The sequence below is a fragment of the Manihot esculenta genome, chromosome 11 (genome assembly GCF_001659605.2).
Source record: "Manihot esculenta cultivar AM560-2 chromosome 11, M.esculenta_v8, whole genome shotgun sequence".
NCBI classification, from domain to species: domain Eukaryota; kingdom Viridiplantae; phylum Streptophyta; class Magnoliopsida; order Malpighiales; family Euphorbiaceae; genus Manihot; species Manihot esculenta.
Genome location: NC_035171.2, coordinates 10624284 through 10693960, shown reverse-complemented (window position 1 = coordinate 10693960; position 69677 = coordinate 10624284). Strand labels below are relative to the sequence as shown.

The 69677-nt window shown below is 34.5% G+C and overlaps 8 protein-coding genes across 16 annotated transcripts; 5 read left to right on the top strand and 3 right to left on the bottom strand.

The window, feature by feature from the left end:
• Positions 1 to 10945: 10945 nt before the first annotated feature.
• Positions 10946 to 17535, top strand: LOC110626386 (potassium transporter 4). Its single transcript, XM_021772235.2, has 9 exons — positions 10946 to 11101; positions 12315 to 12555; positions 12638 to 12883; positions 14515 to 14565; positions 14681 to 14941; positions 15228 to 15280; positions 15382 to 15496; positions 15593 to 15847; positions 16161 to 17535. The coding sequence occupies exons 1-9, from the start codon at positions 11057 to 11059 to the stop codon at positions 17246 to 17248; spliced, it is 2355 nt and encodes a 784-aa protein (XP_021627927.1). The 5' UTR covers positions 10946 to 11056; the 3' UTR covers positions 17249 to 17535.
• A 1219-nt stretch (positions 17536 to 18754) lies between these two features.
• Positions 18755 to 23051, bottom strand: LOC110626249 (retinoblastoma-related protein). Of its 3 annotated transcripts, none has more exons than XM_043961616.1 (11): positions 22887 to 23051; positions 22566 to 22684; positions 21611 to 22481; positions 21235 to 21406; positions 21062 to 21134; positions 20500 to 20694; positions 20318 to 20419; positions 20110 to 20233; positions 19885 to 19997; positions 19435 to 19553; positions 18755 to 19207 (listed from the first exon to the last, which is right to left on the bottom strand). In XM_043961616.1, exons 2-11 carry the CDS (start codon positions 22626 to 22628, stop codon positions 19081 to 19083), a joined length of 1959 nt encoding a protein of 652 aa, XP_043817551.1. In that variant the 5' UTR covers positions 22629 to 22684; positions 22887 to 23051; the 3' UTR covers positions 18755 to 19080. The 3 variants fall into 3 exon arrangements, with proteins under 3 accessions (XP_043817551.1, XP_043817552.1, XP_021627739.1); XM_043961617.1 differs by having other exon boundaries at positions 20506 to 20694; XM_021772047.2 differs by having other exon boundaries at positions 20500 to 20676; positions 22887 to 23050.
• A 3128-nt stretch (positions 23052 to 26179) lies between these two features.
• Positions 26180 to 33767, top strand: LOC110626886 (ATP-dependent DNA helicase At3g02060, chloroplastic). 4 transcript variants are annotated; one of them, XR_006352611.1, is made up of 14 exons: positions 26183 to 27078; positions 27493 to 27718; positions 28109 to 28354; positions 28549 to 28683; positions 29199 to 29323; positions 29923 to 30062; positions 30477 to 30547; positions 30659 to 30820; positions 31352 to 31438; positions 31559 to 31732; positions 31972 to 32016; positions 32265 to 32621; positions 33062 to 33356; positions 33421 to 33767. XR_006352611.1 is itself a non-coding variant. In XM_043962058.1 (13 exons), exons 1-13 carry the CDS (start codon positions 26456 to 26458, stop codon positions 33161 to 33163), a joined length of 2493 nt encoding a protein of 830 aa, XP_043817993.1. In that variant the 5' UTR covers positions 26182 to 26455; the 3' UTR covers positions 33164 to 33767. The 4 variants fall into 4 exon arrangements, 1 of the variants encoding a protein (XP_043817993.1); XR_006352612.1 differs by lacking the exon at positions 31972 to 32016 and having other exon boundaries at positions 26180 to 27078; XR_006352613.1 differs by lacking the exon at positions 28549 to 28683 and having other exon boundaries at positions 26181 to 27078.
• A 2070-nt stretch (positions 33768 to 35837) lies between these two features.
• LOC110625806 lies at positions 35838 to 38819 on the top strand. 3 transcript variants are annotated; one of them, XM_043962020.1, is made up of 2 exons: positions 35838 to 36962; positions 38549 to 38819. In XM_043962020.1, exon 1 carries the CDS (start codon positions 36046 to 36048, stop codon positions 36946 to 36948), a length of 903 nt encoding a protein of 300 aa, XP_043817955.1. In that variant the 5' UTR covers positions 35838 to 36045; the 3' UTR covers positions 36949 to 36962; positions 38549 to 38819. The 3 variants fall into 3 exon arrangements, with proteins under 3 accessions (XP_043817955.1, XP_043817954.1, XP_043817953.1); XM_043962019.1 differs by having other exon boundaries at positions 35838 to 36965; positions 38544 to 38819; XM_043962018.1 differs by having other exon boundaries at positions 35839 to 36962; positions 38544 to 38819.
• Positions 38820 to 41481: 2662 nt separating this feature from the next.
• Positions 41482 to 44940, bottom strand: LOC110625971 (DNA cross-link repair protein SNM1). Its single transcript, XM_021771683.2, has 9 exons — positions 44264 to 44940; positions 43998 to 44178; positions 43656 to 43895; positions 43363 to 43507; positions 42819 to 42953; positions 42655 to 42721; positions 42479 to 42556; positions 42225 to 42277; positions 41482 to 42081 (listed from the first exon to the last, which is right to left on the bottom strand). The coding sequence occupies exons 1-9, from the start codon at positions 44706 to 44708 to the stop codon at positions 41983 to 41985; spliced, it is 1443 nt and encodes a 480-aa protein (XP_021627375.1). The 5' UTR covers positions 44709 to 44940; the 3' UTR covers positions 41482 to 41982.
• Positions 44941 to 45342: 402 nt separating this feature from the next.
• LOC110625857 (probable magnesium transporter NIPA8) lies at positions 45343 to 50228 on the top strand. Of its 2 annotated transcripts, none has more exons than XM_043961479.1 (14): positions 45343 to 45644; positions 45904 to 46220; positions 46458 to 46626; positions 46736 to 46797; positions 46963 to 47048; positions 47166 to 47239; positions 47340 to 47442; positions 47596 to 47724; positions 47823 to 47922; positions 48031 to 48150; positions 48752 to 48842; positions 48926 to 48995; positions 49637 to 49733; positions 49827 to 50228. In XM_043961479.1, exons 3-14 carry the CDS (start codon positions 46533 to 46535, stop codon positions 50079 to 50081), a joined length of 1281 nt encoding a protein of 426 aa, XP_043817414.1. In that variant the 5' UTR covers positions 45343 to 45644; positions 45904 to 46220; positions 46458 to 46532; the 3' UTR covers positions 50082 to 50228. The 2 variants fall into 2 exon arrangements, with proteins under 2 accessions (XP_043817414.1, XP_021627221.1); XM_021771529.2 differs by having other exon boundaries at positions 45344 to 45644; positions 46539 to 46626.
• Positions 50229 to 50426: 198 nt separating this feature from the next.
• LOC110625858 (protein SRC2 homolog) lies at positions 50427 to 51948 on the top strand. The gene has a single exon (XM_021771530.2). The coding sequence runs from the start codon at positions 50949 to 50951 to the stop codon at positions 51771 to 51773; it is 825 nt and encodes a 274-aa protein (XP_021627222.1). The 5' UTR covers positions 50427 to 50948; the 3' UTR covers positions 51774 to 51948.
• Positions 51949 to 55686: 3738 nt separating this feature from the next.
• LOC110626167 lies at positions 55687 to 56325 on the bottom strand. Its single transcript, XM_021771939.2, has one exon. The coding sequence runs from the start codon at positions 56323 to 56325 to the stop codon at positions 55687 to 55689; it is 639 nt and encodes a 212-aa protein (XP_021627631.1).
• Between the last annotated feature and the right edge of the window lie 13352 nt (positions 56326 to 69677).

Below are 69677 nucleotides of genomic sequence, written 5' to 3'. Positions count from 1 at the left end.
GCAAACTCCACTAAAGGTAGATGCTGCCTCCAAGAACCGCCAAAGTCTAACACACACATTTGAAGCATATCTTCTATGGTCTGGATGGTCCTCTCTGACTGTCCATCAGTCTGTGGATGGAAAGCAGTGCTAAAATCCAACCTTGTGCCCATCGCACTCTGCAGACTCCGCCAAAATCTGGAGGTGAACTGAGGTCCTCTGTCTGACACTATAGACACTGGGACTCCATGCAACCTTACTATCTCCTCCAAATACACTTGTGCTAACTTATCCACAGAGTAAGTACTCCTAACAGGGATGAAATGAGCAGATTTCGTGAGTCTATCCACAATCACCCATATGGAGTCTAACCTGTTGGACGCTGCCGGTAAGCCCACTACAAAATCCATAGCTATATTCTCCCATTTCCACTCCGGAATCGGCAGTGGGTTAAGCATTTCAGCCGACTTCTGATGTTCTAGTTTCACCCTCTGGCAAACTTCACAGGCGGACACAAACTGTGCCACTTTTTTCTTCATAACTGGCCACCAATACACTCTTTTCAGATCCTGATACATCTTGGTGGCTCCAGGATGAACACTGTACCTTGCATTATGAGCTTCCCTCATAATGTCTCCTTTCAGATTAATGTCATCGGGTACACATAGTCGATTCCCATAGCGGAGGATCCCTTTGCTGTCAAATCTAAACTCTGCACTGTTGCCTGACTGAACAGTCCTGGCAATTTTCACTAACTCAGGGTCCTCATGCTGTTTCTGAGCCACCTGCTCCAGAAACACTGGTGTCACTCTCATCTGTGCTATCAATGCACCCGTACCAGACAACTCTAGCTGTAGCCCTTCGTCGATGAGCTTATAAAACTCCATCACCACTGGTCTTCTCTCTGCTGCTATGTGGGACAAACTGCCAAGTGATTTTCGGCTTAGGGCGTCTGCCACAACATTCGCCTTACCCGGATGATATTGGATTCTGCAATCATAGTCACTGAGCAGTTCTACCCATCTTCTCTGCCTCAAATTCAGTTCTTTCTGACTCAAGATGTACTGTAAACTTTTGTGATCTGTGAAAATCTCGCATTTAACCCCATAAAGGTAATGCCTCCACATCTTGAGTGCAAAAATAACTGCTGCCATTTCTAGGTCATGGGTGGGGTAATTCAACTCGTGCTTCTTCAGCTGTCTCGAAGCATAAGCAATCACCCTGTCATTCTGCATCAGAACACAACCCAATCCCACTCTAGACGCATCATAGAACACTGTGAAGTCCTCATTATTGACAGGCAGAGCTAACACCGGTGCTGATGTTAATCTTCTTTTTAGCTCCTCAAAGCTCGTTTCACATTGGTCTGACCACACGAACCTCTGGTTTTTATGAGTCAGTTTGGTCATAGGAGCAGCTATCCTTGAGAAGTTCTGAACGAACCTCCTGTAGTAACCTGCCAAACCCAGAAAGCTTTTAATCTCTATCACTGAGGTGGGTCTAGGCCAGTTAGCCACAGCTTCTATCTTCTTGGGGTCTACCTCAATACCTTCGGCTGATACAACATGCCCCAAGAAGGAAATGCTCCTCAACCAAAACTCACTCTTAGAGAACTTGGCATACAAGCCATGCTCTCTCAGAGTCTGCAGAACTGTCCTCAGATGCTGGGCATGCTCCTCTGCATCTCTGGAGTACACTAAGATATCATCGATGAAGACAATAACAAAGTGATCCAGATACTCGCTGAAAACTCTGTTAATGAGATCCATGAATGCTGCAGGGGCATTAGTCAACCCGAACGGCATTACTAAGAACTCATAATGCCCATATCTGGTCCTGAAAGCTGTCTTTGGCACATCTGCTTCTCTAACTCTCAACTGATGATACCCGGATCTCAGATCTATTTTAGAGAAACAACCTACTCCAGCTAGCTGGTCAAATAGATCATCGATCCTAGGTAGGGGATACTTATTCTTGGTAGTGACCTTGTTCAACTGCCTGTAGTCGATACAAAGTCTGAGGGATCCATCTTTCTTTCTGAAAAATAGCACTGGAGCACCCCAAGGTGAGGGACTAGGGCGGATGAAACCCTTGTCTACCAAGTCCTGCAATTGCTCTTTCAGCTCTTTCAACTCTGCTGGCGCCATCCTATAGGGAGGAATAGAGATAGGTCTGGTACCAGGCAGCAAGTCTATTGCAAACTCTATCTCCCTATCATGTGGTAGTCCTGGAAGCTCGTCTGGGAAGACGTCTGGAAACTCTCGGACTACTGGAACTGAGGCTGGTTCCCTAACCTGTCTCTCTAGCTCTCTCACATGAGCTAGAAACCCCTGACAACCCCTCCTAAGCAAACGACGAGCCTGAAGGGCTGAGATCAAACCTCTAGGTGTCCCCCTCCTGTCTCCTCTGAAGACACACTCGGACCCATCCTGGTCTCTAAGACTGACTACCTTGTCTCTGCAGTCCAAAGTAGCTCCATATGTAGATAGCCAATCCATCCCTAGAATGACATCAAAATCCGTCAAATCTAGAACCACTAGGTCAGCTGGAAGGCATCTACCCTCTATGAACACTGGACTAAAGCGACAGACTGACACTGCCACTAATGGGTCACATTTGGGTCCACTGACCCAGAGAGGACACTCTAACTCAGAAATCATCAGACCCAATCTCTCCATGGCTCTCAAAGCAATAAAAGAGTGAGAAGCACCGGGGTCCATCAAAGCATACACATCTGAACACCCAATTATAAGATTACCTGACACCACTGTGTTCGACGTGTTTGCCTCCTCCTGTGTCACAGTGAAGATCCGTGTTGGGGCTACCGGACCTGCACCTCGGGAACCTGCTGCTGACGAAGAGGCTGACCCTCTTCCTCTACCTCTGCCACTGCTCTGAGGTATGGCTGGAGCTGCTGGCTGTGCCACACTGCCTGAGCTCATCTGCTGGGATGGTGCCATAAAGGTCAACTGAGGACATTCTCGAGCAAAATGTCCCTCCTGCCCACACTTAAAGCAGGCTGTAGATCCTATACGACAAACTCCTTTGTGCGACCTTCCACATCTCATGCACATTGCACTGCCTGTGCCAGAGCTTGAGCCACTACCCATTCCCAGACTAGACTTGATCTTATTCCAGAACTTGCCCTTCCTACCTTTAAACTTTTCTCCCTTCTTGCTGCCAGAAGTTGCTGCACTGGGGGTCTTAGAACCCGAAGACTGTGCCACTTGCTGCTTAACTGTTCCCTGAATAATGGCACTCGCCTCCATCTTCCTGGCGGCATCCACTATAGAGTGGAAACTCTCTTTCTCTGCTGGAAGAATCAAGGAGGAATACCTGGGATGCAATCTCATGGTATATCTCCTTGCCTTCTTCTAGTCAGTGTCATACGCCTGACCCACATACTATAACAGATCCAGGAACTTGTCTGTGTATTCATCTACACTCATCTCCTCGGTCTGCCTCAACTGCTCAAATTCTATCACTTTCAGCTCCCTGGAACTGTCAGGAAAAGCCCACCCTGCAAACTCATTGGCGAACTCTCCCCATGACATGCTGTCCAACCTGGGGTCCACATAATTCTTGAACCACTCTCGAGCCTTCTTACATTTGAGTGTGAACCCTGCCATCTCAATGGCTCTGCTATCATCAGCTCCTAACTCATCGGTTATCATCTTAACCGTTTTGAGGTACTCAAATGGATCATCTCCCATGTTGAACTTGGGAGCATCCAACTTCAGATACTCTGTCATTTTCACTTTGCTTCCCTCAGCTGAGCTAGGTTGCGGTACTTGGACAACTGGGGCTACTGGTTCTGGTTCTGGTGGTGGAGAAGGTGCTGAACTTGATTCTGGGTATGCTGTACTGGGATGGAAAGGTGTGGGTGGATACATGGGATATGGTGGGTAAAAAGGAGGATAAGGCATGTAAGGCATGTAGGTAGGATATGGGGTAAAGCTAGAGTAATCCGACGTACCCCCATCGGATACCCTGGGCCCTGTGGAAAGGGTGGATAATGGGGTGGATAACCAAACCCCGAGACCTGAGCGCCTCCCTGAGATTCTCCCATACCCTCTTCAGACCTGCCCATACCCATGCTTTCCTCTCTTGGCTGCTGATCCACATCCATAGCCTCCCTCACTTCATCTGACCTCCCTCCTCTGTCTGTTCCTCTCCTGCTCTGGTCAAAAGACCTTCTCGGGTCCCTTGACGTACCCTCCCTGCTTGATCTCTGAGACCTTGCCCTTGGCAACGCAGGAGGACGAGCATCTAAGCCCTCATTCACTGGTGGGACCCTAGTCAATCATGTAGATCGATGAGTTCCTCTCATCTTAACTTTCTGGAACACAACATAACAGCACACATCAGCATAGAAACATCACATAACAACAATGCACATGCATCAATCATGGCATTACACATCATCATAGAGACAGGACTCAACATCCTATCCTAGTGGACATGCTTTCCTATTGTGCTTGACCTACTATAACCTCTATGAGCCCGACACTCTCTATCTAGGTCCGACCATATGAACCTAGGGCTCTGATACCAATCTGTAACGACCCGAAAATCGGACCGCTACCGGCGCTAGGATTCAGGTCGACTTAAGGTCGCCGGGACCCGTAGCAAGCCTGCTATACTCTCTGTGTACCTGTAAAAATCCCATACATGATCATACATTTTCTGTAAAAACATAAAACTGAAGCTCTGAACCAAGGCTCAACCTGTGCATGCACTAACTCTGTACTATAAACCCCCTTACTAGAGCTTGCTCTAGATGGGTTCAACTCATACTCTGTTAAGCCTGGTTTTTCACATACTGATAAAAACATTCACAACACACAACACATAAACAGACCATGTATATAAAAAGGATTTACAACATGGGTCAAGCACAAGACTCTACACTATACAATACTAAACCATTTCTTTACACGATTATATGTCCACACTAGGCTATTACGAAAGTTCTGTACTCTTCCTGTACTCTGCTGACTTCCCTTTGACTCTGATCCTGCAAGACTGGGGTTAAAGGAGAGGGATGAGCTATACTAGCCCAGTGAGTAGAACAAATCAAACATCTCAATAAAACATGCTCACATGGAATGCATCACATCACAAGTAAATCACATCATCTCAGACGGACTGATTCAAAATTCTCTCAATCTGTGCCCGGCCCGCGAAGGAGCTCCTCAGGACTTTATTACGCACCCTAGGGTGCCCTGTACCCGGCCCTCTCAGGGCTCCTCAGGACTTTACTACGAGGGCTAATGAATCCACTATGTTCGATCCATACAAGCATAGAAGAATGCAATGCGTCACATTCGTGTATTCTAGTGCACTCAACCTATTACATATCATGATGCATGGAACATGCTCAAAGCATTTACTTTCTCAATTTAAAATATTAAGTTTAGTTCCACTCACCTCTGGCTGACTCTGAGCTGACTCTGACTACTCTGAAGCAGTGCTCACTGCTGCTCTCTTCGGTTCCTCTGGTTCGTTCCTACACAGGTGGACTCCAATGAGGGACCAAACTAGCTCAAGAACAACTCTATAGCACTCCCTAAAACCCCCTTAAAACATCCTAAAAGCATCAAGAAAAACATGCAAAAGAAGGCTGGACAGGGCACTTTCGGCGGCAGGTTCGACGGCCGAAAGTCCCTTCCAGAGACGAAACTCAAGCACTTTCGGCGGCACTTCGGCTGCCGAAAGTCCTCTCCAGAGACGAAAGTCCCTAACCTTCGGTGGCACCTTCGGCGGCCGAAACCCTCCTCCAGAGCCGAAAGTCCAAACTTTCGGGGGCAAGCTTAGGCAGCCGAAACCACCTCCTTAGCATGTTCGGTGGCCGAACCTTCTTTCGGCGGCCGAAACTGGATTCTCCAGTAAGGCAGAACCTTGTTCTGCTTCATGCAAACCAACCCAAAAACCACTCAAACATGCAACCAACAACATCACAACCTGCATATACTCAAGTATAGGCACAAAGGGGTCCAAAACTAACTTAAAACCCCAACAAACAACACAACGAAACACATAAGCATGCGTTGACCACAAATCAACTAAAACTTCAACTAAACCTACACATGCATCTCTACCCATAAAACTCCATAAAACTTGCATAAAACATGAAAAGAAGTTCAGGATCTTCACTTACCTTTGACAAACAAGAAGATAAACGATCCCAACGTGGAGATATGGAGAAACTCTCCCTCAAAGTCTCCAACTTCAAAACTTTGGTTAATTTGCTCAAAAGCTTCAAAACAACATAAAACTCATCAAAACTTTACAAGATTTGAAGAAAACATGAAAATTACCCAAGAAAGATCATGGTCTCACCTCTGTCCGTGAATGGAAAGAAAATCTTATCCATTCACCGACCTAGGGCCTTTTATAGGTGGCTGGCCAGACCACTTTCGGCGGCCTAACATGAAACCAAAACTCATGCATGTTCGGCGGCCGAACTTCACCTTCGGCGGCCGAACCTTGCATTTCTTCCTTGGCTCTTTTCTTTCCAAAACTCATTTCCTTTGGACTTAAACCATGAAAACATACTAAAATCCTTTACAAAAACATAAACCTTACCCTTCTAGCGGATTCCGACATCCGAGATTCCACCGGAAAGTAGAATTCCGATGCCGGACTCTAGCCGGGTATTACAAAATAGTCTCTATCTTTTTTCACATCTATTAAAACGTCGTTATTGTTTCTTAAGGAGAAGAATAAGAAGAGAAAGAAGAAAAAGAAGCAAAAGAAGAAGGAGAAGAAGGAGAAGAAGAAGAAGCAGAAGAAGAAGAAGAAGAAGAAGAAGAAGCAGAAGCAAAAGAAAAAGCAGAAGCAGAAGAAGGAGGAGGAAGAAAATAATGGAGGTAATTTAGTCTTTTACTATATTTTTAAGGGAAAAAATAGATGAAAGGACTATTTCGTTGACAAAGAGAAAAGATAAGGACGTTTTAATATGTTTTTAAAAATACAGTGATTGACTTATTAATAATGACAACTCTATAGCACTCCCTAAAACCCCCTTAAAACATCCTAAAAGCATCAAGAAAAACATGCAAAAGAAGGCTGGACAGGGCACTTTCGGCGGCAGGTTCGACGGCCGAAAGTCCCTTTCAGAGACGAAACTCAAGCACTTTCGGCGGCACTTCGGCTGCCGAAAGTCCTCTCCAGAGACGAAAGTCCCTAACCTTCGGCGGCACCTTCGGCGGCCGAAACCCTCCTCCAGAGCCGAAAGTCCAAACTTTCGGGGGCAAGCTTGGGCAAGCTTAGGCAGCCGAAACCACCTCCTTAGCATGTTCGGCTGCCGAACCTTCTTTCGGCGGCCGAAACTGGATTCTCCAGTAAGGCAGAACCTTGTTCTGCTTCATGCAAACCAACCCAAAAACCACTCAAACATGCAACCAACAACATCACAACCTGCATATACTCAAGTATAGGCACAAAGGAGTCCAAAACTAACTTAAAACCCCAACAAACAACACAACGAAACACATAAGCATGCGTTGACCACAAATCAACCAAAACTTCAACTAAACCTACACATGCATCTCTACCCATAAAACTCCATAAAACTTGCATAAAACATGAAAAGAAGTTCAGGATCTTCACTTACCTCTGACAAACAAGAAGATAAATGATCCCAACGTGGAGATATGGAGAAACTCTCCCTCAAAGTCTCCAACTTCAAAACTTTGGTTAATTTGCTCAAAAGCTTCAAAACAACATAAAACTCATCAAAACTTTACAAGTTTTGAAGAAAACATGAAAATTACCCAAGAAAGATCATGGTCTCACCTCTGTCCGTGAATGGAAAGAAAATCTTATCCATTCACCGACCTAGGGTCTTTTATAGGTGGCTGGCCAGACCACCTTCGGCGGCCTAACGTGAAACCAAAACTCATGCATGTTCGGCGGCCGAACTTCACCTTCGGCGGCCGAACCTTGCATTTCTTCCTTGGCTCTTTTCTTTCCAAAACTCATTTCCTTTGGACTTAAACCATGAAAACATACTAAAATCCTTTACAAAAACATAAACCTTACCCTTCTAGCGGATTCCGACATCCGAGATTCCACCGGAAAGTAGAATTCCGATGCCGGACTCTCGCCGGGTATTACAAAATAGTCTCTATCTTTTTTCACATCTATTAAAACGTCGTTATTGTTTCTTTTTTTTAACGAAATAGTCCCTATCTTTTCTTTCCTCCTCCTCCGAAGAAGAAGAAGAAGAAAAAGAAGAAGAAGAAGAAGAAGAAGAAGAAGAAGAAGAAGAAGAAGAAGAGAAAGAAGAAAAAGAAGAAAAAAAAAAAGAAGATAAAGAAGAAGAAGGAGAAGGAGAAGAATAAGAAGAGAAAGAAGAAAAAGAAGCAAAAGAAGAAGGAGAAGAAGGAGAAGAAGGAGAAGAAGAAGAAGCAAAAGAAGAAGAAGAAGAAGAAGAAGAAGCAGAAGCAAAAGAAAAAGCAGAAGCAGAAGAAGGAGGAGGAAGAAAATAATGGAGGTAATTTAGTCTTTTACTATATTTTTAAGGGAAAAAATAGATGAAGTTGACAAAAAGAAAAGATAAGGACGTTTTAATATGTTTTTAAAAATACAGTGATTGACTTATTAATAATAACAATACTCAGGGCTAAATTATAAATCTCTCTTAAACAAAAGGATGGATAATTTTTAATTTTGTTTTAATTAGTAATTAGATGTAAAATAAGAGCATTTTTTTAGCATAAGACTGAGCCGCTAAAAAGTAAAATACTCACATTAAGTATTTATTCTATTAACAAAAATTAAATATTTAATTTCATTTAAAGAATAAAAATATTAAATTACTCATTTCAAGCATGTTGATAATTTTCCTTATATTCCAATATCTTTATGCCTTTTGACACTGTGATGAAATAAAGAACAAGTACCCAAATCTAATTCTTTATATACCTCAATTATTTGATTTTCTTTATTCTCATCTTCTTCTTTTAAAGAGCATATATCTTGTTAATCGTAAATTATAATTCCGTTTTTATTGGTGAAAATCAAAATAATCAAAATTTATTGATTTTACTTGTTAATTTACCTTAAATAAAATAATAAATGCTTCTCTAATTAAAATTTATTTTTATTTTCTTTTTTAATTGTTATTATGTAAAAAGAAATTAATTTTATAAAATTAATTAATTTTTTTTAAGATGTTAGGAATGCTTTAATATATTTTTTAAAATTAAAAAATAATTAAAATTTTTTAATATTATAAAAATCAATTAGTAATTTCTTTTATATAATATTAGAATGTTTTGAAATTCAAAAAATAAGATTTACGGTATGAATTTAAGATTGAATTGAGAAGATATGCCTCTTTTTTATATATTTTTTTTTTATTTTTTAATGACGCATAATTACCGACATATTATAGTATCACATGTCCTTATTATTTAGATTTATATATACGGATATATCAATATATTTATTTTTATCAGTCATTTAATTTATTAAGCACGTATATTGATAGAGTTGCGAGATAACTAAATCTACTCTTCTATTTTTTATTATATCACTGGACTAAATTCTCATTTGATGGATTCGAATATAGATAAATTCGAACTGAATAACACAATATTAAATTAAACTGATCAAAGATATTTAATAAATTTTTAATTTATATTCTTTTTCAGGATATGCTCTCTCGAATATCAAAATTGTGGCTCATATTATATGAACTAATATTACAGAAGTGGGAATTGGGCATGTTTCAATAAATAACGTAGTGGGGTGCAAAATAATTACACAAAAGAAAAAAAAAGGGCAGCAAAAGCAAAACGTTATAAATGAAAAAAGAAAAATAAATTGGAAAAAGGAAATTCGTATTTGTAGGATTTTGATTTTGACTGTCCCCAACCCTAACCCAATAACTGAATTAGATGGGACAGGGAGGAGGGGATGTAGGTGTTGACGCCCACGTGACGCAAATGTCTATCCATTTTTTCTACGCGCTCATTGTTTCGGTGTGATCATTCGCCGCCTCATAGATTAGATTATTTTCAAAAAATTATTCTTTCCGTGCTATATAAGGTCGTTTTACTTTCCACTCTTATGTATTTCAGTTTTCTTTTAAAATAGTTATTAATTATAAATATATAACTGCTCTTTTTTTAGAAAAAAAATAAGAAAATTGCCTTATAATTTAGCTTCCTCTTTAAGAAAAGTCATATAATTTTAATTATTATAAAAAAAATATTCCCAAAACTTCACTTGCCTTGGATATATTTTACTGAAATGAATAATATTCGATTTAAATTTAATAAATTAATTGAATTAAATTAATTTAAAATTTTAATTTTAATTTTTATTTATTTTAATTTGATTTAATTTTTAATTTTAAAAAATTTAGTTATTTTAGTTTAATTCTGTTTTAATAAAAAAATTAAATAAATCAAATAAAACTAATTAAAAATAATAATATATTTGATTCAAAAAAAAATAATAATATATTATTTTTAGAGATTAAATCATATTAAAATTAAAATATTTTAATTAAATTTTAAAATATTAAAAATAAAATATAAAATATAAAAAATTTATTGAAATAAAAATTGATCAAATCAAATTAAATCGAATTAAATTTATTCGATTCAATTTAATTTTTAATTAAAATCTATTTAATTTAATTTTTAAAAATATTTAAATTTAAAATTTTAATTTATTTAATTCAATTTAATTTTAAATTAAATCGATCGAATACGGATGTTGTATAATCAAAATTTATATTTAATTAAAAAAATTTAATTATAATAAATTATATTTCAATTTTTATATTTTATAATTTTATTTTGACTAAATATGTGCTTATATTTTTCTAATAATTAGACTCAGAATTTTAATTTACCAAATAATTGAATTTCTTTTAGCTACTGAAATTTATATTTAATTATTATAATTTAATTTTTTCTATCTAATAAATATAAGGGAATTTCATAAATGTTGATTGAGTTTAATCAAATTAATATATTCCAGTTGTTTTGCTCCTAAAAACCAGAGACATCCGCCACAAGTACACACAGAGCTTCACCAACTTGGCTTCTCGCCAAAAATGGAGCCTGAATCTGGACTTCGCAGTCCTTCTAATCCTTCTCAGGTTAGGGTTTTCATTTTCCTTCCTCTTCCTCTTCCTTCTCCTCCTCCTTCTCATAATTTTTTTTTCTTTTACTGCATATTTACTTATGGGTCCTCTTCATTCTTTGATCTTGTTTTCCTCATTTGGATAATTCTTGATTCGGTCTGTCTCTCTCTTGTCTGTGTTAATGGAATTTGGTGTCTTTCTCATTCTTACCAGTGGATTGGATGTGAAATTCAACTGTTTAGCTTCACTGAGTGACTTGCTGATTGAGGATTTTGAGATCTTTTATGGGTTTCAATGTTGAATTTAGGGAGCTTTGACTCTGGTGAATCTATCTTGAGTCTTGAGATGAGTTTCAATTAGTTTAGTTGGTGGTGGTGGGTGGCGTGTTCTGCTAGTCAACTTATTGTGATAGTGCCTTTGCCCTCGAGTTATTTTTTAATCTTTGCCGAGCAGTCAGCTGTTTACTTATGCAAAAGACAAGTATTCTAGGAGTACAGTTGTAAGCCTGCACTTTTTCTGGAAAAGTGATGGAATATTTTCTGGAATATTGAGGTTGTTAAGCTCTCTTAGAGTTTCGATTTTGGCTTTAATTCTAAGCCAGAATTTCAATGGTTTCACAGGACTGAGCCCTTTTTCCCCCATAATCTAACACTCCAGGTTTTGATATTTATTGTCTCTAGACATTGTCTAAGAGCAACAAAGATCTAGTTATTAGTAGCATCACTGTTAACAATAGACACCTAATTCTAGTCATATTACTTTTGACCAAGAAAAAAGATATTACCTCCAAAGTTAACGACTTGGCCCTAGTTTGATTACCCCAATGGCGAAAATTAAGGTACATCTAGGTCCCCTTATCATGGATCAAGCTGACAAAATAAAGAATTCTTCAACAGAAAGAAAGGGTTTCACTTGAATTCTGTTTTTTTTTTTTTTTCTGCCTGATCAATAGCATGTCAGCCGAACTGTACACCAAGGCTCGGCAACAATGAGGTTGTGGTGTCTCCCTCTGGTGTTGATCAATTCCCATGTTAAAGTCCATTTCTACTTCTCTGGGATGCGTTTGTGCTTGTTGAGAAAAGCTACTATACCACCTTATCATGCAAATTAACTTAGCAGGAAGCAGTATATTTAATGCAATGAACTTAGCATATCTTATGATGCAAAGAAGTGATTAATCAATTGGCACCTTAAAGTAAGCTTAACACAAACTTGTGTGGTATTGCAGCTTTCATGGGTTAACCTCTCCAGGAATCTAATATTAGCATACCAAAGCTTTGGTGTAGTATATGGAGACTTGAGTACTTCACCTCTCTATGTTTATACAAGCACATTTTTTGGGAATTTGCAGAACCACCAGAATGAGGAAGCAATATTTGGTGCATTTTCTTTGATTTTCTGGACCCTTACATTTTTACCTTTGATTAAGTATGTCTTTATCCTATTGGGTGCAGATGATAATGGTGAAGGTAAGATGACTCACTTGACTGGATATTTTTTCCCTGTGAAGGCTGGTTTTGTACTTTGCTCATGCACTTTGATTCATGTCAGGTGGCACATTTGCTCTTTATTCACTGCTTTGCAGGCATGCAAAGTTTAGTTTACTTCCCAATCAACAGGCAGCTGATGAGGAGCTCTCAGCCTATAAATATGGTCCGACAGCACATGTTACAAGCTCTTCTGCACTGAAGAGATTTCTTGAGAAGCACAAAACGCTGCGGACTGCCCTCCTTGTTGTTGTATTATTTGGTGCTTGCATGGTTATCGGAGATGGTGTGCTTACTCCGGCAATATCAGGTAACTGATTGCTATGGGGTTAACAGTAATGTTGCAGTACACAATCCTAACTGACGAATCCTGTCCATCTCTATTTGCAAATTTGAAAATCTATACTTTTTTATCAAATCATCGTTTAAACAACGAGGATGGTAAGAAAATGTTTTACTTCCATCTTTCACTTGAGTTATTTATTCTGTATGAGTTATGCTTTGAACACATAGGCAACACAATTTACACACTCGATCATATAGTTTTCTCTTATTTATATATGTGTGTATGTGTCTATATATATATATATCAGTCATAGTCGTTAAGTTGAGATTTGACTAGAGAATTGGAATCACCATTTTTATGAATTGGGAATTGAGAATCTAATCAAATCATAAGACCTGGTGTAAATTCTTGAAATTTATTACATATTTTGACAAAAACATTAACTTTAGATCCTCCTTTTTTTTTTTCCTTAAGTGCTTTAAAGTTTAAAATATCATTCATAAATCATAACTTTATGCTAATATATTCTAATCTAAATTATAATTGTATTTTATTATATTGAGGAGTACTGGGCTCGAGCATATAAAAGAAATATATAATATAATTATAGACTAAGCAATAGAAAATAATATACTATCTAGCTCTTAGCTGTTAAGATATGGAGTCTAATAATATATTAGAACTATTTTGTTTTTTTGTATTTTTCCTGAGCATATAAATATGTGATATTTTTCTAGTGTATTCTATTTGAAAACTCACAGAGAAATAAGAAAATCCTAGCCCGTTGTGAACGTAGCCAAATTGGTGAATTACGTTAAATCTGTGTGTTGATTATTTTCTTGTTTATTTTTGGATTGTGTGATTGTTCGATTCTTAACATAGCAATATATAATACAACATTAGTTATAAAATCTAGTATAACTAGTGCTATTATTGCCGATTGCAAGTCCACCTTTAGCTTGTGGGAATACGAGAATAGGAATGGAATACGTAGATATATGCATGATGACTCATGGGGTTTTGTTGATTATATGTGAAGAAGTTTATGTTTAAATTATTTTTTTGAGCTTTAATCTTAGTTCAGATTACTTGGGGGAGGGTTTAATGGTTTTTTTTTATCTTTATTTTTTTATGCCAATGTTTAAGTTAAAATTTGAACTTGAAACCTGCTTTATCTTAAAAGGGCAATAGGGAAAGAATCGGTTGATTTGCCAGATTTGCTACTGATTCACTTGATTCAGCACTGATTGATGTATGTTTGTGATCCAGCCTATAGATTCAAATCAGTAAGGAGAGGAACTGACTTGAATAGTACGATATTGACAACGGTATTGGTTAAAACTATAGTCATCTGAGCTCTCTAGTTGCAATAGGATGTAGATGATTTCCAGTGATGTTATTTGGGAACCTTAGTGATCATTATCAGCTATTTGTTATGGATTTTTAGTTTCTAAATTCTTTCAAATTCATGAATTCCTTCACCCACACATCAGGATAAATTATTCAGCGGCAGGCTCGTCTGCTTAGTCCTCTCCTTGATCTTGCAGAAATTCTTTCATCTAGAAATGGCAATATCACTGATTCTTTTCTCTTGCTCAATAATTTTTGTTTGTGGATTAGTGCGTTACCTTATGGAAAATTTATTTTTGTTGCAGTTTTATCATCAGTATCAGGTTTAGAAGCTTATGAAACTAAATTAACAAAGGGTAACTTTTCACAAAACCAAGTTCTCCTTCTAAATTTGTGATTTATATTGCATTAATGCTAACAAATTGCTTCACTGTATTGTAATATTTTAACATACCAGTTACTGATTGCCAGGTGAAGTGCTCTTACTTGCGTGTGTCATTTTGGTGGGGCTGTTTGCTCTTCAACATTTTGGCACTCACAGGGTAGCTTTTATGTTTGCACCAATTGTAATAATCTGGTTGGTGTCGATATTTTCCATTGGATTGTATAACACTATACACTGGAACCCAAAGATTGTTCGTGCAATTTCTCCCCATTATATGATCAAGTTCTTTGGGCAGACTGGTAAAGATGGTTGGATTTCTCTTGGAGGGATCCTTCTTTCCATCACTGGTATGTTGGCTCTGGACATTATTGAAATTTTTACTAGACTTCCATGATTTTGTGCTATTTGTTGCAGTGGATTGTATAAGCATCATGTATTTGCATTTATGTAACTTTACTATTTATACTGATAGGTGCATGTGATTATGTGGCGACAGCTTCATGAATTTGGTTTAGTTTAAGTGGTGTTTTTTAAAATTAAACTGCTGAGTTCTCTGAACGTAAAATACCTTGTTCAGTTTTATCCATTGCCAATCTTAGTGCTGACTGTTAGTAATTTTCTGGAACTCACCAGGCACGGAAGCTATGTTTGCCGATCTTGGTCATTTCACTGCCTCATCTATTAGGGTAAGCATAAAGCTAGCCTATCCTATTTGCAATGCAAATTCTTTTTTAATTTTCTTTTCTTGTTGAATTGATTAAATTGAATATTTTTTTTTCTCGCGCAGATTGCATTTGCATTTGTTATATACCCTTGTTTGGTGGTACAATATATGGGTCAAGCTGCATTTCTGTCCAAAAACGTCGACTCCATTAAAAACAGTTTCTATGCCTCAATACCTAGTATGTTGATTACATTAACTAGTATTGCTCCCAAAAATGTGCTTCCATATTGGACTTGGTAATTTCGAGTTGTTGACATGCATCTTTGTGTTGCAGAACCTGTATTTTGGCCCGTCTTTGTTATTGCAACCCTTGCAGCTATTGTTGGGAGTCAGGCAGTTATTACTGCCACTTTCTCTATTGTTAAACAGTGCCATGCCCTTGGTTGTTTTCCACGAGTTAAAGTTGTCCATACCTCAAAACACATATATGGGCAAATCTACATCCCTGAAATAAATTGGATTCTCATGGTCCTGACTCTTGCTGTAACTCTTGGATTTCAGGACACAACTCTCATTGGAAATGCTTATGGTAATCATTCCTCTTTGCTTGCGTGTGTTTGGTGTAGCTATTAATCTAGCATGTATAAGTACGAGATTTTATCTGCAAGTGTTTAATTTAGAACTTCAGTGAACAATGGCCTTTGCTCTTCTACACATTTTCCACCTCTGAACTTTGTAGCCTAGTTATTTAGGCACTGAGCACTTACGATTGAATTCTTGGTCTCATTGCAGCTCCTCATTCAAATATTGGGTAGAAGGGAGGACATTTTCATTTTCTCATTTCATACTTCTATTATTATCATGGGTATGTAACTAGCATGACTTGGTTTTTTTTCCTCCAGGACTTGCATGTATGACAGTTATGTACATCACAACGTTTCTTATGTCACTTGTCATAGTCTTCGTCTGGCAGAGAAGTGTCTTATTGGCCGCCACTTTCCTGATAGTTTTCTGGTTTATTGAGGGTGTCTACCTTTCAGCAGCCCTCATGAAAGTGCCTCTTGGAGGGTGGGCTCCTCTCGTTCTCTCTGTCATCTTTATGCTCGTTATGTACATCTGGCATTATGGGACTCGTAAGAAGTACAACTTTGATCTGCACAACAAAGTATCTTTAAAATGGTTATTGGGCTTGGGTCCCAGCCTTGGCATTGTCCGTGTGCCTGGGATAGGCCTTATATACTCGGAATTGGCAACTGGAGTACCTGCAATCTTCTCCCATTTTGTAACAAACCTTCCTGCATTTCACCAGGTTCTAGTTTTTGTTTGCGTGAAATCGGTCCCAGTTCCATTTGTTTCCCCTGAAGAACGCTTCCTCATTGGCCGAGTATGCCCAAGGCCATATCGCATGTACAGATGCATTGTGAGGTATGGTTACAAGGATATCCAGAGGGATGATGGAGACTTTGAGAACAAGCTTATACAAAGCATAGCGGAATTCATCCAGATGGAAGCAGTAGAACCACAATTCTCTAATTCTGAGAGTCCATCACTTGATGGGAGGATGGCTGTTATGAGCATCAGATCTATCCAATCAAGCTTGAGTTTAATAGTAACTGATGAGGATATTATTAATATTGATGACTCTATCCAAAGCAGTAAATCTCTAACCCTCCGGAGCCTGCAATCTACTTACGATGATGATAATCCGCAGATCAAGAGGCGCCAAGTGAGGTTTGTATTACCAGAAAATCCTTCAATGGATTCTTCAGTTAGAGAAGAGCTGATGGACTTAATCCAGGCAAAGGAAGCTGGTGTTGCTTATATAATGGGGCATTCATATGTGAAAGCTAGGAGAACTTCCCCATTTTTGAAGAAGCTCGCCATCGATATCGGGTATTCATTTCTTCGGAAAAACTGCAGAGGCCCTGCTGTGGCACTGAACATTCCCCACATCAGCCTTATTGAAGTCGGCATGATCTATTATGTCTAGCGATTTGGAGGAGTTCTTCAGCCATTGAAGAGATGGAAAACAAAGGTGGCTAATGCGTTGCCTGTCGCAGTGGAATGACTACGAAATTACAAAGGGTCAGGTTGTTTGAGTGCATATGTTTGAAGAAACAGCTACCCTTTTCTTTTGTTGCTCTAGTTTCCCATATGTAGATAATGATCTTCTGTTTTTAGCTTCATTTGATGAATTGTTTAGGCTTTGAACAAGGCTAGTTTGTTGAAGAGAAAATAAATAAATAAAAAGGAGGATAAAAGTTGTAGGGATTGGCATGCAGGAGATATACGTGGATGAACTTTTGTTTGTTATTTATTTTCTGGCTGTGACAGAGCTGTTAGCCTTATCGGCTGCCCAAACAAGACCCAAAGCCATCGCAAGTTGGATGGCTTCACGTCTGAAAGCGATGGTTTTAAATCAAGCTGGGGGACTGGAGGAATAAATGATACAAACCAAGTGGATTTATTAAGGCATTTAAACATGCATCTGAAATTCATTAGCAAGATGAAGGAGAAAAGCAGGAGGAGAAAAACCATAGCATTTACATCAATTCTGAAAAGGTTACCAAGTGCATATATTTTATATCTGGAATTTCAAATCGAAGGTTCTAAAATCAAATTAAGAATCTGGGTGTAATTTAGACTCTAGTTTTTTGGATCCTATACATTAGTCCGTGAATTGGAAATAAGCTATCTAGTCCTTGTGATTCTAGAAAACCCACAAATTAATTACTATACAATAAAATTCTTTTATTTAGCTTACAATTATTTCATTTATTTCAACAATTTATTTTCTATAAATACATACTGCAAATTAATCCTTAGAAAATAATTTATTGAAGATAATTTAACTATATTTTTTCATGATAGGAATTAATCTATTAATTTTTCAAAGGTTAGTTGGTATTTATATTATTTTATATTTTAATTTAAACATTTAATTTAGGATGAATTGGTCTTGAAAAATTTTTAAAATTATATTTTTGATTTGGATATAAATCTAATTAAATTTCTGTATAAAAACTCAATATCAAATAAGACCTTATCTAATATAATATTTTTTAATAATAAATATATTTTTTTATAATAAAATTTAATTTTTGTAAGTTTAAAAATTATTTAGTATACCCATATATATTTGTTTAAATTTTTATGTTAATTAAAATATAAAATTTTTGACATTTTAAATTATAAAAATAATACTTTATATTTAAAAATATTATATTATGAAGTACATCGTTAAAAAATTTAAATTGAACTTATTTGATTTTGAAGAAAAATATAAAAATTTAATTAAACTTATTTCGTATTTAATTTTAAAGATAATAATAATTCAACTGTTAAATCAACTCTTAAATATACAGTATACAGTTAATAGAAAATAAATTTTATTTTACGAAAATTTTATAATACACAAAGTTATATCTAAACATAAACATTTACTATTCATTCAAAATTTAAACATTCATAAATTGAACTCATTTAAGTATTTTCTTTTAAAATACTAAATAGCTGATCTTTACAAATACAAGTACTAATATATAAATTTCACTACACAAACTAAATTATTGTTTACCCTAAGAATTTTACAGAAAAGGAGAATGGCATTCTTATATGGCTTGAGCATTTGAGCTTATACTACAATTTGAGGTTATATTATTTCGCTAGATTACACAATTGATTTAAGCTTATTTGAGAAGAAATAAAAGGTGCAGGCTAGAAAATTTACACAAGGGGGCAGAACTGTTTTTTTCTTCTCTCATGGAGAAAAGGGCTCAACCATGTCGGGACTTCAACTTGCTGAGATTTTGAGGATGAACATCAAGGCATAACTCCCGAGGAAGCAGAGTAATTGTTTTGAAGGCATAAACTCTTGGCCACAACACTATCACTAATCATAACCGCATCCACATTATCAAATTTGAGCATGCACCTAGCCTTCGGGGCCCTGAGAAAAGCAGAGGAAATGCGAGAAGTCTGCATTAGCGTCAATCAACTTCTATAATGGAACTATGGAATTCCGGAGATGTTTGGGCATAGCATGTGAAAACCATTCAAGAGGTTCTTGGATTTTACAGTTGTTTGCCAAATAGTCGTGAATGATGCAAATAGCTTAAATCAATACTATTAATTAGATCTAAATATTCCTTCTGATCAGTTCCTGCATCAACATACCTATTCAAGCACTTGTTTATAGCTGAAAGTTGTTTCGAAGGACTTTCATAAGGGCGAATGATCTCTCCAACTAAAGCGTAGTAGCTTTTAGTCATTACATTTGAGTTCAAAGTATCCTTCTGCAAGATTATTTTGAAAGCATTGCATCAATATATGAATCAACAGAAAAACAAGGTTCAGCATCCCTTCTAAAATCAAGAAAACATGAACAAACTGCTGATACAGTACCAGCAATGTCTATGTTATAACAATCCAAAACCATGGTATTTATTTATTCACTAAGCTATTCCAAACCCTCTGTTTTTTCAGAACTAACTCAAGTGCTAATGTCTACCAAAATATAAATCAATAGCTTAATTAAGTTGCATTTCCTAAAAAGTTTTACCAACCGCTTTGTGAAATATAACTAAAAGAGTAAATAAAGGTTTCAAAGTGCAGAAAGTCACTTGCCTTTGATGGTCGTAATGGAGATAGGTAGACATTCTGTGATGGAGACAATTTCTTCGGAGAAAAGTCTGGAAGGCTTGGAAATGGAGACATTTGGTGAAGACTGGGGAAATCATCTAAAGCAGCAAAGCAAAATTGTGCATTTCAACAAATATTTTTTCCCAAAAGCACCAAATAATGACAATCAACAAGAAAAAAGGGCAGGGGAAAAGTAAGTAGCAAGCATACCAGTATTTTTCTCGGGAACTTGTTTTGGTGATTCTGCATGGAGAATGTCCAACAAAGACTCGACACTTGGAAGAAAAATTTTGTTGTAAAATGCAAAGATCCCAACGTCTTGTCCCCCATTTTTCTGTCCCAGCACAATCAAAGAACTTGGACTTCCTGAAGGATATGGTTGAGAAAAAAAAATATATAGGTGAACAAATAGATATACCTCGTGATTGCTGGACACAAAAAGAAAAAATTGAGATCTGCAATGTGGTTGCTTCCTATAATTGCCAATGATTTGTTTAAAAGTCAGCTCCACTTTAGATACCTGCAAAGCAAACATGAACTCAGTATCAGAAGAGTGAACCAAAAGCAGATAGTTGATCTCTTAGCACAATCCACACAAACCTTTACCACCGCATAGAAACAGCAGATAATAATCTGATCGATATGTCGATTAAAGAAAAGAGAAGGCCTTTGGGTAAGGATCCGTTGAAAGAGAAAATAAATTTTCTCCCTGAACTTTTGAGATAGTTTTAGCCTTTCGGCTGTATATTGGATTCTGATAGCTGCTAACTTTGTCATCTGTGAAGCAAAGCAATGCTGTAAAAATGAGCTTGAAGCCTGAACTAATTAGACAATAGAAAACGGTGAGATGAAATGCAGCCAATAACAGAGGCTGAAAACGCTAGGAATCCAAGGAAAAAGAACAATATATCTGAGTTGGTTAATGGAAAAAAAAAAAATGATTCAGGAATTCTCAATCTGAATGAAAAAAATAATTGTCCGAGTCTATTTTTGAAAACAAAATGTGGCAAACTGATAGTTTTCTAACCCAACTCCAAGTAATTTCTTGCAAGAACTGGAAAAAAAAAATTATAAATCAATCTTGAATTTTCATATCATGGCCATCTCCCGTCTTTTGTCATTTCAAATAAGATTATAAAACTAAGATACAGAATTATCATACCTTACTGAAAAGAATACTGATAGCTGTATCTGAGCATGCAACCCCTCCATGTTGTGCATTTGACTGTTTTGGGCTGCAGATAAATGTAAAAATACCAATATTTACTTCACATGACGGAATGCGATAATATATTTAAATAGAATGTCTTACAATAATTTTACAATAACACATGCCTCAGAGTTGCATTTTGCAAAGATGGCGATGCTAGTTCTGGCTGGGACTGCAGACCACGAAAAGCTAGCGGACTGTCTATTTTTGGTGATTTAGGTGAAATATGGTTTAGTGCCTTATCACCGTGCTCACTACAAGCTCCCTTTTGACGGGTAGTTGTGTTTCTATCCTTCACTGTAGGACCAAAAAGAAAAGAAAGAAATATATAATTAGATAGGATACAAGATCGGTGCAATTTAACAAGAAACATAACAATGAAAAATTAGTAACAAGTATGATCCTCCAGTATGCAACCAAAATCAGTTCGTCAGGTTTTACATTTTATTAATAATTTGAATATTCACTAAGGCATAGATGTCTGAAAAGCATATAAGTTACCTGGTGACAAATTGTGATTCTGCAAGATAGTTGGGTAAGGGAAGCCACCATGAGAAACAGAATAATGCAAGGCAATAGTATCAATTGACGGCATGGGTGCAGCCAATAGCCCAAGTCTATGGATTTCATCAGAAAGGGCTGGTCTTGCAACAATTAAAGAATCATATAAAGAAGAACCTTTCTCCCAAACCATGCTCTCTAACAGCTGCTCTTCTAAAGAATTCAGGTGCCGTCTTAATTCTCTTGGAAGTGATGGTTCATGTACGATGAAAATCCCAATAACTTTACTCAGATCAAAAGCTGTTATTCCTGTTCTCTCAAAGACCGCTGGAAGCAGCGTACTGATTCCTGTCTGCGCTGCTGTAACTAATTCAGCAGAACAAGCAAGCAAGCATCTATGAAACCTCTCGTTAGCCAGTAACCTACTCAGATCATTGGTGTTCAACTTTTGAGCTTCTGATTCACAAACAGCTTCCAAAATTCTGTAATATAACTTGAGGGCTTCGCTGCGTCTCTGCTCTGACCATGAGCTTTCTATCAAGTTGACGCGATACAGACTTGTGATAAATCGCTGCTCCAATCTACTAGTAGGAAATAAGGCTGTCACTAGAATATTCGCTCTCCTTATCACCTCATCAACTATACTTTCACCATGAACTACTAGTATTTGCTCCAATTTTGAAGATGGCTTCGAAGGGAGTGGAGAAATAACAGTTCGGAGCCAGTTTCCTGTAATCTCTGCTACTTTTACTGGCGAAGGCGTCGTCTTTGAAGTAGAAACAGAAGGGCTCCCATTTACAGGGGATGCAGGAGAGCAGCGAAAAGAGACTGAAGCTGCGTCAGTCATAGGGTCTGTTTGTTCAATCTTCCTCTGTTCAATTCAGTACAATCATATCAAGGATGGAACTTTTTATGAATTGTTAAAACTTAGCTTGCATGAAAAACCTACGCATACCTTCACACCCCTGATATCTGTGGTTCCTGAGGTCAATCCCTCCGAATCAAAACTACCGTCCATGAGTCCCTGTACTGCTATAGATGACCCTCTCTAAAGACGATGTGATGATAACAATTCTTTAGGGGAAAAAAAAACAGAAATCAGTAACAATTCCTGGACAAAGAACCTTATAGAGCTCACTAAATAGAAGAATTTATGCAAAATCAATAAAAAAACAAAGCCTTCTCCCCCTTTTTTCTTAAAAACGATCAAGAAAATCAGAACTGAAAAAGCAACAACAAGAACAGAAACAAAGCTTCAAGACCATGAGAAATTTACCTGGAAATGTAAATTCCTCTTATTTTCCAAGAAAATCATACAGAGTAGAATCGATGATCTCCTGATTCTCTTAGGGTTCTTCGTGGATGTATTTTGGCGCGAGATATATAAGGAGACGGAGAAAAAAGACGTTGGCGCTTCTTCTGCAAGCCAGGGAAGAGCCACGACCGCCACCGTATGGTTAAAGTCGGTAATATCAATTGCTTACGTCAGTTTCTTCCCGCCAAATTCTAATGCGCTACTCTAGCTGTCAAAAACTGATTCTACTGTTACGATTCTTTACGATTTTAGTAACGTATTTCTTTTTGTATTTTTACTTTTTACCATCAAATTGGGTTATTTTACAATTTCAATCTGCTTGTTTTGGTAATATTACAATTATGACCTTACATGTGAAGCCCACAATTTCTAATCTGCCTAATATTGGTCAGTTTTAAAAAAATACCAACATTTATATGTTTTTCATATTTTCAACCCTTTTAATTATTTAAAATATTTTTTGTGTTTTAAATTAAAATAAATTATTATTTAATTCTATAATAAAAAAACTTACTAATTAATCTATTAACTTTTAAAAAATATATTAAAATATTTCAGACATTTTAAAAAATTCGCTAATTAATTTTTTTATTATTTTTAGTCATTAAATATTATAAAAAAAAATTAAAATAGCCTTATACTTAAACGGTACTAGACGTGACTATAGATCGATTTCGGTTTGAAATCTGTAGTTCAATTTATTTTTCAAACTAAATTATAACCGGTTTGATTTAAAGTAGTTAAAACGCTTTTAGCTCGATTTTGATTCGATTTTGAAGTGATTATGGTTCTAATTTTTCACTGTTTTAATTTTAATTTTTAATTAAATTCAAATTATAAACCCAAATTTGATTTCGATTTGAAAAGGATTTAAATAAAATATAAAAAATAAATATAAATTTTAAATATTATTAATATATTTTATTAAATAAGTAAAATGTTTAAAATATATCCATTTACAATAAAAAAAATAATTTTACATATAATATAAAAAATAAAATAATATTACATTTAAATGTAACAAATATTTTTTATAAGTTAAAAACAAATTTTAATTTAATTATTTTATAATTTAACTTATTTATATAATTATTTTACGTGGCATAATTTTATAAAATAATTTATTTTGAAGAGAAAAAAATTAAATCGTAATTGAATCGAATTGATAATTTAAATTCATCGATTTCAATTTAAAAATTAAAATTGATTGATCGATTCGGTTCCATATTTGACTGATTTTAACTTTTGATTCAGTTTACTGTTTAAATTAAACTGTAACCATGTCTATTTAATACAGAGAAATTAAATAGTAAATTTTTTAAAAATTTAAAAATTAATTAATAATTTTTTTAAAATTATTAAAATTAAATAATAAAATAATTAATAGTAAAATTAATAAAAATATTAATTAATAAATTTTTTAAAATATTAGAGATATTTTAATATATTTTTTTAAATTGAGAGATTAATTAATTAATTTTTTAATATTTTTTATTTAAATTACAATAATATTTAATTGGTTATATCAAAATTTTTTTATGAAAAAATTTGATTACAATGATTTGCAACTAATTTTATTTTTTTTATTTAAATTGATAATGAATATTATTTTATTATAATACTAATTTTAATTTTTTTTGGTTTAAATTGATTATGAATATTATTTTATTATAATTTTAACTTATTGGACAGAAATGCAACGATGACTTAATAAGGGAAGAAATCTCAATTTCTTCCTAAATTTTTGAGTGATATCTAATTTTATCTGAAATTAAAATTTGAACTCAGTTTATTTAAATCTTTTGATTTAAAGTCTAGCTCCTTTTATTTTGTAAAAGAATATTAAAATAATCAATTTTCATAGTTTCAATAATAAAATATAAATTAATATTTTCTTATTAAAATTTTAAAGTTATTGTTTTAATTTTTACCCAAAAATAGATTAATTTGATTATTAAAAAAAAAATTAAATAAATTGAGTCAAAATTTCAATTTTTAGGAAAATTAGACATTCCCTCAAAGCCTCTCCCTCTATTTTGTCTCCAATCACTATCTTACTCTCCTCTTTCCTCCCTCATCGTTGAATGGCTTAACTAAAAACTGTTAAGTCTAGATGTGATTTTTTTCTCCATTTTGCAAAAAAAAAAAAAAAAAGATTTTTTTTTTAATTTTAAATCCCATAAATAACTATAACGTTTAATAAAAATCATGAAATTTAATTTTCGAAATTTTGAAGCAAAGATAGTAAATAATAGTAAAAATTTTAACTATTTCAAAGGTACTAACAACGCTATTTTTATATTTTAAACAAAATAAAAAAATTATAATGACACAAAATAGAAGTTTTATAAGTTTTGATGGCTAAATATATATTTCTATAAAAATAATTATTAGTTATAAAATTTATTATAAATAAATAGTATAAATAATTAAAATTAAATAAATTATATTTTAATTTTTAAATTTTAATATAATTAATAAATTAATTTTTATATTTTTAAAATTAAATCTTTAAATCTCTCATTATTTAGTTTATTTAATTTTATAAAAATCTACGACCTATTTAAAATTTATCTCAGAAAAATATTGAAATTATAAATATTTTTTAAAAATTTTAAAATTATAAAGTATTGGAATAGTTTAACGTAAATTGAATAATAAAAAGTGTTTGAAATTTAATTGAATATAATGATTTGAATATAAATTAATGAAAATTTAATTGTTTTTTAAATAAAAAATAAATGATCTAAATGTTTAAATTTTAATAAAGAAAAGATAATTGAAGTCTAACTTCTTAATATTTTTAATTAATAAAAGTATTTTCATATTTTTAATTAAAAAAATAAATAAAAAAATTAAAATTTAAATAAATTAATTATAAAAATTTAAAAATTTAATTTTTAAAATATTAAATTTTAATTTAGTAATCGTACTAAAATTTAAGAATTAATATATAATTTATTCATTTAAAAAATAATAAAAATATTTTTTTATTTTAATAATAAAAATGAATGAAAGAATTTTATATTTAAACAGATCCATTATAAAAAATTTAAATATTTAATTTTAAAAATATATGAATTGTTGAATTAATTATATTAAAATTTAAAAATTAAAATATAATTTATCAATTAAAATTACGTAACTAAATAATTTGAGTTGTTAAAATTATAAGAATTGCAAAATGGCGAATGGGCGTCAATCTTAACGTTCAATAATGGGTATCAGAGAAAAACGGCACTGAGTCCTATTTGTGTGAAGAAAATATCTAATGCGTCTCTGCGACGTATAACATGTATCTTCCACACGTTCTCTCTCATTTTCCCACAGGCAAAATATCAAACATTTGATATCCGCTCTTTGTTAAACCCCTCTAAAACCTCTACTTACCCATTAATTTTATCTTCTTCGGCCTTTTGCTCAGGTGGCGCCTCCGCCTCTTCCGCCGTTGCAGGATGGCCCACTTCTGTAATATCTTCATTCTCATCACTTTTCAATTATACTAAGCTCATACCTTCTCTTCCTCTTCAATGGCTTCTGTTGACATTTCCACTCCTCTTATTTTCAAACTCTCCTCCTCTCCTAAGCTTTGGAAGCTATTCAGTGTTAAATTCCCTTGTCAGTACAGTCGCAATTACAAGCCTAAGGTTGCATTTTCCCTCAATAATGTCGTCTCCGCTCGAGCTGCTTCAATTTCCAGTCCCACCACATTTGGCATTAATACTACCACCGATTTGGGGCAACGGAGGGAAAAGATTGATACCGAGCAGGACCCCATTTCCATCCTTAACGAGAGGATTCGCCGCGACTATCGCAAGAGAGAGGCCTCATCCAGACCTGTAATGGACTCGAAAGAGGCTGATAAGTATATACAGATGGTGAAGGACCAGCAGCAGAGGGGATTGCAGAAGCTGAAAGGAGAAAGGGAAGCAAAAGATGGGGGCGTTTTCAGTTACAAGGTGGACCCCTATTCGCTTAGTACTGGGGATTATGTAGTGCATAAGAAAGTGGGCATTGGGAGATTCGTTGGAATTAAGTTCGATGTTCCAAAGGGTTCTAATGAGTCTATTGAGTATTTGTTTATTGAATATGCGGATGGCATGGCAAAACTTCCTGTTAAGCAGGCTTCTCGCATGCTTTATCGTTATAATCTGTAGGTGTTCCCAAATTCCCTTTCTGCTTTACTATAAATTTTCTTTTTTGTTTGTTTCATTTGCTGCTATGAGATTGAAATGTTGATGTCTGTTGTTTAAGAATGATGTTAAAGTTTATGGTTTGGCATTGCTTCTGAAGCCTGGGAATGTGATTATTTGTTGACTATTTAATTGACGGGATGTTTGGGTTTAGCTGGGAGAATGGGGAGGGGGGTGGGGGGGATCACACAGGAATAGAAAATGACCATCTTCTGCTCGAAAATGGGAAAGGTGAACAAATTATTCATTTGGTTGAACAACCGCAACAATTACCAAAGAGTTATTGTATTTCTTTTATGTAGCTAGTCTAACCAAAGTTCTTATGATCATATTTGCACCACTTCTCATTATTTCAAGTTTCACTGTTATTTCAGTCCAAATGAAAACAAAAGGCCCCGGACATTGAGCAAACTCAATGATACTAGTGCGTGGGAGAGGAGAAAGACAAAAGGAAAGATTGCTATACAGAAAATGGTTGTTGACTTAATGGAGCTGTATTTACATAGGCTGAGGCAAAAAAGACCTCCCTACCCAAAGAGTCCTGCAATGGCTGAATTTGCTGCACAATTTTCTTATGAACCCACACCAGATCAGAAGCAGGTAGCAATCAAAATTTTGGAAATATTTACTCAATGCCATTGTTAAAGATATATGAATGGGGTCTTTTGGACTGTCTCATATACATTAACAAGATGCTTATATTCTTGGGCTTTATACAGTCCCAACCAGCATTTAGTACTATTAATAGATGACATTTGTATTGTTGAAATGTTCATTTTTATGTCTATATTTTATTTTTTGAAGGAGATGAGAGGTCTTAACTGTAGTTTTTACAAAATCCAAAAATTTATACTTTGTTTTTAAGATAACATTTGAAGACATGAATTAAATGTTTGGTGATCATATTAATGAATGATTTTATTTATAAACTATTAGTCTTCTCATTTGTTTCTTTCTTACTTCCTCTTGCGAATTGGACACTTGTTACAGGCTTTCATGGATGTTGAGAGGGATTTGACTGAGAGAGAGACTCCAATGGATCGATTAATCTGTGGAGATGTTGGATTTGGTAAAACAGAAGTTGCTTTACGTGCCATCTTTTGTGTGATTGCAGCAGGAAAGCAAGCTATGGTCTTAGCACCAACAATCGTTTTAGCCAAACAACATTTTGAAGTTATTTCAGAAAGGTTCTCCAGGTATCCTAACATCAAGGTTGGACTTCTGAGTCGGTTTCAGGTATAGGATATCCCTCCTTCCCCTCCCTCTTTCCCCTTTCGGTTTAGTACAGTGCTTGTCGAGTGTTCTTTATGTGTTATCTAGCATGCAACATATTGTAAATTAAATGCAGTACTGTGGAGAACTATGTTAGAATAATCTACAAGCATGTTGGTTTTAAGATTTTGAGACATGTTCCTGCTTTCTGCATGCAGACTAAAGTGGAGAAGGAGAAGTATTTGGACATGATTAAACATGGTGATTTGGACATCATTGTGGGGACTCACTCACTTCTTGGAAGTCGTGTTGTGTATAATAATCTAGGGCTCCTTGTGGTTGATGAAGAACAGGTTAGCTCCCAAAGTCAGTAGTGCTGTTACCTACAAAGAACATTCATCTCATTTGATCTGCATTTACATCATATTATTTGTTGCAGGGCAATAAATCCTCATTCTTGGACTTCATACTTTTTCGGTTCTTCCCTTTTTTGTTAAAAAGAGAAAAATAATAGTAAAGGGTTAGACAGGGGCACCAAGCATGCAGTAGGAAAATTGTAATACAACAGGAAATCAAGGAAGTCCATGCCAGCTTGTAAATCTACAAATTAGCGCTTTCTAAACCATAAAATTTAACATATTTCTCTGTCGATATTCTGGAAAGGAACAGTATAAGAACCAAAAAAGAAAAAAAAAAAAGAAGGGAAAGTTGGAGCAACTACCATGATATAAGGCGGCTCAAATAAAGTTAATTTTAAAAACTTCAAACTCCTATCCTCTTCCCATTTAAGCCATATTGAGATAGCTTTCGAGTCGCATGTCTGCCAGTATGCTGTAACTTGCATGTGCTATGCTTCTTTGTGTTTCAGAGGTTTGGTGTCAAACAGAAGGAGAAGATTGCTTCTTTCAAGACTTCAGTTGATGTCCTCACACTTTCAGCAACACCTATACCTCGAACACTTTATTTAGCATTAACTGGATTTCGTGATGCAAGGTAATAAGGCATGAGGTTCATATGTAATTTGCTTAACTTTGCTACTTTAGAGGATCCTAGATACAGATGTCTAGTTTAGTCTGGCTGTGGCATTATCAATTTTGTATTCGCCAATTCCTTCACTGTATGATTAAAAAGAAAGCAGTAAAGTTAAATGTCAGTATCGGAAAGACAGTTTCCTTCTGTATTCAACATAGTTTCTTGCTTACTTTGACCAGTATGGCCACATTTCACCAAAGGGTTTGTGGATACAATGAAAGACAATTATATGTGCAGAAGTAAAACAATTTTGTCTATATTAAACTACTATATGCTCTGATTGTTGAATAGATGACACAAGGTCAAGGTTATGCTGAGTTGGGTTATATTATGTTGTAAAAGGCTGAAAATCATATTAATATTTTGTTTCTTATTACAAAGCATACTAACTAAATCCATTCAATCTTTGTAATCCATGATGAATCATAAACAATGATCTGAAAAAATATAAAATTGCCATTGTGTTAGAACATGAGCTTCTTGGTAGTGTAAAGTTCATTCAAACTAATCTGTCATTCCTAGAGCTTGGTAATAGAAAAAATAAACTTCCCCTTTTTCAGTTTAATTTCAACTCCTCCACCAGAAAGGGTTCCTATAAAGACCTATCTTTCAGCATACAGTAAAGAGAAGGTAATATCAGCAATCAAATATGAGCTAGACCGCAGTGGCCAAGTATTTTATGTCTTGCCTCGTATTAAAGGTATTCCGTCTCTTCTTTATCTGTGATACTTAAGCATGATTGTAATCAATACCATTGTGTTGATAGGCTGGCCGTTGACAACATAACATGTGTAATATATCTGGTGTCACACTAATAATTACAGTTATTCATCTTCTTTTTGGTAAATAAATTACTACCGACTATTTTTCTTAGGCTCTAGAATAAATGATCAATCATCACAAATTAGAATCAGCTGAGTCATTGATAAAGCAGATAAAAACGCTTCATTACCTACCATCAAAGAAAAGTGGAAATAAAATTACATATGAAGCTTTCATGGTATCCAATTTACAACCAACTAGTTAATTCCATGTTCTTTTTCCCCCATTATACATCTAAAGCTGGTATATCTTAGTTTTATGATATGGGGTTTCCTATATTCTTGCATATCAGGGCTTGAAGAAGTGATGGATTTTCTTGAACAGGCATTCCCAAATGTTGAAATAGCTATTGCACATGGGAAGGTATATTTGTTTTCAGCTTCTCGTGTTGTATATTTTAATCACACTCATCCTACCAGCTTCATATTTGGTCTCTTACGTATTCCGCTGAGCCTTTTTTTTTTAATGGTATAGCAATACTCAAAGCAGCTTGAAGACACCATGGAGAAATTTGCACAAGGTGAAATTAAGATTCTCATATGCACAAACATAGTGGAAAGTGGGCTTGACATCCAAAATGCAAACACCATCATAATTCAGGATGTTCAACAATTTGGCCTTGCGCAATTGTATCAGGTTCCACTCTTTCTACTTTGAGTACATGCTCCCTATTTTGTTAATTTTGTATTAACATATTGTAGAGGTTATCTACAGGAAATTCTTGTGTATAAAAGACATGAAAATAGTCAATATGTTTTATTTTGTTGAAATTCTTTCTGGAAATGATGATATCTCAATTATGTTTCTGGAACCCTAACTTAGTCAGATATCTTTTGTTTGCTGCTTCTAGTTTCTTCTAACTCTCAAGTAACCATAAGTTCACTTTTGAAGAAGTGTTCTGCTTTATGAGATGGCATAGACTATTCACTTGGCGTTTCATATATAGTACATTTCATTGCCCTCCCCCTCTATCTCTATCTCTCTCTGACATTTATGTTTTTATCTCTACAAGGAGAAACATTTGTTGGATTAAGTTGCTTTCTTCATCTCCTTTATAGCTGTATTGATTATGTGATTTGTGCAATGACTTTTATCAATGGAACAATAAACTGGATTTTGTTTATGGAATCTTTATCTTATTTTCTCTCTTCAATGTTGTGGCTATAGTTGCGTGGAAGAGTGGGCCGCGCTGATAAGGAAGCTTATGCACACTTATTTTACCCTGATAAGTCACTGCTGTCTGATCAAGCATTGGTATATTGAGCAATTGAGAACCTTTACATATTCTTATACATGATTGTATAGTAATTGATCCTCTCACAACAAACTATTTTTTATTTACGAAGTAAATTTCCTTGTCTTTCAATATTTCAGGAGAGGCTTAAAGCTCTTGAAGAATGCAAAGAACTTGGCCAAGGTTTCCAACTTGCAGAGAGAGACATGGGTATCAGAGGCTTTGGCACCATCTTTGGTGAGCAACAGACTGGGGATGTTGGGAATGTTGGCATTGACCTCTTCTTTGAAATGCTTTTTGAGAGCTTATCCAAGGTATAGTTATGATAAAATTTATTATCGGTTTTTACATGAGAAAGAAGTATATAGATGCATTTATGCTGTTTAAATGGACAGATGACATGATGTACACTTTTATGCAACTAAAAAGATAACAATCCAGGTCAATGTATCCATGTAAATGCTTGAGATTCTAACATCATTAGCTTCAACTGCCATGCTGCTTCTTTTCTATCTTCACTTCCCCCATAACCTAGTTGCCCTCCGGTTGTCAGGTTGAAGAACACCGTGTAATTTCAGTTCCTTACCAGTCTGTACAGGTATCTTGTAGCTTCCCATAATTTGTACTGTCTGAAAATTGAGCATTTCGTAATCTTAATATAAACTACCTCTGCATAAATTTTAGGATCTACGACTGGAACTATTGAGAAAATCCAAATCTCATTAAATATTTAATTTCCATTGTTATGGACACAAAATCCAACATTGGCAATTATCATTATTATTTCAAGAACATTGGCTGTGAAATTAACTAAGTTAACTTTTCTTTTTTTTTTTTCAATGACAGATTGATTTAAATATAAACCCTCATCTCCCTTCTGAGTACATAAATCATCTAGATAACCCCATGGAAATTATTAGTGAAGCTGAGAATGCTGCAGAGAAAGATATCTGGAGTTTGATGCAATTTACAGAGTCTCTGCGCAGCCAATATGGAAAAGAGCCTTATTCTATGGAAATTCTGTTGAAGAAGCTTTATGTTAGGAGAACGGCAGCAGATCTTGGGATAACAAGAATTTATACTTCAGGAAAAATAGTTTGCATGAAAACAAATATGAGTAAAAAGGTTTTCAAGCTGATGATAGATTCAATGGCATCAGATGTCCATCGAAACTCTTTGGTTTTTGATGGAGATCAAATAAAGGTATATGTGCTGCTAATTTTATTGGTTTTCTCTTTCTTTTTCCATGCACTTGAGTATAACTTCTAATAGCGTGGCTCCATTTGGATGTATAAGACATGCCATGAAAAGCTGAGAAATAGAAACTAACTCAAATTTCATTTTATTCAGCAGTGGACAATAAATATATACTTATAAAGTTCTAAGCCTAAGTGCTATATTCAAAATTACTAATATGATATGAGCTATATTTGTGCTTTTGGATCAGACTTCCATTATTTTGAAAATTTTAAATGAATGGCTTCTTACTCATAATTGGCTTTATCTAAAATTAGGAATTGAAGATCATTGATGTTGACACTCCTTATTTATCCATGAGTCTGTTGTTGAAATTCTCTCTTAGAATTTGAAGGATTCTGTATAACATTTCATGTATGTATTTCTTTTGTTATTAATTCTAACAGGCGGAACTTCTTCTGGAGCTACCAAGAGAACAGCTGCTAAACTGGATCTTTCAGTGCTTGGCAGAACTTCACGCTAGCCTTCCGGCCCTTATAAAATATTAGTTCACTGTACAGAATTAGCTGCTCTTTTTCACTTCCTCTATAAATTCAAATCAAAGATTACACGGTTTTATGGCTGATCGTAAATAGGGAAACTATAGTGCATCTCCAAGTCCAATTGTTTTAATCCACTCACCCTCAGGCCTAATCTGCCCTTGCAAAGTCCACTTGAGCATCCAGAGTCAGATATTTCAAGGTAAGCTGCAAAAATTAATTGTTTTGTTGTAATCATCAGCCCTGGCTGACCAGCTCTACTGCAGGTTGCATAAGAATGCAATGTTGGCTGTTTTAAGTTGTACTTCTGCATCAGAGGAAGCTTCCACTCACAGAAGGTGAAGATTCTGGAGATTAATGACACATCTCGTGCTGTTTTTTCGGCATTACAGAGATCTCTCTGAACTTGGGAGCGAAGCATAAAAATTCTTTTTTTGTCATGACTCTGCCTTGTTGATGATTTGCAGAACCTTGATGATTATTGTACCACCTTAGCATGTAGATTAGAGAAATGTAAAATGATGGTAAGAAAGAATTTTGTCTCTGCTGTTCATTATTTATGGTGATTATTGATTACAGACATTTACTTTTAGGAATCCATATTATTATTATTTTTTATTTGTAATTTCTATGACATTGATAAAATTGAAATGCCGGACACAAAGTCAAAATAAATTCCAAATGAAACAAACAACAGCCAAACCACTACAAGAAAACAAAAAAAAAAAAAACTCATCTTCTGAAATAAACTAAACAACAGAAAAGAAAATAAGAAAAATAAACAAACAAAATTTGGGAACACTCTTTCACTCCTCCTTTGATTTCTATCCTAAGACATCTGATTTTGAAAAATAAATCATTCGATAATAATCAATATAAAAATGTATTAAATTTTAAAAAGTTCTAACTTTATTGTTCAAAAAATTAGAATACAAATGTGAAACTTTAAACGTTTGGTGGCCTTTTTTTCAAGTGATGTTTGTAAAATAAGATATTCATGCTTTTCAAATCTTTGTAATTTCTACTTGTTTGAGAGAGATGAGATTTTTTTAGTTACTTGAAGATTTTAAAGTTAAAACCAACCTTCCCATTTCATTAATTTATTGAATTGATAACGAAAAATTTTAAAATTTTCAAAAAATTTGTAAAAACTTTACTTTCAAAATCTTCAAGCTACCCAAATATTATTGAGTTTATTGCTTTTGAACATTGAAAAGCTTTCTCATTACTTTTTTTTTTTTTTCAAATTTCCCAAATAAAAATTAAGGGTGCGTCTATTTTTTTTGTGATTTTTTATTTTTTATTTAATAAAAAAATTATTCTATTGGCAGTGTTCTATTTTTATTTTTATTACTTATTAAAAAATATTTTCAAAATAAAAAAATAAAAATCAGAAAACTACAAATATTCATTTTATTATTACATATTCTATCAATTTTTTTTTATAATTTTTATCAGAATATTATTAACAATTTTAAAATTTCATCTTTATTAATTAAATTATTTTTTAAAATACATATTTATTTAATTAATTTATAAATAAAAAATTACTTTTTAATTTTTATAATATAAAAAATTCATTAATTAATTACTTACTTTTAAAAGCTATATTAAAGTATTTTTAAAATTTTAAACAATTTATTATTTAATTATTTTTATTAATTTTTTTATTATTTAATTTTCATAGTATAAAAAAATTATTAATTTAATTTTTTAATTTTGTAAACATGTGTACTAATTATTCTCTTTACATTAAACACATTTTAAACTTTTTATAATAAAAATTTATTATTTAATCATTGTAATATTGAAAAATTTATTAGTTGTAATTTTAATTTTAAAAAATAAATTAAAATATTTTTAAAATATTAAAAGTATAATAATTAATATTTTAATTAATTTAACTATTAAATATTTTATTATTTAATTTCTATAAAAAAAATTATTATTTAATTCCTCAATTTTATAAAATTATTTATTAATTTTTTTCTTTCATATTTAAAATATTTTAAATAATTTTATAATAATTAATAATTAATTTTAATGAAGAGATTAATTATTATATTCTTTAAAATCTCAAAAATATTTTCATATATTTTTTAAAATTAATTGACTAATTAATAAGTTTTTTTTAAAGGCTAAAAATTAACGAATTAATTAATTAATAAATTTTTAAAAAATTTTAAAAATATATTAATATATTTTTTAATTAAAAAATTAACTAATAAATTTTTCTATATCACAATAATCAAATAAAAAAATTCTTATTATAATATTATATATTTTATAAAAATAATTTATTATCTTTTTTCATGTATAACCATTTATAAAATTATTTATATTTATATTTTATTATTAAATATCATATTTCAAATAAATATTTTACTACCTATTTTTATATAAAAATTTATGAATTTATTTTTATACAAACCATTTTAAGAAAACAACTTCTTTGATTCAAAAAAAAAGAAAACAACTTCTAAAAAATAAATAACAAAAAATAAAAATTATTTTCAGTTTTTCAGAAATCAAAAAACAGAAATCTTACGGCTCTATGAACACTCGCTGAATTATTCACTTCATCAAATGTAGGGATTAAATAGTAATTTTATTATTTTATTAAAATAAAACAATTTAATATGGTAAAGCGGAAAATGTCAGCAAAATGGGTAAGCAATTAAAAATAAAAAATCTCGATTTATCATCCCTCTCGCCATCAGAATCAGAAAAAAAAAAAAGAAGACATGTCGCAAAAGTCATAACTATCCTCCATCCGCAACAGCTGCAGCACCATCACCACCGGCAGCAGCCACGGCCAGCGGCGTTTGCTCTTTACTGTCTGCATCATAATCAAAACCTCCAAAGTGAGAAACCGATCTGAAAAATAAAAAATGCCAACCCTAATATACCAAATATTCTCTGCCTCAGCTCTCATCTCTCTGGGTGTCTACCATCTCACCTCCACCATCCGCAACTTCCTCAAATCCCCTCAGTCTTTCTCCGCCAGGCCCCATCACCCGCTTCCGTCCTCCTCCGCGCGTCTCAAACACCTCCACCTCTACATCCTCCTCCTCTGTCTCCTCATCGCCTTCGCTCACCAAATCTTAATTTCCTCCGACTTCGATCCTCTCCTCAAAGGCCACACCCCTGTCCACCGCTTCACCTCCCTTCAATCTGCCGCGCTGCTATTCCTCTTTGTTATCGTCTCTGTTGCTCTTCTTCTCTCTGAATCTACTTCTCTTCTTCCTCTCCCTCCCGATCTATTCTTCGCTCTCGGTTCTGCTCTCTTCTTCTTGCAATACTCCGTCTCTTCCTCTGCTGCTTCCGTTCAGACCTCTGATCTCCAAGCCAAATGCGACTCTGTTTCTGCTCAAATTTCTGCTGTCGTTGCTTTCCTCTGCTTGATTCTTGCCTTCCAGCCAAGGATGTTTATTGCTGATGCTGGATTGGCTGGCGCCATTTGCTTACAGGGGCTTTGGGTTCTTCAGACTGGGCTTTCGCTTTATGTCGAAGTGTTTATTCCTGAGGGTTGTCATTGGTTGCTTGAAATGGTCAGGGGCGTTGAGGGTTCAACAAAGTGTGATCTGGAGGAGTCTAGGTTGAGGGCGGTAGCTATTTTGAATCTGTTGTTTGTGGTTCATGTCACGTTTGTGGTTCTCATTGTTATGGTTACATACGCTGTTATGGCTAGGACTATTGGGATCAGAAGATTGGGGTCATACGAGGCTTTGCCTACTACTGCTTCTGATTCTAATCATATTCAGATGAAGGCCTTCACTGGCACCCAGGCTTGAATTTTTGGACTTAGGTGGTGCGCTTTTCCCCCTGATTTCATCCCTTTATTTGTTCGAATAGTTTTTCTTTTAAAAAAAATCTTTTGTTATGATTCTTAATGTAATGGGAATCATACATTGTATTGCATTTTGAGGGATTTTTGTGCATAGAAAGTGTTCTCTTTTTCTTTTTTTTAATCTTCACTGATTATTCTGTGTCTCATTTTAAGTACTTGCTGCTTTTGATAGTGAAAACTTCCAATGATACATGGGATAGAAATTTAGTAATGTGTTTGGACTGGCTTTCTCACTGCTGCTGCTGATATTGATCCTTATCCTAGCTTTCTTTGTTATGCTTTAAACAAGGAAACATAATTCTCTTGATAAGTAATGAAGAAATCTATATCTCCTGCACTAGATTTTACTTCATATTGTTCAAAACAACTTGTTCATAGATTTAAAATTTGGGTATCCAGTTGTGAATTCTTCAATATTGATTGTTCCTAGATTGCTTCCATTATGCACTATGTTCAGTGATGATGATTGTACAGGTGGACGTGCTGCCTCCCTGTAGTATCATACAAACTTTAGTTTGTAGAATAAATTTCTCAGACTGGGAAATACTCATGGGATTTGGCTTTCATTCAATTGGTGAGGCAGGGAATGCAAGATAGTGAATTATATAAAAGATTTTATAAGATTTGAAAGTTAGTGGACTTTATATGAAAACGAGTTTTGAATCTCTTTTCCATGCTATTGTTCTGGAAAATTGCGCTCTAGCATAAAGGAGTGCGTATTGCATAGAGAGATTCTTAGATAGACCCAGCGCATCATGGACTCAATACACATAAATATGGGTCCCATGTAATTTTTTCATAAAGGGATCCACATTTATGTGTCTTCGGTTCATGCAAGTTTTTTCCTTGTTGGATAATAAGAGGACCTTTTGTGTGTGTGTGTGTGTTGTGGAGAGGACCTACACTTGGTATGCTAAGTTTAACTATGAGAAGCATGGTTGTTTGTGTAACTCAATAAATCCACTAGAGAATTCTCATGGCTTTGTTCATATGGTGGGCATGTAGTGATCACAAGCTTTTCTGCTGGATGTTGATTCTTGATCCTAGCAATAATTCATTTTCCTGTTGCAAGATATACGATGTAGAAGCCCTGTAAAAGGCATGATTGTGAATTATACTGAATAAATTTTTATGCTTTATGGTTGTATGATGGAGGAGGAGGGGGGGGGGGGGGGGGTAATAATGCGTTGACATTTCTGATACTGGGTAAATTTTCTTTCTTGCTTCCAACTTAATGATGTCAAGGCATAGATTTAAGCGGCTATACTTGTAAATAGCTGATTGTCATTGTCATAGATTGCATTTGTTCTCGAGGCTTAGGTGATATTAACTAGTATTTGTTTGTGCTTTCTCCCAGCCACTTGGGTTTGAATTCAGCCCCATATTTCAAGGTACTATGGGGCTGTCTGTTGTTTGGTTCATTCTGTTCCTAGCTTGTCATCAAGCTTGCAATTGCAAATCCATTTCATTGATTGCAGTCAATTTTGGCTGGGTTATATAAGTTAACGTGAGCATTTTGTATTCTTTTTGTTTGTTCAGAATAGAGCACGAGCATTTTATGAATTAATTGTTGGGACAGTCTTCTCCTGCCACCGTTGAGACGAGCCCTCTTTTATCTGCAGAAGTCTACAGCTAATGGAGTTCTGCAAGATCTTAAAACCATTTCCTTAGATGCTGCGAGGGTTAATTTATCCGTGAGTTCTAATAGAACAACTCATAACTTAAATCTCATTTTAATGAGAAGCCATTCAGTATTCAACGTTTTACTCTGTCAATAAAATTGTCATTTTAATAAAATTTACTATTAAATTATAATAATTTAATTTTTTGAATTTCATTTTCTATAACTATTTAATTTTTTGAATTTTAATAATTTATAATAATTTAATTTTTATAATTTTTAATATAGAATAATTTAGCCTCTTTAATTTGAGTTAATTTTTTTATAAAAAAACAAATTTAAGATAACTTCTTTAATTTACATACTATTAGTGGAAATACTATATTTTTTAAAAAATAAAATTTGAGTTTAAATTAGTTGTTATTAAAAAATAAAGATTAAGTTATGAGTTTTAGTAAATTTTAGAAACTATTATATATTACTGAATGAAATACTTAGTTTCGTAGGCTTTATTTATTTATTTTTTGGCTGAATATGAAAATAATTAGGATGGCAATGTATTGGGAATTTGTAAAAGTTATTATTTCATCTTATATATTTTTATTAATAATATTATATTTTAAAATTAATAATTCTACGAAGATATTTAAGTTTTATTTTTTCGAAGTATGATATATAAATTTTTTAAATATATTATTCCAAAAAAATATTTTTAATATTTAATTAATTATTTGTATAAACCATAATGAATGTTGGACCTATAAATTTGAATCTGATGTGAATTTTATAAAATATCATTCTTTAAAGATGAATTAATTTCAAACTCAATTTATTAGGAGCATGCATTATTATAACCGAATTGATCCGATAAAATTTAGCTATTTTAGTAATTAATATTTTATAAAAATTCGACTTTTAGTTATTAGTTCGGTTTTAAATAATTGAATTAATTGAAATAATTAATTTTTTATTAAATAATATATCTAATTATTATTTTATTAATATAATATTATTTATGAATAATTTTATTATTATTATTAATTTCATAATCATTATTTTATTAAAATAAGTTATTTTTGTTATTAATAAATAAAAATATTGGTATATTATTTTTATTTATATATTTTATTAATTATTAATTTAAAATTAACTTTTATTTTATTTTAATTAATTCAATAATAATTCATAATCGACCAAATATTTTAGTTTTAATTAAATTAAATTTTATTTTAATTTTAATTTAATTCAGTTAAGCGAATACCTACTCTTATAATTTATATATTATTTAAATCTATTCAAATAGAGTAGAATTAGATTGAATATTTAAAAATATAAAATTTCTTCTGCATTTATTCAAATGAAGGATGAGTATTCGATCGGTTCAGTTCAAAATTGAATCGAATAGAATAAATTAAAAATTAAAATTTTAATATTTATGAAAATTAAATTAAATCGATTTTGATCAGAAATAAAATCAAATCAAATCGATCTGATTTAATTCGATTGGATTTAATTTGATGGATTTAAATTTTTAATAATTTTTTTTATTTTTTATACTTTATTTTTAATATTTTAAAATTTAATTATAATATTTTGATCTTAATATGATATAATCTCTATATTATTAAAAATAATATTCTATTATTATGAATTGATTCTCTTTTTTTTATTTTTTCTGATTAAAACCGAATCGAACTGAAATAATTAAAATTTTTAAAATTAAAAAACGAACCGAATTGAGATAAAATAAAAATCGAACCGAAGTTTCAAATTAATTCAATTTGATAATTTTTTTCAGTTTAACCTTAAACTTGCTGCAATTTTGCAATTTAATTCGGTTCGATGAAATGTTTTTACCAAACCCCAATATTTTAAAAATGAGAGAAGCCTATGGAAGGAGAGTTCAATAAATGTTTGGTTCTCTTACTGCAATTCCAATACTATCCACTCAGGTGGCCTGGTCTGAAAGCTTTTGTAGTTTTATTCATGTGATACCAAGCAGCAATCAACTACTGTGGAAGAATAGCCTCACTAAGCCAGTTCCAGGGCCATTCAACTATATATAATTTCTATTGTTGCTGCAGCTTTCCTTTTCAACATGTTCATCATTTCTTTATTTTAAGAGTATATGAATAAATTGAATTTAAACTAACTTGATTACCAATTTCTAGTTATGCTATGGCGAAATTTCCATCATGAAGAACCCAGTAATGTCTCAAGTAGCACAGATCTTCATATCAGAACAGAACTTTGCTCTTCTAACTGTTTCTTTTTCTGGATTTTGCTTGTGATGCGGCTTTCTTTCAATGCCTTCTCAGTTCTCGCATTATTAGAAACATCCAACAGCAATCCAGGCAGGTGCTGATTGCTCTGACCAATCAAATCAGCAACATGCACATCATATTCAATGCCTGGAACCTTCTTGATGTTAATGCCTCCCGGCATAACTAACCAACATTTCAGCTGATGCTGCTAAATGAAAGCTTGTTCTTGCTGTGAGATCCAACCAATTAACAGTTACCATTATCAAATCACAAGGCAAGGAATCTAAAAGACAATCAAAGAATGTAAACCTTTCAACATATTTCGTTTGAGAACTCAGTTAAATGTACCATAGCCAGGTTCTCAAACTCAGCAGCTGAATAATATATTGTCTATTTTTTAAAGTAATTTTATTTACTCATCTTTTATATGCTACAGTAAAGGTGGTTCATGAATTTTCGCGAGACATGAAGTCAGTAACTACATATCATTGAATGTTCTCTGTTGCTCTTGGCTGTTGTGCAAAAGTGCACATAAGAAATTATAGAACTTAAGATGTTAAATAAAGACAAGTTCAACTGGGAAAACAAGGGATTAACTTAGAAATAGTAGATTTCATTTCTTTCCTGCTTCTTTCTGCAATGAATTAAATATTCAGACAAATGAACATTATGAAATATTACAACAATTCCACCAAGAAATGAAAGCAATGTCCTGAATGCTTCACCTTTGTTCTTCAGTAGATAACTGAAAGTGCAGGATGAGGGTAAAATGAAATATACATACATTCATGAGTGATGCTCTGAACTCCAGTCTGAAGTCTGAACCCCACCTACAGTGGCCTTGCTAGAGAAACATTATGAAGCTGCCCGGTGAAAACCTCACTATTCATAATTTAATGAATTTGATAATCCAATGATTTTGTGCCTGACAGCACTCCCAATCATCGTTAAAAAAAAGTACATATTCAGTTGTATTGATAAATATATTCCCTTTTCACGAGGCTTCATATAAAATAACTGGGTCAATTATTATGCCTGATCTGAGAGGGATCTCCACTCGCACCAATTTGGAATATTTCATTAGTGCAAAACATTAGCCTTTTAGCCATTCCTGGAAATAAGATTGCATCTTGTCTCGAGTTGCAGGATTCCCAACATTGACAGTAGGAATTATCTTATCTGGCTTCAAGAACTGCAAATGGGAGATTAGAATGATGGATGGATTTTCTTACATACCAGTCAAAAACAATGTAAGCAAACAACATGTTTAATATATGGATGATGATATGATAGATGTGCACCAAATATGTTAATTATTAGGTTTCTTAAAAGGACCTTAACAAACTCCTTCAGTTCTGAGAAGCTAGAGTGCTCACTGTATGGAACCCCTGTGGCAATAGCAAAGGAAACATCAGGAATCATCCCTAGCTAAAGGAAGAAATTTTTGGAGTAACCATCAATTTATTTTTTTCCCAAGTTATTACAACACAGTAGAGACCAAAAACCCAGCATCTCAAACAACCTGAAGTGAGGTTACTCGTAAAATTCCAATATCATATCATGTTTGTTCAACAGAAAATCCATCTCACCATAAATTGTGACATTGCCTTTAGAAATGGGTCTAATTTGATCAAGCTGTTTGCCTACACTCTCAGAGTAAGTCCAGCCTGGAGATATTAAGACGAAAAGTAGAAGTTTCAAAATGAGGATTTGCTAGCAATAATGCCAAAAGGAAAAAAGTTCAAAATAAATCTATATGATTCACCTGTTGGGCGAAATGCCAAAACTGCTGCATACTGATTTACAAAGTTCTTCAAATAATCTTTTAATGTCTACAGGAAATTTTTAAAAAATAAAAATAAAAAAATAAGAATGACAATGACTGCTTGATGCAATAAAAGTGAGAAATTGAAGTCTCAAGTCTCAGACCTCAAATCGTAGGGAAGATATGGGAAGCACGTGTAGAAGTGTGTCCTTTGCTTGTGTACATAGACTACTTGAAAAATCAGACCAACCAAAAGAATGCAGAACCCGCCTCCTTGAAGCACTAGCATAAATTTTAACCTAGACAATATAGAAGCTTTAATGCCCTGCTGATTCCATCAAATTTTCCTCATTTTTAAAATAGATCAAAGATATAATACGTTGCTTTCTTTTTCAGCTATGTGGTTTAGTTACTAATGCTTATAAATGCAGTTCTGTTTTCCTTGTGAACTTCTGTAGTTTGGCCTGTAGTCTATAAAATCTGAAGATCCGAATGATCCAATTTACAAGAAATAGAACAAGCAAATCATTGATGATCCCTCAGTTATCATAATGGCATGGTGTTCATTACGCAAGGTGTGATCTATTGAGAACACAACAAGCCTCAACATTTAACTCAAGAAAGAAACAATTTTATACGCTACATGTCCACCAGTGAAAAGGAAGGTAAAAGAATGCTTGAATGGAACAACAAATAAATATTACATACCCCTAATGCTTTGGAAATGGCAAGATAAACACATTCTTTTCCAATGCTGTATGCCCCAACAACAACAAGGGTTTTGGGTTGCCTTTTGAGGAAGTCTTTAGTAACTCTAACAACATAATCTAATACATCTTCCTTTGAAGGGAAACTGAGATCAACATTGTTGTCCACAACATATTTTGAACAAAATAACATTGAATTAATAACTTGATTAAAAAAAATGAGTTAAAGAAATGAAATGCTGGATTCGATAAAGTGTCCTCTTTAAGTAAGATGAGATGGAACAAGTTCCGTACTTGTATTTTGGGTTGCAGTAAGTTGTATCCAGGTAAAGTACATTGACTTTCTGTTTTAGAAGAAGCGCATAAGACTGCATGCACTTGGAAGCCCGGAAATCTCCAGTGTGCAAGTAGCAAAGACCAGTGGGAAGACGAAAGTGAATCAAAGCTGCACCTGGGCAGTGAAGAGCTTCTAGTAACGTTACACTAACTCCTCCAATAACATACTCAGTATTGAGGTCCAAAGGGTGAACATATCTGGGAACACAGAACCATAAAACAAAATATTCATACGCAAACCGCACACCCTGGCTACCCATATAGACAATCCATGGAAACAACAAAATTCATCATTCTTACGATGAATTAACGGAGAGGCAGAGCGTAAGGAGGCGAGCAGTGAGACGCGTGCAGTAAATAAGGCCGTGAGACCATCCCTTGGTAAGACCACCATAGTGATCAAAATGGAAATGGGTAAGGAAATAGGCAGAGCATCCCTGAATCGAACCATAACGAAAAGCATCCACGGCGAATGGTGTGCCTGGGTGCACCGACGTCCACCCATCCATATCATTTAACATTTACTAGCTAAACGACAGTAAATAACAGAGAAGAGAGGCACTGACCAGGAATCCTTTTATAGAAGGGACAAATACGAGGCCGATTGCTGCTAGGAGGCGTTACTGTGGAATTGTTCTTTGATTTGCCAAAATTTGGGGAAACTGATTCCCTAGGGTTAATAACAGACAGAGTCTTCAATCTCTTGGGTGGAGGCGGAGATAAAACTTGGGGCTTGGGCTCCTTCAATCCCCACATTGACAATAGATTAGCCTGTTTGAGCTTCTTCTTCCCCTCCTCATGAGCCGGCAACAAGCACGACCAATCGGTGCCACAGCGATAGAAATCGGCGGAGAAACTGTCTTCTTCTTCCCCATCTTCGTCTTCCTCCCTAATCTCGTAACTTTCCCTCCCCTCGTCTATAAGCTCATTGTCTAACGCCGGCCGCCATTCGTCGTCGAAGCAACTATTGTCATGATCAGCTCCGTCGTCTGCAACTATTTCCACGCCCATCTTCTTCTACGATATCGATTTGGGAACTGGATGAAGCTCTATCGACGTCGATGGTCAATCATCAGTGGTCCTAACTTTATTATTTTTATTTATTTTATATCGGTTGGACAATGAAAGTTTGAATTGTTTCGCGGGCCTTTCTCTTCCACAGGTTCAAATGTTTTGATTTGAGCTCAGGAAAGACCAAGCACATCTGATTAGCCGCCGAAAGTCAATAATGTCCCCCGTGGAACAAGACCCCAAAATTGTCTCCAACGATTTGGGAATTTCCCTTACATCATGCCTCGTTTCAACTTTTTTTTCTCTGCTGCTTCGACGAAAAAAGCAAGGGGTCGGTTTAAATTCGAATATTTTTAATATTTAATAAAATTTAATATTTTTTAAATATATAAAATAAATAAATATATAAAAAATATTAAATTATTTTTTTAAATTTATTTATGAATTATTATTATTTAAGGATTAAATAAATTCAAATAATTTTAAATAATCTGAAGAAAGTAGCTTATATTTTTAATTTTTGGTAAGTGATAGTGTTATTTAATATTTTTAATATAGTTTTGATGTGAATTTAAATAGAAGGATGAAATTTGATTTAAAAAAAAATTAAAAAGGATATTCCTCTTATCCTCTCCCTCGTCTTACTTCTCTAGACGCCTAAGACCCGTCAAATACTCTCGCTTTCCTTCACTTTCTCATCATCAGTACATTTTTTTATTATTTTATTTTCCCTCCTAACAAACAACATATTCAAGGAATTTAACAGAAAGATATCTTGTCTTGGTTTGTTTTCTTTCCCTTGCTCGTTCTTTAAGAAGAGCCTGATATTTTTCTTCCCCTTTGGATCCGCTGCATTTTAATCACTACAGAGAGAGAGAGAGAGAGAGAGAGAGAGAGTTTGTGGTGGGCAAATTCTTCCTTCATCAGGGTTTTAAGGTAAAAGGCTCTTTTTACTTTATCTTCCAATATATATTTTCAATTTATAATCTTCCTTCGGGGATCTTTGGTTCATTTGCATTTCTGGTTTTGTAATTTCGGAGGTCAGGAATTGTCTTCTCCGACCTTTTCATTTAACCTTTTCCAATTTTCAGTTGTAAATTCTTTCAACTTCTTTGTGGTTTTTAGCAACAAAGGTAGGATTTGATCAGCTCTGTATTTTCACAACTTAATTTAATATATTTTGTAATTGTTTCAGGTAAAGCACAGTGATTTATTTTCATTTTATATATCTGGGAATTGGTGTTTCCTGGAAGTGGGTGCTGCAGACTTTGTCTGAAGTCAGGAGAGAAGTTCTCTCATAACTCTTCCAAACACTTGTTGTTTCTCTCGTCTGGGTTGATCCTGAGAATCTCTGAACCCGATAATTTTGGGTTTCAACTGCATTTGGGCTCTCCTTTGGAGCTTCACACGTTGTAAGCCATGCGGGAATGGATCATTGGAGCTTTCATCAATTTATTGGGCAGCATTGCCATCAACTTTGGGACTAACCTTCTTAAGTTGGGTCATACGGAGGTATGTTATGTTTCTTTTCTTGCTCAGTTAGTGAATCCATCTGTGTAGCATGTAGTGTTCTTTTATTCACATAGCTCACTTTGAACATCCTTGACATCCATCGCATAGCTTACTTTTATGAATTTAAGTTCTAGTAAACCATTAACTTTTGAGTTCAGTGTGAAGATGAACAGATTTTGCCTTCCATATCCTCATTTAATCTTTTCATGGTTATGCCCTCATTTATTATGAGAGCAGTTAGAGACACCAACTATTGATTCTGACCTTTACGTCTTCGCATCATCTAATGAACTTCAATGAATCCAAACCTGTATGCAGAGAGAAAGGCATTCTACTCTAGACATAGATGGAAGAAGTGGGAAAAGTCATTTGAAGCCTATCATATACTTTCAGACTTGGAGAGTTGGTAAATTTTTGTCTCAGGCTTTCCTATGTTATTTGAAGGAATTCTCTTATATAATACAAGTGATATAACTTGTGATGTTTTCCTTAAATATTTGATATTTATTATGCAGGTATTCTATTTTTCTTTCTTGGAAATTGCCTTAACTTCATTTCCTTTGGATATGCTGCTCAGGTCAGTGTGGATAATATACTGCAAGGGGCTATCATTTACCCTTCATTCTTTCTTTATGACCACTATTATACATGCTTTGCATTATTGGACAACATATGTGTGATCAATATCTCTTTCCTTTTTCCCTTTTCTCATTTTATTTGCCTCTCTCTTCTTGTTTTGCAGTCACTTCTTGCAGCCTTGGGATCAGTTCAGTTTGTATCCAACATTGCATTTGCCTGCTTTGTCCTGAACAAAATGGTGACTGTTAAGTATGTTAAAACCTGATGTGAGATTGAATTTTGAGAATCTTATACAGTGTGAAATTTCATTTGCCACATTATTACTAAGATGATCTCAAAGAATTAATTTGTTTTTCTTTTTGGCAGAGTCCTTGTAGCTACCGCCTTTATTGTTCTAGGGAATGTTTTTCTTGTTGCCTTCGGCAGCCACCAGTCTCCTGGTACATGACTTATCCTTGAAACCCGGTGTGTAAATTTTTGTTCATTCTTGTGGATTGTCTGACATTCTGAATCAGTATTGTTGGTTTGTTGATCTATCAGTGTACACACCAGAGCAATTGACAGAGAAATATAGCAACATGACTTTTCTTTTTTACTGTATGATTTTGATCGTAGTTGTGGCCTTGCATCATTACATTTACAGGTGAGGTATGGTAATTTCCTGTCTTACTATGTTGTCTATCATACTTCTTTTTCCTGGATTCCCCCCCCCCCCCCAACCGCCCTCTGTTTAGGAATAAGTATCCTGGTTATAATCTCTTTCTTCTCTCATCCAATGTATGTAATATCCATCCAGGAGGGCAGAAGTTCTGATTGCTGTTTCTGGACAGGACCTTAGATCTTATTGGCAGATGCTTCTTCCTTTCTCATATGCTGTAGTTTCCGGTGCAGTAGGATCAAGCTCAGTGCTGTTTGCAAAATCTCTGTATGTGTGACCCACCTTGGACATTGTTTGCCTCTTATCTTGACCAGGAAAGTTGTGTATTAATGTTCTCATTCTGATGGGAAATTTCTCCATTTCAGATCTAACCTGCTAAGATTGGCCATGTATGATGGTTATCAGTTGCACAGTTGGTTCACTTACTCCATGCTTCTTTTATTTCTCAGTACAGCTGGGTTTTGGGTAAGAAATTCAGATTCATCTTCATGTTTTTCAATGTATCAAAATGGTTCTTCATTATGGAGATGATTTGCAAACTTCTAATCAGATTCACACTATCTACTCATGCAGATGACACGGTTGAATGAAGGATTGTCACTTTTTGATGCAATCCTTATTGTTCCAATGTTTCAGATTGTTTGGACTTTCTTCTCCATTTGTACTGGATTTGTCTACTTTCAGGAATATCAGGTCCTCTCTCTTTTGTTCTTTCTCTATCCAATTAATTATGTTGTGGCACTTAATGTTGTTTCTGTTGTTGAGGGAACAAACTTATCAAGTCTGGAAAAATTGACAAGCGACTTTAGGAAGTGATGGTGGTGGTCTGCAAAAACTAATTCACGATATACTCAAAACCTTATCCTTTGGGATCTTGTAATCTAGATGTTGGTGCCGTGAATTGTTGGGGTGAACTGCGTCTATCAATTCTGCTTACCTTTTCTGAGACAGTTTAACAGCACAGCTATGGCACAAGCACAACACCATAAGAGAGCCATTTATCTTTTTTTTTTTCCTTATTCCTTTTGGGTACTTGTTTTTGCAATTGAATGGCTTAACTTTTATTTATAAACATTATAAATCACTGTGCCTATACAGATACTGACTTTAGTCATGTTCTAGACTGGAAATGCTTATTTGAGTAGTGATCGTGGGAATTACAAGCATGGTAGCTCTTTTGATGCATTATTGCATAGTTTTGATGATTCAGTTTTTATTTATTAGTTAACTGGATATTTGTATCATCTGAAGTGGGATTTAGATCAACTGATAAGCTTATTGTTCCTTATGACAGGTATTTGATGCACCCAGGACAACAATGTTCATACTAGGGATGATGTGTGTCTTCATTGGCATTTCTTTGCTGGCACCTGATGAGCCAAGAGGTATCTTTGATAGGGAATTCGTGTGTTTTCAAAATGTAATTCCACAGGCAACAAAGAGTTAAAACTTATTCTGAAAATTTCAGGTGGTGAGAACAAAGATCATGCATCTTTAGTTTCGGTTGTGTCTTCAAGTGTTACAAGTGAATCTGACAGGTACTATACATCTAGTGACATCTTTTTCTTTAGAGATTGATTCAGACTTCAAAGCTTTGGACCACTCATTTCTGTTCAGATTTGTGATAGAGATTGATCAGCATCTTCTCAAGTTCATATGGACATGATACACTTGCTCGTTTAATTCTAGCCTTTGTTTGAAAATGCATGGTCAGGATTTTATATCACAATCACTCCCTTGAAGTCAGGCAAATACATTATTATTGTAAAACTATCTCCATGAAAATAGATCTGAACCTTTTGTTTTCAAATCAAGGTATAAGGTTGAATGAACTTAATAGGCCAGGTTTATCTTAACTTCAGAGGATTTTAATATATAGTGCACTAAGAAATGCTGATAAATGAGATTGTCATATTCGGGATTCATTGACCTTTAGACTTTTAGAATCTTGTCAACTTACTTAAGTTGCTTCTGCTTCTGTTTCTTGGATATTGCAAAAAACAACAGCATTAACGTTGAAGTTCAATATTAAGGTATATTGCATACATGACAACATGTTGCCAAATGCTGTTATATGGAATTAATCCTTTTGTAGGATTTTTATTTATATTTATGCCGTATTATATTTGTATTTATCCGTGAATTTCAGCTGGTTTATTCACTTTTGCATATGATATAGGCTAATCAACCCAATTGAAGATGCACAAAATAAAGACCCAAGATCAGTTGCACCAGGGGTAGGGGTGAAGGTTATGGAGATGTTAGCCAAGGCAAAGGTTAATTTCAATTGCAATATCTTCTTCTTGCCAAATTATAATGAGAGATAAATATGGAGTAGAAATTAACAAAAACAAGCTTCTATTTGGCAGACTGCTTTTTCTATATCACTAGGTTTTGGAGAGGACACAATCAATGCATCTGCAGTTCTTGTGATGACCATGGTTTCATCAAAGATAACAGGTTTCAGAGGAAGTTTTTTCCACCGGCCTAAGATTTTCTCCTTAAGAAATTCTGGTTGGAGTAAGATCTCAATGGATGAAGGTGTAAAAGTGATAGAAGCAAACCCAGTGCTTTCAAACCATTTGAGAGAAGTAGCAACAATGAATCTTAGAAGTTTTCCATGAGGAATTTTCTTTTTTTCCCCCTTCAAAATGTCTTTGTTTATAGAATTACAATTTGTTTAGGATTCATTGATATGTGCTTCCTCTGAAGCATTCTTGTAGTTTTGAAACTGTAGCATAGTGTATATTCTTAGCTCATTTGATTCAAAAGAAAGGCAATACTTTTCTTTGTCCTATTATTTTTATAAAAAAAATACATGTATTGATTAAATTACTTTAATACATATATACAAATTAAAAATTTTAGAAAAAAGTAAATATAGATTTACAAAATTATAACAAACTATTGTAGATATAAATTTATCTTTTAGGCAGACCTGGCAAGTTAAACGAAGCCTATATTTTTACAAAGAGACGGGAAATACTCGTCAGATTTGGTTCATCATGCATCATAATAAGTGGGTACTTGATTTGGATTCAGAGAACCCGGGAGATGTATTCTTTTTTCCGGCATAGATGCTTAATAAATAAGAATTCTAATGAAGAAACGAGGGGCGAGAAAAACTTCTAGCCACTCAATACATTTGTGGCTGAGGATAGGTCAAACCTACGAACAGATCTGATTTATTCAGAGTTTGAAAGAGTAATGGACAGCATTTGCCAGGAGAGATACACCCCACATATAAACATCGTATTGCATGATGTTAAGCATCAGACAAAGTTAAAAAAATGGTGTCTGTACAGATTGAGAAGTTGGCCATTGTTTTTGGGTTCTCAAATTCAGACCCAGATGGTGTGATTAGAATCAGGAGAATTCTTAGAATTTGTGGGGATTGCCATACTCCTGCTAAGTTTATCTCCGAAGTTAGGACAAGGGAAATTGTTTGTGAAAGATCTGAGGGTGGGTAATCAGAGTCAAGCTGAGAATCCATGGATTTGAAGTCTCTGGAGCTCAAACTCATGTATTGCAAAGATCTGCAAGCGTTTAATTTTTTCCAGAAACTCCTGGTGTACGTTCTTGTTTCACTCGAGAGTGATGACCCTGACAAGAAAATAAACCAGAACCAGAAACAGAAAACACCCACAGATGCAGAAGGAGATGGGAATCCTGAGTGGAATCACGAGATGTATTTTGATCTGAGTAAGGTTTCATTTGTGAATTGTGATCATCTCTTTATTCATTTTGATCTCTGCCATGAAGGACTCTTATTTGGAGATAAAACTATTGGGGAAGTTCGTGTGCCTTTGAAGTGTTTGATTCAAGACAGCAGTGAGATCGTCAGGTTTGTGAATTATCAAGTACGCTCTCCTGATGGACAGCCCAATGGATTTCTGAATTTCTCATATACTGTGCATGCTAAGGCTGAGATCAGTGGCTACTCAGCAGTTGTTCATCATCAGCATCAGTCCCCTGAGAGCTTATCTCCTGAAATTCATCACTATCCATCTCCACAATTTGAAACTTACCCAGCTGCTCAAGTTTGGTACCCATCTCATGATTATCCCCCTGCTCCTCATGCCTATTATCACCCACCACCAATGCCGCTGCCACCTCCGCCGCCGCCACCATTTCCGCTGCTGAACCACCCACCACCACCCCTACCACCACATCCACATGGGATATGTTACCATCCTCCAGGGTTTCAGCCTTGGACGCCCACTGGACGTTATGACGTTCATAGTGTGCTTCGGAACTGGAGATCAACAGGCAGAGAATCCCAGAGTTATTGGCACAGTTATTGGAACAGAAGGTGAGGAACTCTATTGTTTCAGATTTGGAGTTGACATTGCCTTTATCTAAATCATAATTAATTATCATTATTGCTTAAATATCAACGACTCTAATGATAAAAAATCTGCTACCTAACCTAACTATACGTGGAGAATTTCATGTAAGACTGCCTATTGCAGTAACACAGGAAAACAAACTAAATGGACTTATATATTAAATGCTTTGTTTATTAATCTATAATGAATATATTCTAAAAAAAATTAATTTATGTTTTAAATTGTTAAAATTTATTAAATTATAAATCAATTTTATACATATACATATTCTAAAAATTATTTTAATAAATAATTTTAAATCTTATATTATAAATTGAGCATTCAATTAGCAATTTAGTCTAGTTTAAATCTTAACATTTTCCATTGATCAAACAAATTAATTATTCAATTGGTCCATCCTTTCAAACTGAATTAATTTATTTTAAATTAAATAAATTAAATTATTAAAAAAATGAAATTTAAATAATTAAATTGTTCAACAGTATTTTTTTATAAAATAAAAATAAATAATGGATTGAAGATATTGCTTTGGGATTCTGCTCTTTCCATGATCCCTTGAATATTATCTTCACATTAGAGCAAGCCCACTAACCCCAATCATCCCATTTCAAATCTTATTTATTTATTTTTTAAAAAATAATTAGATACTTTTTTGAATTGTTAAAAATTATAAATAATTAAATAGAAATTAGCATTAAAATCGTTATTTTTATAAAGTTAGTGTTGTGAAAATAAACACGTGCCTTGCACGTTTAATTGTAACTGGTACTTGAAAAAAAGGCTATGGCAGGCCTTTTCCATGCCAACTCTTTATCATTTATTAATATCATGTCCAAATCTTATAAGTCGCATCCACCACCTTTACGATGGTCTGTTAGATGACGGACAGGTGACCTAACAACCGATTAAGAAAAAATCGATCAGAATTAATTTAAAATTTTAATTTAATTTTTTTATTTATTTTGATTTAATTTAATTTTTAATTTTAAAAAATTTAATTATTTTGATTTAATTTAATTTTAATAAAAAATTAAATAAATGAATTGAATCAATTAATAATAATAGTTTATTATTTTTAATAATATAAAAAATTAAATCATATTAAAATTAAAATATTTTAATTAAATTTTAAATATTAAAAATAAAAAATAAAAAATAAAAAAAATTATTAAAAATTCAAATCGATTAAATCAAATTCAACTGAATCAAATTAATTCGATTTGATTTGATTTATTACTAAAATCGATTCAATTTAACTTTTATAAATACTAAAATTTTAATTTTTAGTTTATTCAATTCAATTTTAAATTTAATATTATCACTCTTAAATACATAATATATATAAGTATCCGTTATTGATCTCAAAATTTAATAATAAAAATTATAACGGGTACGTACAGTCAATGACACAATAAACATATTTTTAACTCTGTTATAAAATTTATTATTGGAAAAATTATTTTTTAATCCCTGAAATTTAACGTAATTAACACTTCTATCCCTCTATTTTGGCGACTCAACACTTAAGTCCCTCACTTTCTCTTCTGTCCAAATTCGTAGTCCTTCCATCCAAAATAACCGTTTGGGATACGTAAATTGACAAAATTAACCCTCACTAAAAATTCTGCTATTTTAAAATCACCCAAACCCAAACTCGCTATTTTAAAATCACTGTAAATTCTTCTTCTTCTTTTCTTTCTGCAACTTCTTCTTCTTCTTCTTTTTCTTCTTCACCATAACTCTTACCCTTTCTGCAGTTCTCAAATAATGATTCAGGGAGAAGAAAGATGGAAAAGAGCAAAAAAAAAAAAGAAAAATCAACTCTGTCAAAAGGAAATAAGGAAAATATGAGGGAGAAGAAAGATGAAGAAAAGAGAGAGAGAGAAAAAAAAGAGGAGAATTAACGGTGGATAAAAAGAAATGGAAAAAATATGAAAGAGAATAAAAATAGGAATTTCACATTGAGAGAGGGTATTTTTGAAAAAAATTATCATCTCTCACCTTTGACTCTTTGATCAAACGGTTTAAATGGATGGAAGGACTACGAATTTGGACGGAAGAGAAAATGAGGGACTTAAGTATTGGGTCGCCAAAATAGAAAAATAGAAACGTTAATTACGTTAAATCTCAAGGACTAAAAAATAATTTTTCCTTTATTATTTATTACTGATGAATTATAATCCGTCAACTATTTCTATTATTATTTCAACATACTGCTGCTCGTGAAAGATTGACATTGTAAATTATTTATTTTTTACTCTTGTTATAATTATAAAAGTAAATGATATACTTGACCTAAAATTCTGTGGTCCAACTATATATTTAATTAATCAACATCTAACAACACATTAATAATAAAATTAATTGGTGTGGTTGTTCAGTCAGTGTTTGCTCTTAATTCAATCATTTGTTCCTTCCAATTAAAGCACAAGCACAAGTCTTTGCTTTAAGAAAAATACCCACAACACATATATCTTCATCATGTGCTGTTATGTTCTAATATGTGGGCCCATGTTTTGTTTGCCCAACAATCATTCTTCTTGGAATAGCCTTCTCCCACATCCCTCTCTTCTTTCTTTTTATTTTGCTTCAATGCCCACCTTATCAAACATTATTTTATATTTCCCTCATTATTTTATATTTCCCGTAATAGCATTAAAATTCAAAAAAAGATTTTATTATAGTCGTGTAAATTTAGATGAAAACGTCCTTCCCATTTTATCCATTTTTCTTTTATCTGCTAGTGACGTCTAATCGTTTCTCTACTACAGTACCACCTGCCCCTATCACTTAGGTCCATACGCAGTGATGTGTCAGAACTTCTCTTCACGCCAGACAACCATTTAATTTTTTCCGGATGTGAATAGGGCTGCAAAGTGACTGAGCCAGCTATTCTCCTTCGCGTCATATCACCGGACTAAATTATTTCCCGCTGGATCTTGGCTCGCGATCGACCTGATCTGTCCCGCGTGTCTGAATCAAGACTTGAGATGTTGGATCGGTCAGCTAAAGAGAGGTTTTGTGGATTTTGAATTAGCATTATTCTCTTGGCCCCGATCTTATTTTGGATAGATAAAGCCCGGCGATTATCAGCATTAAATATAATCCATTCAATATGTTTTATCTTTGTCCAAAGAAAATAAAAAAAATGGTTTCTCTATGTACTGCCCAAAAAAAATATAAAATTATGGTGGTTGATTAATGAAAATAAATTTTTCCCAACTAAATTTAAATTAGTTGAATTAATAATTTTAAATATTTAATTATATATATATATAAAGATAGGTGAGTGGTTAAAATGAACGCATCAGTGGGGCTTAAAAGGTGTAATCTCACCCTTATAAAAGCAAAACAGCCACGAAACCCTAAAGCCCCACACTAACATCAAACAGCACAATCATAGCTATACCACTCATGGAAACACAGCAGGGAAACGACAACCCAACGTCCCTATTGCCAGTCCATAATTCACAATCATATATCATACTTTACAGTTTATACAATTTCAAAAAGCAAATAAAAAAATAAAAACACTATTAAAAAAACTCATACACTTACCTTTATGTATTTTTGGTTTAGAGAATTGAATCAAAATTGATACCTTAACTGGGTTAGAAATCAATATCCTTCTTTTATCGAAATTTGAATTTATTATATCAAAAAACTTAATTTATTAGGTGAAGGTTGATTAGATAGAGGAAAAGGAAAATCAATGAAAGCTCACTATGAATAATGAAACAGTAGTTCATAAAAACAAATGCAATAATATTCCATAGAAGGTAAAGAAGATATCCAGAGAAGGAACTATTAGCCTGGTAATGCTAGCAATGAAAATAAAACATGGGATTTGACGGTGATGATTAAAGAAGATGATCAGTAGTTAGTTGCTGTCCTGATATTCCAGAAACTGCATCCGACTTTGTAACCTTAGCTGTTCATAAAACCTTCTAATGAATTCCTCAGCTTCATCATCTACCTGTCCATTGATTCCATTATCATTCTCATTATCATCTTCCGATGAATAATCCGACACCCTTATAGAGAAGGATGAAGGAAGAGGGCTACGATTCTCTCCCGGAGCGAAGTCTGAGGCATCAAGATGATGAAATAAGTTGAAGGTATACTCAGGGGTCTTTGGCACCATAATCAGCGCTGCTGCTTTATTAGCGCCGTCGTCTTCTTCTTCTTCGATGACCTCAGGGTGGTTGATGCAAGGGAAGTAATGGTGTTTACGCTTTGGCAAGTGGAAAAAAACAGGATTTGGGCTGCTGCTGCAAGAGAACTCATACTCCTGTAAGCCATAGCTACCGCGTGCCATGTTTCTTGCGTGGTGGTGGTGGGAGAGGAGGTTGCTCAAAGACTTCCTTAAAAGTTTCCCTCTCTTCATCATGACATTCATGTCCATCACCAGCTTCCTCGTTGAAACCAGACCCTTATTTCTGATCATAAAGAAGGAGACTCTCAACACATTCCATAGTCTCTTAGCAATCACAGAGTTCACCCTCGGATGCACCGCCATTTCACAAAAGCTTTAAAGAAGAAAATTTTAAATAGAAATTTATTTAAGGAAGATAGAAGAGAAGAGAGAGATTTGGGTTTCTTGTTTCTGCGAGGTTTGCCAGACCTCGCAGAAGAAAGAAAAACCCTTGTGAGAAAACAAGAAGGTAAGGGTTTGTAAATATATAGCAAGAAAGACGATGGTGAGCTTAAGGATTTCTATTATTAAAAAAAATAATATTAAAGAAATCTTGAGAGGGAAGGGTTCTGGAAACTGTGGGAGCTATATTCAAATGGACCCAACAACCGCTCCTCCCCGCGTAGGCTATTTTAGTGGGACATTTTACTAAAATAGAGAGGAAAATTCTTAACTTAATTCACATTTTAATCAAATTAAAATAAGAAAAATATGTTTTTTAATAAAAATTAAAATAATTTTAATTATGTTTGAGTTATGAATTAGAGGTTTTGGGGTATTAAAGAATTATCACTTAGTTTACAAGAGAGTTGAAGTAATACAGCTAAGAACAGAAGAGACGAGACGAGATTTGAATTATTCAAATGTAAGAGAGGGTTGTGTTGTGGGTCTTTTGGTCGGAGACTTGAGAAATGCATGTGTTTTTTTGCCTTTTTTCAACGGTTCTCTAATAGATGATCTGTCTAAGCAAACCATATAGGAGCTCCTCTCTCTCTCTCTCGGTGTAGAAATTGCTATTAGTTTTTTTAAATATATTAGTTAATTTTTATTTTTTTAAAACCATTTACTATTTAGTCCCTTTATTTATTTAATAATATTTTTTATTTTATAAAATTTATTTTATTTTTCATATAAATTAAGAAAAGATAGTTATTTTAAGTAAAAAATAATTTTTTTTCCTTTAACTTTCTAATTATATTCATTTTTACTATAAAAAAATATATTAAAAAAACAATAATATATAAATTAAATTAAATGCTGAAAGCTTATTTAAAATTTTATATAAAAGAATAAATAATTAATAATAAATTATACTGAAAATAAAAAAATTAAATAGAGTTATAATAATTAATTTATATAAAAATTATAATATAAAAAAAATAAATAATATTTTATAACAGCTTGATATGATCGAAAATAAATTAAAGGATAATTGGTAAACCTACGAAAGAAAAAGATATCGTTCACACGTATGGATAACCACTCGATACTCAATTTAATAATAAACTATAAAAAGCGAAAGTACAAAAATAATTTGAAGAGAAAGAGGTCGTTGACACTTATAAATAATCACTCCAACACTTAATTTAATAATAAACTATAAAAGCGAAGGTAAGAAAATAATTTGAATTTAAAATGAGTGTGTAAAAATATATATTTTAAATTTTATATATGTTTTATTTTTATACGTAAAAAAATAAATTTTGTTAGTAAATTTTTTAAAAATTCGGCAGTTCGTTAATAGTTAAAAAATTATGCATTTATAGATGTAATGAAATTTATTGTCATATACTTTTCAACGGTAATTTTATATTATAAAAGATTTGATCGGTTTAAAATAGAATGAGTGTTCAGTCATTTCAAATATCGATAATTATAATATTTAAATTTTTTTTATGGATGAAATTTTTATGATTCCATGTTAATATCAACCGTTGATAACATATAACATATTTTATCAACATATAACATATTTTAGGGTATTATTATGTTGTATTAAAATTAAAAATAAAAAAATAGAAAAAACTTATGTAAAGAATTGAGTACAAAATAATAAAAATATCGTTATTTTTACGCTATAAAGAATTCTCCAATTACCAATAAGTTCTACCAATTGATTAAAAAATTTGTCAATTATTAATAAATTAAAAAATATTAAATTTACTATATATTTCAAAATTCATTGATAATTTATATTTCAATATTGTTTCCTTCACTTTTATTTTTTATTTTTTTTCTCCTACTTTTTTTATTTTATATTATTTATTTTCTTTTATTTTTTAACTTTTAATTTTTCTCCTTTTCTATTTCCTTTTTCTTTTTTATTTATTTTCTTTCTGTCATTTTCTTTAATTTTTTTATTTTCTTATTACTTTTCTTTTTTAATATTCTTTTTTTCCCTAATCATTTTCTTTATCTTCCTTCATTATTTTTTTATTTTCTCCTTTTTTTTCTTCTCTTCTCATTATTTCTAACCTTTTTACATCATTTTCTCAATTCATTTTATTTTTTCTCATTTTGCTATTTTCTCTTATTTTATTTAATAACTATATATCTCTTTTCCTCTCATTTTAATTATTTTCCTATCATTTTTTATTTTACCTAATTTTATTTACTTTTCACTCATTTCCTATTTTTCTCATTTCAACTCATCATCTTTATTTCATTTTTCTTTTGAATCACTATTTTCCCATTTATTATGATGTATTTTTGTTTGATAAAAAATAAACACATTTATAATGATAAAGTAATTTTTAAATTTGTGTAAAAAAATAACTTTTAAAAATTATATTTTATAATACATGTGAAAAAGTAAACTGGATGAAAATTATATAATACCTGTGAAAAAGTAAATTGAATGAAAATTATAAGACGAAGAGAATAATAATTAAATACTTTTAAAATTAAAAATTAAAAATTTATTTTTTTTAATTTTAATGTAACAATGATAAATGCACTCACAAACTTAACTTGATAATAAGTGCATCTGAGTAAATTTAAGAGATTTCAGATTCTATTTTTTCAATTTTCAATATTTATTTCAAAAATAAAAACGGTGATAAATTATTTATTCTTTATGATCTCATAAATATGTATATAAAGAAATTTAAAATTTTAATTTCAGTTAAAATATAATAAAAAATTTCCTAAATATGTTTGAATATAATCATGTTAGTATATTATTTCAAAAAAAAATATGTTCATATATATAAAACAATTACAATAAAATAAATTAACCAAAAAAAAACTCTTTATATAAATTTGTGTTCAAATAAAGTAAAAAACTTAGGTTAACAGAAATAAAATACCGAATTGGATTAACTCATGATAAATTTTAAGAAATCAAATAAATACTTTATATAATTAATTAAATTTTATTTAATTATTTTAAATTTTTATAATTAAGAATATATAAAAATTTGGTTTTTATATTCAATTTTTTTCAATAATAATTTAACCTTGGTAATTGAAAATTTAGTATTCGTTAGGTCATGATAAATAATTTACATATGCAAAATGCGTTTTTTTAAAATTGAAATATATGTATATATTTTACAAGCACAGCCGACGAAAAATATTATTTAATATATTTATTATTTATATAATTATTAAATATTAATAATTAATTATAATAGAATTTATATAAAATCTATCATAATTAATAAATATAACGATCTACAATGATTATATTATAAAATTTTTGTGATTTTAAAATAAGCTTATGATATAAAATAATAATAATTTTAATGTACTTGAAATGGTTAGGATCAATATTCGATCGATTAGTTTCAAAATCAAATCGAATCAAATAAACGGAAAATTGAAATTTTAATATTTATAAAAATCAAACCGAATCGATTTTGATTAGAAATTAAATCGAGCAAATTAGTCTGATTCAGTTTGATTTGATTCAATTTGATTGGTTTGAATTTTTAATAAATTTTATTATTTTTTACACTTTATTTTTAATATTTTAAAATTTAATTAAAATATTTTAATATTAATATAATCTAGTTTCTTTATATTATTAAAAATAATATACTATTATTATTAATTGATTCGATTCGATTCGATTTTTTTTATTTTTTATTTAAAAATTGAATCGAATTTAAATAATTAAAAATTTTAAAATTAAAAATCGAATTAAATTAAAATAAATAAAAAAAAATTAAATTAAAATTTTAAATTAATTCAATTCGATGAATTTTTTTTAATTTAAACGTTTAACTCTCTTTGCCCTAAAAATAGTAGGATAATAGTAAATTATGTTGTAGCAGAAAAATAAAATATAGAAAAAAAGGATTTAGAGGCGGGGCAAGTGATCCCTTTTCTTTATCCTTAGTTCATCACACGTAATGAAAAAGCTAATTTTCTTTATGATTTTGCTTTTATTTTATTCTAAATTGCAACCATTTGCTGGATTTTCCACTTGCTTTCTTTTTCCGTCGCTTCAAAGTGACTCGATCGCTTGCTTCTTTGTTTTTTTCTTTTTCCCTCGTTTTAAGCCATTTACACCCAAAACAAATATATATATATATATATATAATTTTGTATGATTTTAATTTTTTTAATTAAATTTTATTAAATTAAAAATAATTATACTTTTTCATAAGGCTTGATAGAAAAATATATTAATTTAATTAAAATTTTATAAAATTCTTTGATTTCAAATATAAAATAATAATCAAATAAATCATATTAAAAATCCAATATTCATTAGTTAGATCCCTAATAATAAACTCAAATATTTAAACCTACAATCTTGGGTTTTGAGTTCAGTGGATCTGACTAATGATTCAGATTTTATGATTCAAATAACCTAAGTTGGTAAAATTTTATTCAAGTTCAATTCCCCTCCTCCACCTTCAAATGCCAACTGACCCAAAAAAAAAAAAAGGTAAAATCTTAATATATATATATTATAGAATTAAATTATTTTATAAAAAGAAGTAATTTTTATAATACTAAAAGCATTCACAAGGTGATTGATTATTTTTTGCAGTGTTTTGTTTCTCTTTTTGGTCACTATCAAAGTGATTCATTCACTTTGTTCCCTTTCTGCATTCTATGCCAATTATATAGAAAGCAAAGAGAAGTGGAAGAAAAAGAACAGAAAACAAAAGTGTGACACTTTTCCCTCAGTTTTTTTTAATAATTTGTTGAAAGAGAAAAAAAAAAAAAGGAAATGGATATATTTCACATAAAATAATTTCAATCAATCATATATCGGATTTGTGAAGCCAAAAGTTATTGTCTATTAATTTCTATTTTTTTTATTTTTTAGTGAATTATTAATCGAAATTATAAATTTCACTTGCCAAGCGAAAATGAAAATTTTTGATGGACTATCAAAAGAAGTGTAACTAGAAATCTTGAAATAATATTATTCCAACATAGAATAAATAAATAAATAAAACTGAACATTTCTTTTGCTTCTCAATAGGGTTGAGCCTAAAGCCTAAAAAGAAAGGGCTACTATCTAAAAGGCCGTAAAGATTTTAAATTTCTTTTACATGGAAATTAACACATTGCATTGCATGGTTGTTTAAAAAAAATGAAGATTTATGGAAAAAAAATATTCCTTAAACAAAAAAAATTTAGCTACCATATCAGTAACTCTATTATTCTTGATGTTTGAGATTCAAATATGAGTTCAAGTTAATATATTTTTTGGTAAGTTTGGTCTGACTCTCGTATTTCCTTCCTTCTTATTTCTATCTTCTTTTGTCTTTTTCGAGAGTGTCTCTAATTTCTTAGCTCTAACTTAGCTATTGTTTACATGCGAATGACATATTTGTAAGCATGAGGTTTTGAATTCTATATGCAACTATTTAATTTTTGTTTTGCCTTTAAGGGATACGATTCTTGTCTTTTTGAGCTTTGCTCACATATGGGCGTTGTCGATTAACCGGGCCTAACTGGCTCTAGGCTTCTTTGGACTCTGTCCGATCCATGAAATCGGATTCTAGTTGGACCCAGTTCCTCCAAACTGTACATTATAGGCCTTCATTATGTTTGCCCATAGTCTCTTCAGTATGGGCCGTTTTGTGCCTACTGGCCTGGGGCCCATTTATTATCAACTGGCGTGAGATCCATTTATTATCAAGTGCCTCTTTACTCCATTACCAATTATTTCATGATTAGTGATGGAGTAAATTTCGAGATTTCTTTTAATTTTGCTCAGCTCGAGAGAAGAACCCTGATAGGTATCGTCTCTTTCGTCTTCTTCTAATTTCAAACTTTGCTTTTCGCCCGCTGCTTCCATTCTTGCTTTGCTTCTACCATTTTGCCTTCCTCCCTCTGTAATATTACTTCTCCGGTTAGAGGTTCTTTGTAACGACCCGAAAATCGGACCGCTACTGGCGCTAGGATCCGGGTCGACTTAAGGCCGCCGGGACCCGTAGCAAGCCTAACATGCATCCTGCTTAATCCCATACATGATCAACAACATACATAAAAATTAAAACTTTTCTTTCCATACACATCAACCATACTCAACCTGTGCATGCACTGTAAATAACATAAATCATAAACATTGATCCCTCTGTGGGATCTCATCAGTGCCCCCCAAAGGGTGACATAACATATGTTGAGTGGATTGCATAAATGACATAAAAGATCCAAGATCATGAATTAGAAGGGATAACAACACTCTATGGTCAAGCACACCTCTAATATCCATAAACATCATTACATAACTATACTGTACTTTTACATTACATTGTTCTACGATTTGTCATGTCCACATTCTATCTATTACATACACAAGCTTTACTCTAACCGACCTCCTCTTCTATCCTGTACCTGCAAGCCTGGGGGTAAAAGGGAGAGGGGTGAGCTAAAAGCCCAGTGAGTAGAACTATAAAACATATTAACACTATGCTCCAATGAAATGCATCATAACACAGAAAATTCACATAAGGGTTGGGTGAACTTGTCACCAATTAGTCCAAGCTAACTCTGTGCCAGGCCGTAGCATGGGGTCCTGGTCTTCCTGTCATACATACATTACTTACCATTGTCCCAGGGCCTCCTCTAGGCTCCTGGTCTTCGAGTCCCATAACCGTGCCAGGCCGTAGAATGGGGTCCTGGTCTTTCCTTACTCTGTGCCAGGCCGTAGAATGGGGTCCTGGTCTTCCTGTCATGGACTAATTGGGTCATCCAACATTCACCCACATCAACAACAATCGATGCAATGCGGCATATTCGTGAAAACTAATGCAATCATCCTATTGCGTAATCATGATGCATGAAACATGATAAAACATTAAATTTCTCAATTTAAAAGATTAAGTTTTGTTCCACTCACCTCTGGCAGACTCTGACAACACCGAAGCAGCTGAACTCACTGCTGGGGTCCTCGGTTCCTCGGGTTCGAACCTACACAGGTGGACTCAAATGAGGGACCAAACATAGCTGAACATAACTATAAACTACTCCCCAAAAACCCCCTAAAACATCATGAAACAACCATAGAAAAACATGCAAAGGAGGCTTGGACAAGGCACTTTCGGCGGCAGGTTCGGCGGCCGAAAGTCCCTCCAGAGCCGAAAGTCAGGCAGGTTCGGCGGCACCTTCGGCGGCCGAAACTCTCAGACAGAGACGAAACTCATGCATGTTCGGCGGCACCTTCGGCGGCCGAAACTGCCAGACAGAGACGAAAGTCTCCTTTCGGGGGCAAGCTTCGACAGCCGAAAGGCTGCCTCCCCAGCCATGTTCGGCGGCCGAAAGTCCTTCGGCTGCCGAACCTGGTTTCTGCCAAAGGGCAGAAACTTGGCTCCCTTTGCACATTTCGCCTCCAAACCTTTCCAACATGCATCAAACCTATTCTACAACACACAAACACAAGCATACATGTCCCTAGGGGCTTCAAACCATCATAAACCCCATCTACAACACATCAAGCATCCACATTGTTCATGAATATACATTTATACCCATAAACATAACCATAACCTAAACATGCATTCTACCCCATAGATCTACTTAAAACTTACTTTAAACATGAAATGAGCTTAAAATCGGCTCTTACCTCTTGAAGATCGAGAGAGAGACGACCTAAACTCGAAGTTGGGAGAGCTTGAGTTCTTGAACCTCCAAGCTCCAAAACTTTGCTCAAATCTTCAAAATAAAGTTAAAACAAATGAAAATCTTGAAAGATCTAGAGGAAAGACGCCAAAGATGGGTGAGGGGCGGCGGAGACTCACCTTAGCCGAAAATGGGGAAAAAGCTCGCCCGTTTTCAGCTAAGGGACCCTTTTATAGTGGCTGGCCAGACCATGTTCGGGGGCCGAATGTGCCTCCGCATGCATGCCATGTTCGGCGGCAGAACTTGAGGTTCGGCGGCCGAACCTGGACTTCCCTCACTTATGCTTTCAGGGGCCTAAAGCACACCCGCAACGCATGCATGTTCGGCGGCCGAACTTGAGGTTCGGCGGCCGAACCTGAGTTTTCCTCCAATGCTATTTTCATGCAAAAACTCATTTTCTTTCATGCTTAAAACATAAAACACATTAAAACATTTTATAAAAACATGGTTTTACCCTACTAGAGGCTTCCGACATCCGAGATTCCACCGGACGGTAGGAATTCCGATATCGGAGTCTAGCCGGGTATTACATTCTCCCCCCTTAAGAACATTCGTCCCCGAATGTTCCTCAACTAGTACATGCATAGAGTCATCACAACATACACATAAAACACACAGGGACTAACCTTAAAAGAGATGAGGATATTGCCGGAGCATAGACTCCCGTGTCTCCCAAGTGCATTCTTCCAGATTGTGGTGGTTCCAAAGGACTTTCACCATCGGGATTTCCTTGTTTCTCAGCTTCCTGATTTGAGTGTCCAGAATCCGTACCGGCTACTCAACATAGGTGAGATCCTCTTGGATCTCCACATCAGGCTCACTAAGAACCTTGCCCGGATCTGACACGAACTTTCTCAACATAGAAACATGGAAAACCGGATGGATTCTCTCCATTGAAGCAGGTAAATCCAGCTTGTACGATACATTCCCAATCTTTTGCAAGACTTCAAAGGGTCCGATGTACCGCGGAGCCAGCTTACCTTTCTTCCCGAACCGAACCACTCCTTTCATTGGTGATACCTTGAGCAATACCAGATCCCCCTCCTGAAACTCTACTAGTCTTCTGCGGATGTCTGCATAACTCTTCTGTCTGCTTGCAACAGTCTTGATTCTTTCTCTGATTAAGGGTACCACCCTGCAGGTGATCTCTACTAGCTCAGGCCCTGCCAAGGCCTTTTCTCCAACTTCTTCCCAGCAAACAGGTGACCTGCACTTCCTTCCATATAAAGCTTCATATGGAGCCATCCCAATGCTAGCATGATGGCTGTTATTGTAGGCAAACTCCACCAAAGGTAGATGCTGCCTCCAAGAACCGCCAAAGTCCAGCACACACATTCTCAGCATATCTTCTATGGTCTGCATGGTCCTCTCTGACTGTCCATCTGTCTGTGGATGGAAGGCAGTGCTGAAATCCAATCTAGTACCCATGGCATCCTGCAGACTTCGCCAAAACCTGGAGGTGAACTGGGGTCCTCTATCTGACACAATAGAAACAGGAACCCCATGCAGTCTGACTATTTCATCAACATACACCTGCGCCAACTTGTCCACAGAATAGCCACTCCTGACAGGGATGAAGTGAGCAGATTTGGTGAGTCTGTCCACAATCACCCATATGGAGTCCAATCTGTTGGACGTCGCCGGTAACCCCACTACGAAGTCCATAGCTATATTCTCCCATTTTCACTCTGGAATAGGTAGCGGGTTAAGCATTCCAGCCGGCTTCTGATGTTCCAGCTTCACCCTCTGACACACTTCGCAGGCTGACACAAACTGTGCCACTTCTCTCTTCATAGCTGGCCACCAATAAACCCTTTTTAGATCTTGATACATCTTGGTGGCCCCGGGGTGAATGCTGTATCTTGCATTATGAGCCTCTCTCATAATGTCTCCTTTTAGCCCTATGTCATCTGGTACACACAATCGACTCCCATAGCGGAGGATCCCCTTATTGTCGAATCTGAACTCACTGTCCTTGCCTGACTGAACAGTCCTGGCAATCTTCACCAACTCTGGGTCCTCATGCTATTTCTGAGCCACCTGCTCCAGAAACACGGGTGTCACTTTCATCTGAGCAACCAAGGCACCTGTACCAGACAACTCCAACTGTAGACCTTCATCAATGAGCTTGTAAAACTCCTTCACCACTGGTCTCCTCTCTGCCGTGATATGGGATAGACTGCCTAGTGACTTCCGGCTTAGGGCGTGTGCCACAACATTCGCCTTACCCGGATGATACTGAATCTTGCAATCATAGTCACTCAGCAGCTCCACCCATCTCCTCTGTCTCAAGTTCAAATCTCTTTGACTCAGGATGTACTGCAGGCTCTTATGATCTGTAAAGATCTCACATTTTACCCCATAGAGGTAGTGCCTCCACATCTTGAGTGCAAAGATTACAGCCGCCATCTCAAGGTCATGTGTGGGGTAATTCAACTCATGCTTCTTTAGCTGCCTCGAAGCATAAGCAATCACCCTCTCATTTTGCATCAGTACACAACCCAGTCCCACACGGGACGCATCACAAAAGACTGTAAAGTTCTCATCACTAGATGGCAGAGCTAAAACTGGTGCTGAAGTCAACCTCTTCTTAAGCTCTTCAAAACTCTCTTCGCACTGGTCAGTCCACAGAAACTTCTGATTCTTCCTGGTTAGCCTGGTCAGAGGAGCTGCTATTTTCGAGAAGTCCTGAACGAACCTCTTGTAGTAACCTGCCAAACCCAAGAAACTCCTGATCTCCGTCACTGAAGTGGGTCTAGGCCAGTTAGCCACAGTTTCTGTCTTCTTGGGGTCCACCTCTATCCCATTCTCTGACATTACATGCCCCAAGAACGAAATGCTCCTCAGCCAGAACTCACACTTAGAGAACTTGGCATACAAGCCATGTTCCCTCAAGGTCTGTAGAACCAACCTCAGATGATGGGCATGCTCCTCTGCATTCCTGGAATACACTAGGATATCATCTATGAAGACAATAACAAAGTGATCCAGGTACTGGCTAAACACTCTGTTCATGAGATCCATGAATGCTGCAGGGGTGTTGGTTAACCCGAACAGCATCACAAGGAACTCAAAATGCCCATATCTGGTCCTGAAAGCTGTCTTTGGCACATCTTCTTCCCTGATCCTCAACTGATGATACCCGGACCTCAGATCTATTTTGGAGAAACAACCCGCTCCTGCTAGCTGGTCAAATAGATCGTCGATCCTTGGCAATGGGTACTTGTTCTTGGTAGTGACTTTGTTCAACTGCCTGTAGTCGATACAAAGCCTAAGGAATCCATCCTTCTTTCTCACAAACAAAACTGGAGCACCCCAGGGTGAGGTACTCGGTCGGATGAAGCCCTTGTCTACCAACTCCTGTAACTGCTCCTTCAACTCTTTCAATTCTGCTGGCGCCATCCTGTAGGGAGGGATAGAGATCGGTCAGGTTCCAGGCATCAGTTCTATCTCAAACTCTATCTCCCTAGCAGGTGGTAAACCTGACAGCTCGTCTGGGAACACATCTAAGAACTCTCTAACCACTGGCACCGAGGCGGGCTTTCTAACCTGACTGCTAAGCTCTCTCACATGAGCCAAATACCCCTGACATCCCCTCCTGAGCAACCTACGAGCCTGAAGAGCTGATATCAGACCTCTAGGTGTACCCCTCATGTCTCCTCTGAAGACAACCTCAGACCCATCCTGACCTCTGAACCTGACTACCTTGTCCCTGCAGTCCAAGGTAGCACCATAGGTAGATAACCAGTCCATCCCTAGAATGACGTCAAAATCTGTCAAATCTAGAACCACTAGGTCGGCGGACAAGCATCTTCCCTCAACAAACACAGGACTACACTGGCAGACTGACTCTGCCACTGATGGATCACACTTGGGTCCACTGACCCAGAGAGGACACTCTAACCCAGAAGTCATCAGACCCAACCTCCCCACGGCTCTCGGAGCGATAAAAGAATGAGATGCACCAGGGTCCATCAAGGCATACACATCTGAACAACCAATAATTAAGTTACCTGCCACCACGGTGTTAGATGCATCTGCCTCCTGCTGTGTCATTGTGAAGATCCGTGCTGGAGCTGATGGACCTTCACCTCGGAAGCCCGCTGAAGAAGAGGCTGCCCCTCTCCCTCTGCCTCTGCCACTGGCCTGAGTCATGGCTGGAGCCGCTGGCTGCGCTACACTGCCTGAAGCTGTCTGCTGGGACTGAGCCATCGGGACTGCTCTTGGACATTCTCGAGCCATATGCCCCTCCTGACCACATCTGAAGCAGGCATTCATCCCAAACCGACATACTCCCTTGTGTGGTCTACCACACTTCGCACAAACTGCATTATCCGCACCAGAGCTTGAGCCACTCCCAAATCCCAGACTAGACTTAACCTTGTTCCAGAACTTATTCTTCTTACCCTTGGGTTTACCCCATCTCTTACTGCCTGAAGCTGCTGCACTCAAGGTAGAGGGATCTAACCTTCCCCCACCCGGAGTTTTTGAACCAGAAGATTGTGCCACTGTCTACTTAATTGTCCCCTGAATGATGGCACTGGCCTCCATTTTCCTGGCCATATCTACTATGGCATGGAAGCTTTCCCTGTCCACGGACTGAATCAAGGAGGAATACCTGGAATGAAGTTTCATGACATACCTCCTTGACCTCTTCGAATCTGTATCCAGACTCTGCCCAGCAAAAGGCAACAGCTCCAAGAATCTGTCGGCGTACTCCTCTACACTCATTTCATCCGTCTGCCTCAACTGCTCGAACTCTATCATCTTCAGCTCTCTTGAACTATCGGGAAAATCCCATCCTGCAAACTCGTTCGCAAACTCTTCCCAAGTCATGCTGTCCACTCTCGGGTTCACATAATTCTTGAACCACTCTCGTGCCTTCTTGCACTTAAGCTTGAACCCGGCCATCTGAATGGCTCTGCTGTCATCAGCCCCAATCTCCTCTGTGATCACTTTAACCCTTTCAAGATACACAAATGGGTCATCCCCTTTTTCATACTGAGGAGCACCCAGTTTCATGTAATCGGTCATCCTGACCTTGCTCCCACTGGCTGAGCTAGGTCTAGAAGGTTGAGTAACTGGGGCTGCTGGTTCTGTAGGTGGTGGAGGTGGTGCAACATTTTCTGAGGTAGGGTTTGCTGGATTTGGATAGTAAGGTGGGGGTGGATACATTGGGTATTGCGAATATGGTGGGTAGTATGGTGGGTATGGCATCTGTGTGGGATAAGGAGTGAAGCTAGGGTAATCCGATGTGCCTCCCATCGAATACCCGGGGTTTTGTGAGAAGTGTGGGTAGTGAGGTGGCTGAACAAATCCCGAGGCCTGAGTGCCTCCTTGGGATTCTCCCATACCTTCCTCCGACATGCTAACTTCCAGACTGCCATCCCTCCTCTGCTCTACATCCATATCATCCCCCACGTCCTCTGACGCTCCTCCCTGAACTGTTCTTCTGACTAATCTGCTTCTACCCAGATCCAAAGACCTTCTAGGGTCTCTTGCTACTCTTTCTCTGCTAGACCTACTAGACATTGCCCTCGGCAATGCTGGAGGACGGGCGCTCATGCCCTCATCCTCAGGTGGCACTC

What these genes read in the sequence shown, in the direction of transcription:
- LOC110626249 (XM_043961616.1), bottom strand. Translation starts at nt 22,628, where the DNA reads ATGGACGGTAGTTTTGATTCGGAGGGATTGACCTCAGGAACCACAGAT. An exon ending in CAGATATCAGGGGTGTGAAG is followed by an intron (nt 22,482 to 22,565) that starts GTATGCGTAGGT and finishes TGAATTGAACAG; the next exon opens with AGGAAGATTGAACAAACAGA. An exon ending in TTGCAAAATGCAACTCTGAG is followed by an intron (nt 21,135 to 21,234) that starts GCATGTGTTATT and finishes ATTTATCTGCAG; the next exon opens with CCCAAAACAGTCAAATGCAC.
- LOC110625971 (XM_021771683.2), bottom strand. Translation starts at nt 44,708, where the DNA reads ATGGGCGTGGAAATAGTTGCAGACGACGGAGCTGATCATGACAATAGT. An exon ending in CTTCTATAAAAGGATTCCTG is followed by an intron (nt 44,179 to 44,263) that starts GTCAGTGCCTCT and finishes CGGTGCACCCAG; the next exon opens with GCACACCATTCGCCGTGGAT. An exon ending in AGGCAATGTCACAATTTATG is followed by an intron (nt 42,278 to 42,478) that starts GTGAGATGGATT and finishes CTATTGCCACAG; the next exon opens with GGGTTCCATACAGTGAGCAC.
- LOC110626167 (XM_021771939.2), bottom strand. Translation starts at nt 56,325, where the DNA reads ATGGCGGTGCATCCGAGGGTGAACTCTGTGATTGCTAAGAGACTATGG.
- LOC110626386 (XM_021772235.2), top strand. Translation starts at nt 11,057, where the DNA reads ATGGAGCCTGAATCTGGACTTCGCAGTCCTTCTAATCCTTCTCAG. An exon ending in TGAAACTAAATTAACAAAGG is followed by an intron (nt 14,566 to 14,680) that starts GTAACTTTTCAC and finishes ACTGATTGCCAG; the next exon opens with GTGAAGTGCTCTTACTTGCG. An exon ending in GATCCTTCTTTCCATCACTG is followed by an intron (nt 14,942 to 15,227) that starts GTATGTTGGCTC and finishes GGAACTCACCAG; the next exon opens with GCACGGAAGCTATGTTTGCC.
- LOC110625858 (XM_021771530.2), top strand. Translation starts at nt 50,949, where the DNA reads ATGGATTTGAAGTCTCTGGAGCTCAAACTCATGTATTGCAAAGATCTG.
- LOC110626886 (XM_043962058.1), top strand. Translation starts at nt 26,456, where the DNA reads ATGGCTTCTGTTGACATTTCCACTCCTCTTATTTTCAAACTCTCCTCC. An exon ending in CCACACCAGATCAGAAGCAG is followed by an intron (nt 27,719 to 28,108) that starts GTAGCAATCAAA and finishes CACTTGTTACAG; the next exon opens with GCTTTCATGGATGTTGAGAG. An exon ending in GCCTTGCGCAATTGTATCAG is followed by an intron (nt 30,821 to 31,351) that starts GTTCCACTCTTT and finishes TTGTGGCTATAG; the next exon opens with TTGCGTGGAAGAGTGGGCCG.
- LOC110625857 (XM_021771529.2), top strand. Translation starts at nt 46,128, where the DNA reads ATGCGGGAATGGATCATTGGAGCTTTCATCAATTTATTGGGCAGCATT. An exon ending in CTTTCAGACTTGGAGAGTTG is followed by an intron (nt 46,627 to 46,735) that starts GTAAATTTTTGT and finishes TTTATTATGCAG; the next exon opens with GTATTCTATTTTTCTTTCTT. An exon ending in CGGCAGCCACCAGTCTCCTG is followed by an intron (nt 47,240 to 47,339) that starts GTACATGACTTA and finishes TTGATCTATCAG; the next exon opens with TGTACACACCAGAGCAATTG.
- LOC110625806 (XM_043962020.1), top strand. Translation starts at nt 36,046, where the DNA reads ATGCCAACCCTAATATACCAAATATTCTCTGCCTCAGCTCTCATCTCT.